The sequence below is a fragment of the Trachemys scripta genome, chromosome 11, assembly GCF_013100865.1.
Source record: "Trachemys scripta elegans isolate TJP31775 chromosome 11, CAS_Tse_1.0, whole genome shotgun sequence".
Taxonomy (NCBI): Eukaryota; Metazoa; Chordata; order Testudines; family Emydidae; genus Trachemys; species Trachemys scripta.
The window spans coordinates 47,676,449-47,748,537 of NC_048308.1; the positions used below are offsets into that span (position 1 = coordinate 47,676,449).

At 41.0% G+C, this 72,089-nt stretch overlaps 2 protein-coding genes across 6 annotated transcripts; both read right to left on the reverse strand.

Moving 5' to 3' along the window:
- Positions 1-5,784: 5,784 nt before the first annotated feature.
- Positions 5,785-55,262, reverse strand: TFPI (tissue factor pathway inhibitor). Of its 3 annotated transcripts, none has more exons than XM_034785365.1 (8): positions 54,909-55,260; positions 43,333-43,454; positions 34,433-34,633; positions 20,807-20,845; positions 16,380-16,556; positions 15,209-15,283; positions 8,384-8,566; positions 5,785-6,810 (listed from the first exon to the last, which is right to left on the reverse strand). In XM_034785365.1, exons 2-8 carry the CDS (start codon positions 43,448-43,450, stop codon positions 6,704-6,706), a joined length of 900 nt encoding a protein of 299 aa, XP_034641256.1. In that variant the 5' UTR covers positions 43,451-43,454; positions 54,909-55,260; the 3' UTR covers positions 5,785-6,703. The 3 variants fall into 3 exon arrangements, with proteins under 3 accessions (XP_034641256.1, XP_034641253.1, XP_034641257.1); XM_034785362.1 differs by having other exon boundaries at positions 8,384-8,575; XM_034785366.1 differs by lacking the exons at positions 5,785-6,810; positions 8,384-8,566 and adding an exon at positions 14,169-14,391 and having other exon boundaries at positions 54,909-55,262.
- A 10,024-nt stretch (positions 55,263-65,286) lies between these two features.
- On the reverse strand, positions 65,287-67,491 carry LOC117884716. Of its 3 annotated transcripts, none has more exons than XR_004647645.1 (2): positions 66,356-66,395; positions 65,287-65,665 (listed from the first exon to the last, which is right to left on the reverse strand). XR_004647645.1 is itself a non-coding variant. In XM_034785367.1 (2 exons), exons 1-2 carry the CDS (start codon positions 67,241-67,243, stop codon positions 65,403-65,405), a joined length of 603 nt encoding a protein of 200 aa, XP_034641258.1. In that variant the 5' UTR covers positions 67,244-67,491; the 3' UTR covers positions 65,287-65,402. The 3 variants fall into 3 exon arrangements, 1 of the variants encoding a protein (XP_034641258.1); XR_004647646.1 differs by having other exon boundaries at positions 65,287-65,660; positions 66,356-66,392; XM_034785367.1 differs by lacking the exon at positions 66,356-66,395 and adding an exon at positions 66,904-67,491.
- Positions 67,492-72,089: the final 4,598 nt, after the last annotated feature.

Sequence of the window (72,089 nt, forward strand, 5' to 3'; positions counted from 1 at the left end):
AAATTAGAAAGTCACAGGTTACCCTGCTCACTCAGGAACTTTGCTTTCAAAGCCTCCCGGATGCACAGCGCTTCCCGCTGGTCTCTTCTAATCGCCCGGCTGTCTGGCTGTGAGTAATCAGCAGCCAGGCTAATTTCCTCAACCTCCCACCCCGCCATAAAGGTCTCCCCCTTGCTCTCACAGAGATTGTGGAGCACACAGCAAGCTGCTATAACAATGGGGATATTGGTTTCGCTGAGATCACAGCGAGTCAGCAAGCTTCTCCATCTCCCCTTGAGACGTCCAAAAGCACACTCCACCACCATTCTGCACTTGCTCAGCCGGTAGTTGAAGAGTTCTTTTTCAGTGTCCAGGGCACCTGTATAGGGCTTCATGAGCCAGGGCATTAGCGGGTAGGCTGGGTCCCCGAGGATGACTATAGGCATCTCCACATCCCCAACAGTTATTTTGTGGTCCGGGAAGTAAATACCTTGCTGCAGCCGTCTAAACAGACCAGAGTTCCTGAAAACACGAGCGTCATGAACCTTGCCCGGCCATCCGACATTGATGTTGGTAAAACGTCCCCTGTGGTCCACCAGTGCTTGCAGCACCATGGAAAAGTAGCCCTTTCTGTTAATGTACTGGCTGGCCTGGTGGTCCGGTGCCAGGATAGGGATGTGAGTTCCATCTATGGCCCCACCGCAGTTTGGGAATCCCATCGCTGCGAAGCCATCTATGATCGCCTCCAAGTTTCCCAGGGTCACTACCTTTGGCAGCAGTACATCAACGATTGCCTTGGCTACTTGCATCACAACAACCCCCACGGTAGATTTGCCCACCCCAAACTGGCTCGCGACTGACCGGTAGCAGTCAGGCGTTGCAAGCTTCCAGAGGGCTATGGCCACTCGCTTCTGGACAGTCAGGGCTGGTCGCATCCGGGTGTCATTGCGCTTCAGGGCAGGGGACAGCAACTCACAAAGTTCAAGGAAAGTTCCCTTCCGCATGCGGAAGTTTCGCAGCCACTGTGATTCATCCCAGACCTGCAGCACTATGCGGTCCCACCACTCAGTGCTTGTTTCCCGTGCCCAGAATCGCCGTTCCACGGCATCAACATGACCCATTGCCACCGTGATGTCCTCGGCGCTGGGTCCCCTGCTTTCTGAGAGGTCTGTGCTACTCTCAGACTTCAGGCCATCACCGCGTTGACGTAGCCTCCTCGCCTGACTTTTCTGCATCTGCCTCAGGGCAACCTGTATGATAAGCTGCGAGGCGTTGAGAGCGGCCACAACTGCAGCGATGGTTGCAGCGGGCTCCATGCTCACAGTGCTGTGGCGTCCGCGCTGTCAATGACTTGAAAAGTGCGCGAAATGATTTCCCGCCGGCGCTTTCAGGGAGGGAGGGAGGGCGGGAGTGATGGACGGATGACGACAGTTACCCAAAAGCACCCTGGCCCCTTTTTTTTTTACCCAGAAGGCATTTGCGGCTCCACCCAGAATTCCAATGGGCGGCGGGGACTCCGGGAACTGTGGGATAGCTGCCCTCAGTGCACCGCTTCCAATGTCGACGCTTTCCCCGTTAGTGTGGACTCACAAAGTCGAATTACTGTCCTTAGTGTGGACACACACGTTCGACTTTGCAATATCGATTCCAAATATTCGATTTAAGTAAAATCGAACTACTCTCGTAGTGTAGACAAGGCCTCTGAGTTTAGTTGCTCTGAGGGTGTCACACTGAGCAGAGGAAGAGGTGCTATGTGAATGAGAGAAAGGAAAATGAAAGGAAGCTCTGTTGTGGATAAGATCAGGGGACAGACAGATCAGGCTGCAGTGGCTTTCCCTCAGAAGGATAAATAGCCAATAAGGGATTACTTTGTGGGAACATGAGTCTTTTCCAATGTTAAATGGGATGTGAAGAAAGAATTTTTAAAAATGAAATACTAGCCCTTACTGCTTAAGGAAACAGGATAAGTGGAGGGGAACTGTAACAACACTTCCCAGATGACTGATGCGTGCCCAAATCCTGCACATTCAAAGAGGGATGATTCATGTTCTTCTGGGGTGAAATCCTGGTCCTATTGCAATCAAGGGGAGTTTTGCCATTGATTTCTATAAGGCCAAGATTTCACCCCAGCTGTGCAGTACCTGTCTGTCTGATAATGCCCAACTCCTTTTTCAGGATGGAAACACTGGATATTGCTGAGTCACTTCACATTATTGATCCTACTCTTCAATTCATTGCTCTTCTTTCTAATGGAGAACACTTAGAATCCAATTCTCCAGGCTGCTATAATTTATGCCAATCATGGGAATCACCCTGGACTGTGGAAGAACACATTGAGCTTCATACCATCTCTGCACCCTCTCCTCCTGTGGTGCACAGTGTGGCCTTCACGCATAGCCCTTATTTTGCTTACCTACTGCAATGTTCCCATAGATGTGGTTTGTAAAGCAGCAAAGGATCCTCTTCCGGGTGAAAGAAGCACGATAAATGTAATATTAGAATGGTATTAATGATAAGAACAATGGGCCAAGATTATGCCCCGAAAAGTCCTAGGTAGTCTCCTCTGTAAACCGTGTGGCATGCACTGTTGATCTGCACATGGGGGGTTGATATGGGAGTAAAAATCAGGCTGGGGAGAAGCAGGTGGACATCATCCCCCACCAACACTTCAGAGCTCAGGGCATAAATGAAAGATAGCCCCAGGTTATATTAGATTTTGACATGCCAAATGACCATCTTTCCCTCCCCTTCATCCTGTAGAGGGAATGTCACTTTAAGCAGGGTTTTGTGGACAGTCAGCAGCTGAGGAAACCTGATGTCAGGATTCCTTGGGGCAGTGGAGGGAGGAGAATGAAGGGATCCTGTTTCAAGCAGGGAGGCAGAGGCTCCATGGGTTCAGCTCTTCAGAAAACAGGGCCAGTTTTGTATATTTAAAATATTTCATCTTTTTAAAAAAGCTTTTTGCTATTTTTACTATTGACAGACCAACCCTGCAAGTACTTAACTGCTGCACATAGTGTTTTCTATGATATGGTGCATCATGTAGGAAGTGGTGTTGGCTTTAACTCCCCAGAGTGAGCACAACACTCCAATCCCCTGGGGGAATCAGTGGCAACCAAGGCACAAGGGAAGAGGAGGTGTCAACAATACTTCAAGCCCACTCACTCCTTCCTTGGGCTGCCCTCTGTCAACTGCCCATCCTCTTACCTGCAAGCTGATCCATGGTGATCCCTTCAGGGGGCTACTCACAGTAATAAGCACTGTACAGTCCAGGAATGGATCCTTTATCTGGATCACTTTCCCAAGTGAATAGCTGCTCTCCTTATTTGGGCAGAAGGGGAAAATAGATTTAAAATGTAAACAATTCCTGCATTGCCTTGTTAGTGGTGCGAATTAATCAAACTGAGGTTCTGCCAAATTGAGCCATTTAATTATGAAGCTTTTAAGAGAATATTTCACATTATAATGAAACGCCATCATAAACGTTTCCATTTATGACTATGCTACAAAATCCAGATTACCATACAAAAACAAATGCACGGATAAAAGAAGAGAAGTTTCATGAAACTCATGGTTATTACAGTTTTAAAAGACAACAGGGTTAATAACCTTGCAAACAATATTTAGCACATTTGCACTTTTATAAAAACCACTTTTATAAAAACCACACAGTAAAGGCAGGGTTTTGCATAAAGTGAAAGTCTGATTTCCGCTTTCACTTTAGTAGCAATGCTTTGGATTGAAGAAGCAGCATACACAATTAATCCACTTGCAATGTGTTTGCTTAGTACATGAAGTAATAGGTGAAACCAATATTTGTCTGATTTACATACTACTGAAGGTCCCATTACTTTAAGCTTCTTTACAGTCTCAGCATTGCAAATGGTGACACCCTGGGGTTGCAATGGCAGCCATGGAGCAGACTTGATGAAAAATAAAGGATTTCCCCTAAGAATGGACAATGCAAATCCATCTTAAAACTGCTGCTAGCTTGAGAACTGTGCTCTTCCTACTAAAGAACAGAGGTCTGATGCTCATTCATACGATGGCCCATTTATACTGCTATGGCAGTGTAATGGTGCCTTACAGGGAGTATAAATTATATTGCCAGAGTGGTAGAATGGCCCATAGTGTAAGTGAGAACCAGTCCCAGGATATCTTAAAATGGCATTTTTGAGTTCAACGTAGCACTTCAGGATATCAGCTCCGCAGATCACATACTCTGCAGGATTTTCTTGGCTGACAAATAGTGCTTGGATGGGAGCACTCTATACTCCAGGTCCGGCGGTAAGCAATCTATCTTCTGGGATCAATCCCGGAAGTGCTCGCCGTCAACGCCGGTACTCCTGCTTGGCGAGAGGAGTACGCGGCATCGACACGGGAGCCTGCCTGCTGCATCTGGACCCGCGGTAAGTTCGAACTAAGGTACTTCGACTTCAGCTATGTTATTCACGTAGCTGAAGTTGCGTATCTTAGTTCAAAGTGGGGGGTTAGTGTGGACCAGGCCCAAGTAAGACACAGGTGCTCCAGAAAGTAGGGTTGGAGATTCACTAGGGGGCAGTTTTTCCTTTGAGCTAGTACTAAGCCAATACCTCAGAATGGGGGTGGGGTGTGTGTGTGTGCTGGAGGGGCTCAATTTCAGATGAAATGAAAAACCAAGATTCTGTTTCCCACTATTGTGCATATCACTATATTACAGTGATTGGACAAGATAGATCTGATACATACAGTTAAATTCAATGGGAGTTTAGCCTGCGTAACCGTGCAAGATCAGGCCTTCTAGCTGCACTTGTCATTACTAACTTGCCCAGATGTCTAATAAAGTTATCTGCTCCATTACAATGCAGTTCACAATCTGCACAGTTTATGTCTAAGCTTCCTTATATAATACTGAATATGTTTCTCATTCTAGGTCCGATTTAACATATTTTCATCTGATTTTCCCTGTATACATTAAAATAAAAACATCTTTACTGAATCTTTCATCCAAAGATCCTAACATGCTTCACTGGGACTGAGGAATGCAGTCATAATGTGATTGCTGGAGCAAATTATGCTGTCAGTTACCCCAGTGCAGACTTTGAACTGCAGTAAGTGAGATCAGAATCAGACCCATTAGGACCATAAAACAAATTACAAGTGGGGAGAAATGACACTATTGATCTTCACTAATTATTGGAGTTATTCTGGATTTACACTGGTGAAGAAGAGCTCAATTTGGTCCAGTCAAGCAGTTATCACATTATGATTCTTTGCTCCTCACAGAGTTTTATTAAAGATACAAGAATAAGGCATCATATTTTCCAGTGAATATTTCAGTCCTAGAAGCATTTTTCAAAGCAGTAGTAGCGCAAAATGTAGCAGAGGACAAACAATACAAAAAGCATAGGCTTCTGAAATCACTCGGACAACTCATACTAGACAGAAGGATGGTTCAGTGGCTGAGGTACTAGCTATGTACATAGCAGACATAGCTTCAGTTCCTTCTTCTGCAACAATTTTCTGTGTGACTTGAAACAGTCAGTCACATATCAGGTATTTAAGTGCCCCAAAAAGGCAGATAGGCACCTAATGGGATTTTCCAAAGTACCCATCTACATTTTTAGGCACCAAAATACCTTTAAAAATCTGGCCTTTAGTTTCTCTCTCTCTCTCTCTTTCAGTTCCCGGTCTGTAAATCAGTGATAAGAGCAATTTCGTATGGCTCAACGGTATAGGGAGGACAGATATATTTATGAGTGTGAGGGGCTCACATATCATGGAAGTAGGGCCATATCAATTAAAATAAGTATTCTGAAAACCAGCTCATTTTTATATATGCAAAGCCTTTATTGCCAAATGATAAATGCTCTTTTTAAAAAACAAACAAACAAACAAAAACCTATCCAGCATCTATTATATTTTCAAAGGGACAGGACACATCATGAGATCTTTAAAGTGCCCAACTTACTTACAATTTTTTGTTTTGTCTTTAAATAGACAAAGATATACATGCTTTACCGGGAACTATTATCTTGCCAGCCATGTTTCCATTGCCACAACAAGGTGAGGCTTGGTGACTTCAACTGTAGAGATCGGTGTCCCTGATATACTTTGGGCTTTGTGAATATCCACAGTGACATTTCTCCACATGTTTATGACTTGAATATTCTCTTTGTGGTCTTAGTGGGACTAACTCTGATCCTACACCCTATTTACAGCAGTCTGGCTCCACGGACTCCAGCAGAGTTTAGACCTCGTTTACACAATGTATAATAAATGAGATCAGAATTAGGCCCAGTCTCTCTTTTTAGCAATAGCCCTCTATCTGTATTCAGGAATGAATTATTCATGCTCCTATATAAAAAGCACTGTACGTCCTTTTGAGAAGAAAGTTTCTAGAGGGAGACAAACAAGATAATAAAACAGACTAGGTGAAGCCTGCCTGATCTTTGAATCATTGTGGCTCAGATATACACCCACAGTCTGTTTTGTTCTACTTCAGCTCTATTGGTGGGTGTACATTGCCAAACTGCATTTTTAACTAAGTTTATCAGAGAAAAATTAAATACTGATTGCTTAGCACACATGAAAGAGGAATACAAAACAAAATAGATAAGCCATCCAATAATGTATAATCAAATGATTGGTACAGTAAGGAGTTTAAAAATGCTGTCATTAATGCTTTCATTCACAGATGAAAGATAATGGAGTAGTTCACATTTCTCTTTTAAAACAGCAGAAGTTATATCCTTTCAATGATGATTTCATCTTCCGTCAGCTTCACTGGCTGTTTCTTTCTTTTTCGCTTGATTTTCAATAAACCTCTTCGTCCTTGTTTTTTACTGAAATCTAATGGCAAACAAAAATTAATTTTACACGCTGTACCAAAGAAGACATCCATATCATATGAAAATAAAGAAGGGCCAGATTCTGCTTTCTGTTACACCTGTGTACTTCCATACTAGAGTTACTACAGATTTACACTGGTGTAGCTTAAAGCAGAATGTGTGCGATCAACTGGGATCATGGGCCTGATTCAGCTCTTACATACACTGGTGTAACTTCACTGACTCTAAAAAGGAGTTAACTCTGATTTACTGTACTGTAAGGGGACCTGATCCAAAGCCCACTATAGTCAATGGCAAGAGTCCCATTGCCTGTAACGAGAGCTGGATCAGACCAGTGACGACAGAATTAGGTCTAATGTTTCTTAATGACTCTTATCTTTTGAAAAAAAAATCTGCAATATTCTGCAGTAAGGTAGACGTTCTATGGATCCACACATGAAATTTCGAATGAAGTCAATGGGTGAAATTCATCCCTGTACAGAGATCAGCACAAGGCCCTGTGCCACATAAGTCTCATTGATGCCCTATTTGGGGCTTCAGCGGTGCATGGGGTTTGCGCTTACCTTCTGTATAGGGCTGACTTTCACATGTGTATCTGAATGCACAGTTTGGCCCTTTATGCACAGGCAGTAAAGTGGATGTCTCATCCCGAAATCACATTGATTGGAGCATTTCCATTTTATTTGTTCCAGTGAAGGTTGTTTTACCACCATTATTATTATGCTGATTGTGAACATCGAGAGCCATGTTACAATGTGGGGGAAGTATGCTCTCCTATTTACTCCAGTGTTCAGGCAGGGAAGACAGAGACAGAATAAACTTGTGTAACAGTCTTGAGATTTCACATCAGCACTTTTTTCCCCACAGTGACAAATGAGCAAACCCAAAAGCGAGTTCATTTTACAAAACTGATCACTTGCTACCTGAGGCAGCTGGGGCTTGTTGGCACAATGTGGTATTAAATATGTCTGCATTTTAAAACAGCTAAGCATTTAGGACCAGATTTTCAAAGGTATTTAGGTTCTTAAAGATGAGGATAGGCACCTAGAGGGATGTTCAAAAGTGGTTAAGCAAGTTAGCAATCAAGGGAAGTTAGTTACCTACTGGGATTTTCAGAAGCACCTATGTGGATTTTTAGGTGCCTAAACACCTTTGAAAATCTGACCTTAAGACCCTGATTCAGCAAAGTGCTTTCATCATGTGAGTTGTCCTATTAATTTCAATGGAACACAACTACATACAGGCTGAAAGTTAAGCACGTGCTTAAACATTTTACTAAAAGAAGGCCATATTCTTGATGCACACATGTAATTCCAATTAACATTACAACATACTGTGCTCTGGAGACAATCATTTGCTGAATTTAATGGATCAAGCAACTGATTACATGTTTGTTGTACGATAGGCATATTTTATTTGATCAATTATAAAACATCTGATATGCAATTCTTTGCTAGAATCATAGGACGTTTTTGTTATCTTTTCATTGTTACATTTCAGCAGACCCACTTGCATGAAATGTTCAGGCTCTGGACATCAGAAGCTTAACTTCTTCGCACTGTTGATTTCCCTACCTTTCTTACAGGTCCTCAGACAAGAGTTTTTGGAGTTGAAATTATTTTCATTCCCACCGCACCCACTGTAGCTAAATGGATGGCATCTTCTAGTTGAGTGATCATAGAAGAATCTTTTCTCATTGGCTTTGCAAAGGCCTCGATCCGCAGGAGTCATGCAGAGAGAAGGGAGAGGAGCTGGTTCTAAGAACATTGAGAAAACATGGTTAGAGGCACCACTGAGTGTCTGGTGCTGTTTCCTTATCTGTTATATTCAGTATCACAAATGGCAGAGTTTAAACACATACATAGGTACAATGTGAACAAGCCCCCCCCCTAAGTACATTAAGGCAATATTAGGCATGAGTTTTTAATCACACAAAGCTCAGGAAATTCATAGGTAAATTTCACATCAACTTTACTTCTGCCCCCGACATGTACAGTATGCATTACACTAGCATCTTTCATTACATGATCACACAACATACTAGGGCAAATTCTGTCCTCACATTTGAAGTAAAAAAAGCAGGACTTGCCCCACTGCATATGTAGTAATACAAAATGCTTCATATTTTCACCTAACATTATAGAAAGAGGTGCTATTTAACATCACTGGTAAGAAGGTTTAACTGACACACCTTGCAAAAAAAGAGGAGTAACTTAAACATTGACTATATGAAAATAGTACCGCCAAAATGTTACTAAACCTAATGAAGTGACTGTTCCTCAGAGAGTCTGCACACCTTCAAATCACTGATGGTGCTCAGCACCTTGCAGGATTGGGCCCTGGCTGTGTAAATTTGGAGGGCTAAACCTAAGGTCAAAGTAAGAACAACATTGCCCAATAAGAAAATTCCAGACAGAGCAGACCGTGTGATTGACAGTCTAACCAAGAAGTGAAGGGGAAGAGTAGGCGCAACAATCAATAGAGAAGCTTCTGGAATCTGGTGTTAGTATGACATTTACATTTTTAAGGTTCCAAGCAGAATGTTGCTGTCCTGTTATTGCTCTTATTGTTTCTGTGTTACTTCAAGTGAAAGGGTAAGAGCTGAAGCTCTGGAGGATGGACAAGTGGTGTCCAGAATGACTGGAAGCTGAACGAAGTCCAGGGAGCTCACCCAAAGCTGGAAGGAGCATCAAAGCAAGGAGAAGCAGGATGACCGATCACCCCAGATGGGCTCAGGCCTATTTCAGAAGCCTAAGTGAAAATTATGCATATAGTTTCTGAAGGCAAGAAGGCTAAAGTTTCAAGGGAATGGGAGCCATTTTATCAGCCTAAGCGCTGTGATTCTTAAGAGGATGGTGAGAAGTCAGACAGAGATTCTTGAAGAAGCCACAGGGCTGGAGAGCTGGAAAAGCCAGTTCAGAGCAAAGAACAGCTGGAATTTTTCAGGAGAGACTGCAGTATAACAGAGCCGAAGGCATCCTGAAGATACAGAACGACGAACCAGACAAGCCGCTCAGTGAGCAACAGGCTATGAGGTGGCTAGAAACGCCCAGAACTGCAGGCTGAAAAAGAAAGGAGAAAATTGAGTTACATTTTATGTGTCTTACAAATGTTCTCATTACCAAAAATATTTGCATATAAAGTATGATTAGCTAACAGGTTCCCTGGATAGCATTATGAAAAAGAGTGGGAAATATTGCTGGGAAGGAAAAAAAAATAGTAATTGTGGTGGGGAGGAAAATAACCGTAAAATGGAACTAGAAATTTTTAAGCAACGTTAAGAACATTACAGTGTTGAACAAGAATTCTTTGAATGCAAAAAATTGAGTAAAGAATTTTTAATTGTACTTTAAGGTAAATGTAGTCTTTTCAGGTTTCAATATGAGAATAAATGTGTAATGTATGGGATGTAATCATGTAACTAAAAGGGTTCATTGAAACTGCTGAGAGAAGAGAGAGAAAAAGAATTAGTGACTGCATGAACTGTGTTTGGAGCATAAGGATTGTTATTCCAGAAAGGACAAATGGACCAGTATGTTGTGTCTGACAGATGAATGACAGTGTTTCCGACGAAGATTAGAAAAAAGCCAGCAATATGTTTGCCTACATAAATTGCACTGGTTTAACAAAAGCTGTGATTTTTAAACTGATTAAGTTAAACCAGTGCAAACTCCTATGTGGACACCTTGTTTTGGATTAAACTAGGTTTATTTTAAAATTAATCAGGAATAGGTTTAAATTCATTTTAAATAAGTCAGGTCACACCAAAACAAGAGATGGTCCAGATAGGGATATGCACCATTTTAAAATAACTTTTAGTTTAATAAACTGGTGCAACTTTCTTGTGTACACCAGAGCTAACTGAGCAAGTTTATGCCAAGAGTGAATTTCATCCTGACCTCAGCTGCAGATGAAATTACGCTCTGAAACACAAAGATTGCTTCAGGAAGCAGTAAAGACCAACCGACTTACCTATGCTAATCTGGGAACTTTTGAACCTGGAAAAAATGCAAAAGGAGGGCATATCAGTGACAATGGGTAGATGAGACTGGGATGTTATAATATTTCGCAGAGTTCAAGTTGGGAATATAAATTACTTGCCTCGTTTGTTCATCTTCTAGAAAGAATCCTTGCCTCAGGGAATTGTCATGCTGTGAGCAAGTGTGTCCTGGGAATTAGTGCCATGGGACTGGAACCTCTGGGAAAATACCATGACCATGCATGCAGGTGCCCCAAGAACATGGGTTTATCAAAATGATTGGGAGACAGCTAACACTTTGTAAAGCCCGTATTTCCTTTCCATAATGGACTCTCCCTCTGGCACTAGGGTTGCCAACTTTGATTGGACAAAGATTACATCACATGACAATCTTTAATTAAAGATTATTTTTTAATTTCTGGAGACTCCAGGACAATCCTGGAGAGGTGGCAACCCTATGCACTCTCCAACTGCCAGCTCATGGACATTTCTGCATAACTTTCCTCCTTCCATGAAGTAGTTTCAGCTGAGTAAGGACGGTCTAATCCAGGTATGTGCAATACACCCTTCAAAGTGACATCTGAATGCTATTCAGGACCCTTTCTAATTGTACTGTTTCTAAAAAACTAGGCTGCACATTGTCCAAGGCATTCTGTAAAAAAATAAAAAGACTAATAGTTACCCAATCCCCATTTAAATGGATTGTCACAATCTTCAGGATGCCTGCATGTCCCCTGCATTTTGTGCATCTTCATGGAAACAGCCAGCCTGTGAAAACCTGTACCCTTCATCTACGTAGAAAGGCAACTCTGCATGAAGGCCGTAATTAAGAAAAAAAATGTAATGATAAAAAGAAACAAGCTCTATTGTGGATTTCATGTCCCACAATTATACCAGTGATTAACGGATTTTGATTTTAATATACTGACTACTGTGATAGTCGCCATCAATGTGAGATTGACACAATAAAAAAAACATGTTAGAAGTATGTAACCACATTTGCACAGTGTGTCTCTCTCTCCCCGCCCTCAAACCCACCCCATCCCCAGTGGGTGGACCAAACAGAGGTCTGGACAGCCTTTGAGCTTACCAGGCTAGGTCTTGTTGCACAGGCAGTAGACACAAATTGTTTTAAAAAATGTCAGTGAAACACAGGCCTCAGCATCATCTTTACAAGCCTGCCCAGGATCCTGGGTACTTACTTGGGCAGCTAGCCTGCACTGAAGTCCATGCTGCCACAACTTCACCGCTGTTGGTAGGCTAGCTAGCTTGCTTATGTCTACACATTCTGCAATCACACCTTTGGCTGCTCTAATTAGGAGTCATACATCTAATTATTTTATGCTTGGAACTACAGCGTTACTCTACTGGCACTTAAAATAACATTATGGGTTTGATGCAAAGCCTACTGAAGTCAAGGCAGTTTTTCCATTTGAGGTTTGTGTGCAGATGGATGGGTGGTGGTGTTCTGTGATATATAGGGCAGCAGACTAGATGATCTGGTGGTCCCTTCTGGCCTTGAGCTCTATGACCCTTAAAGACTTTTGGCTTTATCCTCTGAATTCTTGTTCTCCTGTTTATCCAAACCCCTTCATTTATGCAGGTTTTAGATTTCCAGTGACAATTTCATATACCTGGACTTCCTATGTTTATTATTTGCCAGATAAAATGTCCCATAGCACAGCACGACATGGTCATGAACAGGCAATGAAAGAATCCATTGTATTGTATACATGCAAGGAACAGAGTGAAGGCTTCTGAGTAGCGACGGCAGAAAGTGTTCCAACAAAACAACTTTCGATCAAAAACTACTGATACAATGGAATAGAAACATTCCATGAGAACATGTCAGTTCCGTTGAAGTTTTTGACAGAAGCCAGGCCTTGCTGGGCTCCTGTGGAGCCCAGGCTTCCAGCCTCTCCAGAGCTACATGTGGTTGCCTGATGAAAAGCCAGAAGCTGGGAAGTTGGAGATCCTCGGGTGCTCAGACTGGAAAGTTTTGAAATTTGTTGAAAAACAGGGAAGGAAAGAACAACCATTGAACAGGGACTCTGTCCTGTACTTGAGGGCTGGACACAGGCTGTTTGGACTCCTTTGCAGGAAGCAGCCAGCTCACTCATTCTTCCTCTATCCATGGATAGGGTCCAAGAGCCAAGTGTGACACAATGCACGTTTGCTGTGTTATCTTTCATATATCTAATAATTTCAGAGATATCACCAAACTGTTCTCTGAGCCCTACTTTATTGCAGTACCTAAACTTCAGTCTCAGCTTTCTGGTTGTCAGGGAAGAGAAAACTGAACAATCTTCACATAAATTGCAGAACTGTTACAAAGATAACAGATGATCAGATCTTGCATCCAACAGATCAGATCTGAGAGTATAAATTGCTACAGGTATGTTAACGGGTAGAGCAATGCCAATTTACCCCAGTAGAGGGTCAGGGCCATGTTTGGAGAGAATCTTTTAGTAACAAGAATAGGAATTGACAACCTGCATAAATCCATATGGATTGTGCTGATAATTGGATTTCACTCCTGCACTATGTTTAAATGGCACAGTGGAGTGTGGAGAATATCACAAGTCAGCTTCCCCTTTCTGTTCCATCAGAAAATGAAAGGTTTGATTCTCGGCTTACTTTCTCTGGTTTTCCAGCAGTGTAAAATGAAATTACCCTGTGATTTACACCCAGAAGGAGAATCAGACTAAATGATCTTTTCTGTCAGCAGCATGATCATAGGGAGCAACATTGCAAGAAGTTTCAGATTTGCACTTAAAGAAGAAATATGGTTCCATCTAGAAATAGAAGAATTCAATTCTCTATATGGCAATAGGTTTGTTGGTAGCTTATTTATTTAATGTTTCTGCAGCTTCTGATCTATTACCAACAACACGTTTCTTTCTTTGAAACAGAGATTAAATAAATTTTCAATGGTATGTTAATATATTTCCTATAATGAGTGATACCGTGGAGAGCATTCTTTATCCGGTCCATAACATGCCCATTTATTTAAAAATAGAAAATGCTTTAGAAAAACAATTGATTATGCCCTCTCATTTTCATACATTTGTTGTGTGTGAGATTTTCAGACTCACATAATTAGTAAATATATCTCAAGGAATTCACATGCTATTATGACTCTGTATTTATGCTTTCGTGTTAGAAAAAGCTTCCACTTGTGTAAGACTTTTCAGCAAAATAGTCGTCCAAAATGCTGTCCTCTCTGCCAATAGCTTAGCTATTGCAGCAACTGAGAGTTGCTGTCTCAGCATCAAATGCTGCAAACTGGTACCCAAAATAGATAGCGTCACAAAAACTTATCCTCAGCCCAAAAGTGAATATCCTCACAATGCATGCAAGAAATGTAACACAACACCAGCGAATTTCCAGAGTTTATTATTAAAATCTTACTAAGCAAAGAGCACTGATACATTCCCCATCCATTATCTTATAGCCAATGTCAAACACTGAAGGATCAGTGAATGCATTAGCCATCACCCAATCTCAGGAAGTATATGTGAGTACAAGTGCAGAAGACCATCAGAAAGACTTGGTGAGAGGGATCAGTCTTTTCCCAGCTGTTGCGCGTTCCCTCTTGTAAAACTGTGGATCACAAATTGACATGCCTCAACCACATTTACCATTCAAAACCTGGACAAATTTTCAATCTCTAATGCACAGTCCTCAACTGTGGAAACTGGTTCAGAGCTAACATCAGAGTTGAAGGGCCCGTGGCTTATTTACATTCAGTTGACTCTACACCTCTCTGACAGCCTTGAAATGGATACAAATGTAATTTACACCCACGTTACTTATACCCCCTTACCAGAGTAGAGTAAAATGGTCTTAGTGTACATGAGAATCAGGTCCGATAATTTTATTGGGCCAAATTCCGAAATCTGATTATGGCCCCTCTGGACCATCCAGGTGGCTGAAGGGGTCTGTAGTCCAGCTGCAAATCACCAGCAGAGAATTCATTTGGCATAGAGGGAAAAAGCCAAGAAACTCTTGCTATGTATGGAAGGCAGACACCCTGGTCTCTATGTGGGAAAAACTCAGGTAGGATCAGACATAGCTCAAATTTATTCACTTTCCCCTTCTCTGTCGCCATACAGTAACTGAATTTAATCTTTTCTATGGTAATTATGTGTCTCACAGTCATTACACTTAAAGAATAGTACATTTTAGTGTCTCTTACATGTCAATGTTTACTCCAGGCCATAGAAGAAAACTGTTCAGTCTCTACCATACAAATCATGTACAAATAATTTATGTTTTGCCACCAAGTATTTCTTAATGTCTGTAGATCTATAGATAATATTTTCTTTACCCCTTCACTTTCAGAGGAATTGTCATCTCCATTTGTTTTACCCATGCAAATTCAAAAGGAAATTCTTACCAAAAAGCCTTGAAAACTCACCAGGCTTTGCAACAGGAGAGCTATTGTTCATCATGATGGGGTGTTCTTCATAGTGGGCTAATTGCAGTGAATTTGCTGAAAGAAAAAGAGAGAAATAGTGACTAAAGGGATATCTGGACAGCCTAGACCTTGAAACTAACATGAGACTAATACTGGTTTGACTGACTCCAAGTGTGAAATTAATAATACTAAAAACCAACCTTCCTCCAACTCCCACTGGTATTTTTACCATATGGGATTGGAACAAATGCTATCCTGGGACCACTCTGTCCTCCGAATAGTTTAAGATCCGAACTGAAATTCATTATTTTAGTTGTTGCACTGCCAACATTCTAGTCAGTGCACATATAAAACTCCTTTCAAATATGTATTACTACTAATAATTCATATGACCCTTATCCAGATTCAGGCCAGAAACAAGGCATGGTATACAGGGCCGGCTCCAGGCACCAGTTTAACAAGCAGGTGCTTGGGGCGGCCAAGGGAGAGGGGCGGCACCTGCGGCAATTCGGGGGGGCAGGTCCCTCACTCCCTCTAGGAGCGAAGGACCTGCTGCTGAACTGCCGCTGCCGATCGCGTTTTTTTTTTTTTTTTTTTTTTTTAAAGAGATCTGTTGAAATCAGTGGAGCTAAACCAGTATATCCCACATGGCCCTGTATTTTTTCCATTAATTGTTTTTTGTATTATATAAAAATTTACTCTTATTTCAGGCATGGGGAAATGGACTTTTGATCAATGAAATTTGCATATGCTCTAGGGATGTGATATCAAACACATTCATTTTGATTTAAAAGATTGTTTTTAAAATTGTAATATTCTAAATATTTTTTAGGTACACTAGACACATTAATGAATATTTTACTGGAATTTTTAAGATGAAAATATGTACAGATATTTAACTGAACGAATCAGTAATTCTGCAATATTCATTCGAACTAAGCAGTTCCAAATAACCAGCACTAGCTTTATGCTATTTAAAAAAAAAATAAAACAAAACCTTAATTCTTCACGGCTAAATGCGTTAGCTCGATGTAGTGCTTATTGCAGAATCCAGGTCTTTAATTTGCATTATACGCCTTCCCCACAAATCCCTTAAAACAATATGTTTTTCATACAAAAATAAAAATAAAAATGAAAACAGCAACAACAACAACAACAACAAGAAACTTACAATTGTCCTGGCAGGCAATCTGGCATTCTTCCAAGGCCTTAAAGTTGTTCTGATTTCCCAGGCATCCACCATACATGAACTTTTCACACTGCTGTGACTCCTTGTTATAGAAATATCTGGAAAAATAGCCTCGACAGATTCCAGGGTCTTGCTCCATAAAACAGAAGTTGGGCTTTTCTGTTGAAAATAAAAATTGAGGAGAAAAATATAACCCATGTTCTTTGTGATCAAAACAACAACAGAACTAGAAAAACTTTTTAAGAGAGGCCTGTAACTTCAAACTAAGGAGTGAAAAAAACTAACAAAAATCTCACTGCAATACTGCATTGGAGCATGAGAGCAAAATAATTTTGATTGCCTGCTCCTCACTTATCATATAGCAAAGCTCCAGCTACAGTGAATTATCTGTGTGATCTGAAACACAAGATTTGATGACCAATCAAACGATAGATGTTCTTAGTAAGAAACTGACTCTTTGAATCAAAGAATGAATTATGTTTTGCTTATCTTATTTGAATCTTACTACAAATTATTCACCACTTGATAAATGCATCAAGTCAGTATTAGTGGGAGTTATAGAAGCAGAGAGAAGGAGGTATAAAGAACTAATGCTAAAATAGAAGGGAAAGGGGACATAACTTAAAGGAACAGAAAAATTCAGAGTGTATTTTGTCTCAGACGTTGAACAGAAACCTGGGGTGAGATTTAGCATCACTTTTGAATCTAGTTAGTACTACATGATTACAGCAGAAACCAAGAAAATATGGGAAAATCATACAATATTCAGACAAGATGAATACAGAGATCTGAAGACCCATCATCTTGGGCTATGGCAGTAAAGGGAAAAGCAAAATGATCCTTGATTTTGTTAGCTTCTGACATAGCCATAAGGTTAGCCTTAAAGTGTAGATATTCATTTTATTTAATTTTTCTCTAAATGAAGTTAAGAAATAAAATCATGGCAGGAAATAAAACATAACTGTGATTTTGAGTCATTCTGAACTGTCAGGTACACATATTTTGAAATATGCATTCTGTATCTGATTGACTAACTAATTAGGTAAATGTATATTTAGGCAACCACACAAAACACTCATTATGTGTGAGATATAGAATAGTGAGAATGGATCTGTTTGAGCCACTGTGGCCTGCCAGTTGAATGTAAATGGTCAATTACACCAAGTAAATCTACAGTAATCCCACTGAAGTCAGTGAAGGTGCTTAGAATTAACTCTGGTATAAATGAAAGCAAACTCTGATCCATAATTTAAAAGGTGTCACTTATCAGATACACATTTGACCAAAACATCTAATTCAGAACCATTATGGAATAGTGTATATTTAAATATTTATTATAATTCGTTACATTCAAATTATATTTATGAATATGTATATGTATATTTATGAATATGTAATGATTTAATATTAATAATACCTATTTTATAAAGGCACCCATACCCTATATTATGAATGCATAATTTTAGTCTGTCTTAGAAATAGAACTGGTTGGAGAAACTTTGATGGAACCATTTTTCATCGGAATATGCAGTTCCATCAAAATCAAAACACATCATGAAATGAGGTCGATTACATCAGAATAGAAAAAACATGGAAAAAGTTCTGGCAATGTCAACATGTCCCAGTTGAACATTTTCAGAACAAAACATTTTGAATTTTCATTTTGAAATTATTTTCATTTCAATTTTTTAATATTTTCTATTATATTGTTATACTATTTTCATTTTGTTAAAATGAAACATTTCAAATGACCCAAATTTTAAATGAAGCCATGTTTCAAAATCTCAGAATGCTTTATGAAATGAAACTTCTATCCTTCCCAGATCTCTGCTTAGAAATGCTGTTGATGTCTTGTACTTAGCAAAACTTTTTGTGACGCTTCATTGAGATAATCTGCAGATATCATCATTAAAAAGTAAATCAGACTATCTTAATATTTTATTTTAAGTAACCAAAGTCAATAATATTCAAAAATTGTTTACTACCTACATTTCATTTTACATCTGGGCTGTTTGTAGTTAGATTGAAAAATTGCATCTTCTGCCAGTAAATACATTTACAATACAATTCAAGCATAACACCATTTGGATTAGCATCATTCATACAAAATGCATCCCAAGGCACTTCACAGAGTTACAAAATGCACTTTGCACAGGACAATGAAGTTGAGTGGTCTGGGAAGGGAGACACTATGCTTTCAGCTGAGAATTTAAATGAGATAGATAGTTGCTTATATAGAATGGCACTAAAAGGCTCTCTCAGACAACAGGCCCAGCAGAGGGGAAGGGTTTTTCACCAAATGCTGCACAACTACTCTTGGGGGAATTCTGTGCCAAAATATTAAAAAATTTAGTGCACAATATTCTAAAATTCTGCAAAATTCTGCATACAGCTCTACCCTGATATAACGCGACCCGATATAACACGAATTTGGATATAATGCGGTAAAGCAGCGCTCGGGGGGGGGGGGGCGGGGCAGGGCAGTGCGAGCCCGCGGATCAAAGCAAGTTCGATATAACACGGTTTCGCCTATAACGCGTTAAGATTTTTTGGCTCCCGAGGACAGCGTTATATCATGGTAGAGGTGTATTTTGTCAAAACAACACAATATCATCATGCTCTTCCTGACAGCGAGAGCCCCAGCAGTCTGTGCCATTGGCAGGCGTGCTGGAGGGAGGAAGAATCACTAATTCTGTGGGGAAAAAATAAAATTCTGCAAGAAACATTTATTCTGTGCAAATTCTGCATTATGCAGGGGCACAGAATTCCAGCAGGAGAAACAACATAATGAAAGAACAAAGAAGGACCTGTGTTAACTGAATTAAGGGAGCTGGAGAAAGATTGGATAATAATTCATATTGCTTAAACAGCGGATCGGCTTGCTAGAAAACTTAAAGCTGATATTAAAATGTGCTCTTGTGAAATCTAGTACACTGAGTTTTAGCTCAGAGCTAATTTGTACAGCTGTCATAAGCTTTTCAAGATTAGCAGTTATGAAGGATAAGGTGATGATGCAACCTTGAATATAGTGACATACGCAAATGCTATCATTGTGCATCTGAGTCGTCCTGTCCTTCCCTGGAGACTTAATATCCAAGAGTGTATTACTACAGAAATAGTCAACATTTAATACTGTTGATGATTAGCTACAACAGCTGAGTTTTGCAGGGCATTTGCTGTTCTGTCATGGAAAGCATGGAAATGAGGGTTAGACCTTCAGGGAAATATTGCCAAACTTCTGCAGCATCTGTGGAAAGTCAACTTTAAGGACTCCATAGTATAAAATCGGGTCCCTTTTTCAAACTATACTTTTTATATTGATTGTTTAGAAATTTTTGAAGAATAATTGGTTTGAAAAATACCAGAATATTAATTTACAAACATAAAAAATGAGAGTAGTTCAGTACATTTATACTTGTAAATGTGCCATATCTGTGTGGAGTAACATCCACTCCAAAACAGCCCCACCTTCATCGCCAAGAAGAACAGCATGCGTATGCCCATGCACACAAAGGAGAAGAGGGAGAAGAGCTGGTAAGCAGAGGAAAAGAATTTACTAGCAACATAAAATACTGACTTCTATGAAGTTAGTGGGGCTATTTGGCCATTTCAGACCACAAAAGGCCTCAGACTACAGTGGAATCTTTGACGCCAAGTGAATAGGCAGCAATGATAGGATAGCATAGTGCTGTGCTTCTTCTGATTACATTTGGGGTCTCCCTTTTTCACAGATTAATGAGTATATTCATGTTCGCTATGAAAAAAAAAAGTTACACTCCTGGGGCAATGGCAGAAAATGTGGATATTTTAGAAGCTCTGAGTTTTAATGGAGTTAGTCAACTCAATTAATCTATATTGTTAAGCCACTACTGTCTAATGTTTATTTCTTACCTGAAAGCACAATAGTCTGAACATGCAAATACAAAATCCTTTTTATTCACGACCGTGCAAACAATAATCACAAGCATACAGGCTAAACAAACTATAATTGTCAGCTCACTAACTCCTTAGCAGAGGAAGTACTTGAATGGTAAAATCATTTTAGTGCCGTGGAAAAGGCAATACCTTCATCTCAGATTCCCCTCTGAATTTAATGTCCTCGTAACTCTTGAAGAATCAGTTAAAGTCCCCCTTTCCTCATTACTGAAGGAATGGAAAAAAAATGCTTAACATTTTTATTTTGGAGAGGAGGGGTTGCTTGCTATTGGTTTAGTAATCACTGTCATCCCAGATACTCTCAGTGAATACCGAGGACTCTGATGCCATTTAAGCCTGAAGTTGCTCAATATCAGAAGGTATTCTGGAGCACTGATCACTTTTAGAGATGCAACAGGGGACCTACCATAAAAAAGTCATTCCCTATTGTCTCCAAATAAGACACTGCTAAGTAATTACAATATTAAAATTACCTTTTCCAAATCTTCTACGGGTTTTCTTCACCGGGAATTCTGCAATAGAAAGAAAAATATATATTTTTAAATGAATAGCAAGAGGTTCATCTCTAGAATGAGACTGTGGCATTTAACCAAAGCCCTACATATGGAAAAAAATCGCTATTGCAACATCCCTAGGTCTTGTCTACATTAGAAAAATATTGCAAATATTTTACACTTTTGCTAACACTGGTTTCAGCTCTATTTACATGGAAACTCCTGCTATAGCTGTGCTACTGTGACATGGGGGAGGATTCCTGGCCCCACTGAAGACAATAGCAAAACACTCATTGACTTCAATGGAGTGAGGATTTCACCTCATGTCATTTAAGTTTGCTCAGCACAGGTTCAATAGACAGAATGCTTTAAATATCATTGGCAGCCAGTGGCTCATCTATACCAGGCAACCAAAGCACACATACCAGAGGAGCTGCATCTGGGGTTACCTATATAGACAACTTTTTAGAGAGATTGTGGCAACTGCTCCCCTCTTCAGACAGCCCACTCTGCCACCTTATATACTGACAGACTTTCAATGATACCTTGGATTTGAAGTCCATTCTCCAAAGTGACTTAGGCACTTATGCTCCTATGTAACCTAGGCTCTTGACAATTTTAATCACCTGTCTACATTGAATTTGTCTACTCAGATTTAAAACAGCGTAATCCTTTTTCTAGCAAAAGCTAGGTCTAGATATGGTTCTAGAATGGTATGGACATGGCTTCAAGTCTCCATGCAGATGTGGCCCAACCACAGCAATTGTTCAGCTGTTGCAGCACTGCAGCTAGTATTAGCAGGGCACACAAGAACTGGGATTGTCTTTAGCCTCTTTGTTGTGGTGCAAGGTTTTTGGGAAAGCTCCTTGTGCCCTCTCCCCTTTCCCCCATTCACACTCATGCAGGAATAGGCACAATCTAACTCAATATTTCCAAAGTGATGATCCTATTCATTTCACTGATATTAAAAATATGCTCAATATTATTTGTTTTAAAAGTGCCCTTCCTTCAACCCATGGTTACATTTAAGAACTGGGATACATGACTTAAAAAATGAATCCTATATTTTCTCACTTGACCCACTGACATACTGTCTAGGAATTTGAAGTTCATTCATGCAACTCTAAAATGAACCCCAAGACATTTTCCATTTTGCTCCTATAATCAAACCCCAGTATCGGAGCCTGAGCCAAAGCCCATAGAAGTCGTCAATAGAATTGAATCTCCCTCTTTGAAATAATCACTGGACTACAATGTGCTAAACATAGAACAATACACAGAGATCTGTTAAAATGAGAATACCTCAGTTGACTTAACGTTATGTTACAGTGTTGAGAAAAGCTGAGTGGACCTTGCAAATCCTTCTGTTTGTTTTTTATAAAACAAATTCTTGGATGCTAATTCCAAGGTCTGTAGCTTAAAGTAACTGAATTTGTCAACATTACTCATTTGAAAAAAGCTAAATATACTTCATATTTCAATAGAAAAAACACGATGCTAATATATGCCCAAGAAGCCTCCAGCCCTGGAAAGATTCTCCAGTTACAGTATGTGTTAAGTATTAGGTACATTCCATTCTTATGACTATCAACCTTTTAAAAAATATTTGCATCAAAGTAGTACATTTGAATTATATTCTTTATCTGTTTTCCGAACAGCATCAGGATTGGATAACGGGTCAAAGCCAGCAAGAAGACTGAATCAAGCAGTCAGGTCCTTAGGATTCTTTGCAGGTTCTTTCGCAGGCATCTTGTTGGTGTTCACATCCAAATTGTGACTTGATCTGACCATGTTTGTTCATCCATGAACACTCATGCAAATCTCTTGTTTACATGAACACTGCAGGGAGGAAACTTTCATTTGTAACCATGCACAAACATTCACCTCAGAATTACTCACTTTAGGTCATCTAATCAGGGATCAAAAATTGGGACTTTATGAAAAGTTTGTGAGTGCATAGGCCTGAATCTATTTGTGCAAACAATTTGTCAGACAATTTTGAACAAAAAATAAATCTGGGGAAACCATGATTAACCAATTCATAGACAGAGTCTGAATGTAACAATCTCCGCCATGGTTATCAGCAAGAATTGAAGCAAAAGCAAACCACAGGACTCTTCCACTTGATCTAAAGTAGTAACAATAACCAGAGGCTCTTATCCTCTGTGGGGACCAGCCACTTAAAAAGACACAGCATGTTACAAACTGAAAAAACAGGGAAAATCACTTCTCTTAATGCCTCCTTTATGTTCTTCTTCCAGGCCCATTTCCAGACTTCCTTCCACCTCCACTTAACCTCCTCCTTTCCTTTAAGTTCCGTCTTATAACCTATTCCTTCAAGGTTGCTTATAAGCTATGCTGAAATCAATTTAACCAAATTTAACTAAATAAAAGTTCATCTATCTGTATATACATGCTAGCTTCTTATGTGACCACATAATCCTACTGTGCTCAAACTCAGCTTGTCCCCATCCCCTGGCATAGCAATTTTCTCCTGGTCTTCTTAACTAAAGCTCCACCTGCAATTCACTACCTGCAGGTGGGCTGCTTCATGGGGCTTTGCCTGGATGCAGCAGTTCATCTCAGGCAACAAACTGCAGAATCGGGGCCTCAGTAAGGAAGCTGTTCAGGAAGGGACTCAATATTTATTTGCTCTGTGCATCACCATACACACATTTAGTATATAAGTATATAGTATATTAAGAGAATATCTTATAAGAAAACACCATTGAAGTGTTGACTTTAAACATAATTTTAATAGTCTCTTTTTAGTTCAGTATTAAACAACTTGTTCCTCTTGAATTATGATTAATAATAAACATATCTATAGCACCATAACTTTTCATGGCTCTTCAATTACAGAGGTGCTCATGGTAAATGCTAAACTTCTGGCACTGGTTTTTAATGCACTTCATCCCAACAGTAACTTCTCTTTCTGGGCAGTTATTGACATATTTGTTCTTTTGAAAGCATCATGCCATAATTTCATTTTGGATTTTTAAAGCAAAACTATCACGACAGCAGAATCAGTATGAAGTTCCATTGTGATGCATTTTCCTTCTTCCCTGGGATAATCCAGATAGCATCATTTAAAAAAATTATTCTTCAAAGACAACAAATACACAGTGTAGTGACTATCTTTCATTTGAACATATTTCTGGCCCTTCCTGTTAGCAAAAGTTTGTACCTTATTGTAGTGAGGTGATGTGGTTCCCCGCCACCACAGACAGGGACGAGCCCCTCCCACATCAGAGTGGGCGGAGCCAGCGAGTCCTGTGCCTGCCCCCCAGAGGTCAAGGTGCAGGACGGGAAGTATAAAAGCCCGACCCCAGAACTCACTCGAGGAGCAGCTACCGGAGAGGCCAGACGCCTCTGGCCTAGCTCCCGGTTGGGAGACCCTGGCGACCTACAGCGGATCCGAGGACTGGCTTGACCTGCCGACATCCGAGGCCGACCAGAGCCCAGAGGAGCTGCCCAGGCTGCCTCTCGCCAGTTACCCAGAGGAGCCCATGGTGCTGGACCCCCTGGTGCTGGACCACCATCCGGACCCCGGTACCTCCAGACGGGGAGTTCAGAAGTAGCCCGGGGGCAGCCGACCCTAATCTGGCTGCAGCACTGCGAGCACCTATGTCAGTGTGTTGCAGCCAGTATCCCCACTGACAGCGGCAGGCCTTCTGCCGCTGCTAAGGCCCCGGGCTGGGACGCAGTGAAGTGGATGGGCCTGCGTCCCCCCTGCCACCCAGCTTGTGGGTGGCAGTCTCCCCCTCTCCTAGGCCCTTCTGAGCCAACAGCCTGGGCTTGTTGTTTACTTGGCTTTGCTCAGCCTCTGCCTGAAAATGACATATGGCCTGAGCCACTGACTCTTTGCTGCCCACCCTGACCCCGGGCCTGGGCCTACTAGATAAATACTGTTTGCTCAGCACCTGCCTGAGGGCCTGAGACATTGACTCCTTGCTGCCCCGCCCTGACCCAGGACCTGGGCCTCCTAGATAAATACTGATAAAGACTCCTGGAACCAAGGCTAATTCCCCGTCAGCAACTGGAAGGAAGTAGTGAGGCGGTGTGTTCCCCGCCACCGCGGAGCGGGATGAGCCCCGGCCAAACCCCTCTACACTTATGTATAACCCCACAACCTTTCTATTTTCTGGATGGTAACATCAGACTGTTTCACTACAGTCTACTTCCCCACATTGATTGCAAGTTTAATGCCAGAACATAAGAATGGCTCTACTGGGTCAGACCAAAGGTCCATCTAGCTCAGTATCCTGTCTTCCGACAGTGGCCAATGCCAGGTTCCCCAGAGGGAATGAACAGAACAAGTAATCATCAAGTGATCCATCCCCTGTTGCTCATTTCCAGCTTCTGGCAAACAGAGGCTAGGGACACCATTGCTGCCCATCCTGGCTAATAGCCATTGATGGACCTATCCTCCATGAATTTATCTAGTTCTTTTTTGAACCCTGTTCTGGTCTTGGCCTTCACAACATCCTCTGGCAAGGAGTTCCACAGATTGACTGTGCTTTGTGGGAAGAAATACTTCCTTTTATTTGTTTTAAAGCTGATGCCTATTAATTTCATTTGGTGACCCCTAGTTCTTGTGTTATGAGAAGTAGTAAACAACACTTCCTTATCTACTTTCTCTACACTAAGTCATGATTTTATAGACCTCAATCATATTTCCCTTTAGCCATCTCTTTTCCAAGGTGAAAAGTCCCAGTCTTATTAATCTCTCCTCATACGGAAGCCATTCCATACCCCTAATCATTTTTGTTGCCCTTTTCTGAACCTTTTCCAAATCCAATATATCTTTTTTGAGATGGGGCAACCACATCTGTACAGAGTATTCAAGATGTGGGCATACCATTGATTTATATAGAGGCAACATGATATTTTCTGTCCTATTATCTATCCCTTTCTTAATTATTCCCAGCATTCTGTTCGCTTTTTTACTGCCGCTGCACATTGTGGATAGTTCTCTGAAAACATCCACTCAAAGACTCCAAGATCTCTTTCTTGAGTAGTAACAGCTAATTTAGATCCCATCATTTTATATGGGATTATGCTTTCCAATGTGCATTACTTTCCATTTATCAACATTAAATTTCATCTGCCATTTTGTTGCCCAGTCACTCAGTTTTGAGAGATCCTTTTGTAGCTCTTGCAGTCTGCCTGGGACTTAACTATCTTTAGTAATTTTGTATCATCTGCATATACATTCTACATTTTTTGCATTTACTATACATTGCATTACACGTTTTTGGATTGGATTAGTTACTAATTCCTACATGGCATGCTTTGTCCAAGCATTGTTTGTTTGACCTACATTTTTACCCCATCTCCATATTTTTAAACTTATTTTGTCCATTCTTATTTTGTTTGTACTAAAGGATTCCCTGGCTGTTTTCCCTCTTATCTTAGCTGGCTCAGACATTTTGTATTCTTAGCCTACTGACCTATTTACTTATATTTAGCACAAACCTTCAATTTTCAGCCTAATAATTCATTCACCTCCCTAATCTATCTTCTAAGAAATAAGGCCTCCCTCATGGGCTTAATTACTTATGATGTCAGGCCTACATGTCTCATATCTTAATTAGTGTGCATGAACTTTTAGCCTTTCCTCGTGCTTGCTCCAAAGCATCTTTCATTTCTGGGGTTTACGTGAGTGGTCCATGGAAGATGCATGCACATCCCATTATTGCTGAAGTGCTGTGGCAGTGGAAGTTTCATGGGTATGTCTTGGGTGTTTGTTTATTTCTGAGACATTTCCCTTTTAACCAAGCATTTCTCATTTTGTGAGTTTTCCTTAATTCCTAAATTTAAAATATTAACAAGAAACATTTTGTTTGTGGCATAGATATAGCTGTGTTGAAACACTGGCAACATTAAGATGTATTTAAGCAGTTAAAATAATGCTGAGATGGAGCACCAGATTCTACAATAAGATCCAGTTCTACTGAATCATGCTGGCGAAACTAGATTAATTAGCCAGTTAACCTGGGTTTATGGTTAACTGGCACTGAAGGTGAATTTTGGCCATAAAGCCATTTTATCTGGCCCCTATACTACCTGTCACCTTCCCAGCTACTGGTGTAGAGAAGGCACAACAGATGCTCCTATGTTGTGCCCATCCCTGGCTGCAGATTCACAGCCCCTTTGGTCCATTAGCATCTGCCACAGAGCTGCTGCTAGGTTACATACTAGGTATCTTAAACAGGCTTGAGGCCAGACTTGTACACAGTAAGTCAGATTCTTAGCTGGCATAAAGCAGCTTGGTTCCATTTCAGTCTATGAAACTATGCCAATTTACCCCAGCTGAGATTCTGGTATGGGGGCGTTGGATCAGAAGACAGCAAAGATTAGCTTTATACCACCTTTAAAACCTTTACCAGGATTTGCCCCAACACCTTTTGCCTTTGGAGTTTAGGGAAGGGGACCTCTTTTTCCTGCTTCAGACTCTGTCTCTAACAACCCGACTACATTAGATTGAGGAGAAAAGAGCCATGTGGTGAGATCGACTTCCTCCCATGGCACCTTACTGATTACATATGCTCATGACTCCTGTAAAATCTTCACCCTTGATTCATTATGCATCAACCTTTCTTTCCTTACTCTTATCCCCTCTATCCTGATGGACCATTCCAAGTGACCAGAGGGTGACATTTCGGCATGAGCTACATGCAAGAGGCTTCCCTACTCTGTACCTGTGTCAGAAGAGGAGAGAGAAAATACTTTAGTGTTCCAGGTGAATCCCAAGTCCAGATGACAACGGAAGTGTGCCAAGTGTCAGTCGGGTGGATAGAAAACAAGAGGCAAATCCTCACACTCCAAAATCCTGACCTTTTTAGCGTCAAAAACAAATCAAGAAAGGAGCTTTGTTTGCTATTCTGATATATGTGCTTTGTTTTCTTGAGTAGCACAAATCCCCATGAATACAAACAGGTTAATCATATTTTTCTAATCAAAAAGTTGTATGCTGTTGTACAACTGATAAAGACCCCTTTAAACAAAGGTTTTTCCCTTTGGATAATTTTGCTGGAGAATAAAGATTTTTAGAATAAATACTTACATGGTGTTTGTATGGGTTTCTTTTATGAAAGATTGGTTGCTTACAGGATAAATTAAATTAAATCCCTGACAAATTTATGAATATGACCTCAAAGAAGGAGTTTTGGTCTAGAAATCCCAATGGTAGTTAAGTTCTATGCCAAATAGGAATGATACAATTTGACTAATTTATATTTTTCTTTTTAAAATTTATGTTAATACTGCATGAGTTTTAATAAAAAATAGTATTAGTTATTTGTGATTCAAAGACATGTTTGTTACAGAAATGTATATGATAAACAATATGCATTTACGGGAGCCAGGGAATCATCTGCTTTGTGGAGCACAAAATCTTTCACATTATTATATTCACTTAGGCTTTGATGCATCTAAGCACTTACGCATCTGTTTGACTTTAAGCTGCAAAGTCGTCCCACTGACTTTAAGCTTATGCTTTAGTGCTTTCCTGAATCAGACTTTTAGCAAATTAAAAAAAGGGTATATACGTATTCCACAGTGAACCCACAAGATTCAATTCTGTGTAGGACAAATAGCTAAAGAGATTGACAGGGCAGTCTGGAGCAGCCAAGAAAGGAAACATAAGAAGTGGGAATGGACTGGGATGTGATTACTCATGCTGGCTTTGTGTACTGGATCAAGAGATTCCAAGGTTCATGTTCACCTGAGTTGAACTCCTATCCCAGCTGGATTTCCTGTCAAGAACAATCTCCCTCCTACATCTGTCAACTTCTTAAAATGATTATCTTAAAAAACAAGGCTAAAAACCATTTGAATTGTATGGTATTTTTGTATGCTAATGAACACCCAAATAGGTAGGGGGAAAGCCCATAGAAACGTGCTTTTAAAAGGAATAGAGAAAAAAAATTGTAAAGGCCTTTGATAAACTGTATTAACTTCTACCAAAAAATAATTCTGGGCACATGGCTGCAAAAATACTAACTACTATCTGCACTGCAGGAAAAGGAAATTCAAAAGATGATGTAAAGGCTGCACCCCTCCTCAACCCATTCAGAAGTGATTCCCCAGTGAGGTTACTGAGCCCAGTTAGAACTGGGGTAAATTTATTCAGCCTGTTCTTGCAGACTCTGAAATGCTGATTAACAACTACCTTAATTGCTATAGAATCTTCAGTTGCTCCAGCATCCTGGGTATTTCATCTGTCAGTCACATAATAGCATATCATTATTTTTTGGTATATCATTCTTACATGCACTTGCTGCTGGCTGAACTTTAATTTTTAATCTCAATGACACTAGGGTAAATACAGGGCAAACTACTCATCTGAAACCCCTAAGAATAGATTTAGGCTACTTTCCACTGTTGCATCTTCACTTTTAGAGGAACTTCCGCCTTGAAGGCTCTGTTCTGAGTCTTAGCCGAAGCCAATAAAACTGAGTCTTAAACTAGTTCATTGTTCAGAAAGCTACTGCTGATGGAAGGGTTAGTAGTGACACAGTCATTATCATTGTCACAGGTCATTGCTGAAATTTTGCAGTGAAATTTCTATGTCATCAGAGGTAGCTCAGTGTGTGACATGACAGCTTCAAAGAAGAATCTTTATAAAATATAATATTTTAAAAAAATTATAATTAAACCCACTTTGCTTCTAAAATTTGAAATCCAAACATTTGACCTGATATGAAATCAGACAGTTTGCAGTGGGGTGGGGGATGTTCTAGTGGGTTAAGTATAGAACTAAGTTCGACAACACAATAGACTGGTGCAGACTGATCAGAAACAAAGGTGTATGTGGTTAAGTGATATAAGTTGCACTGCTTTGGCGTTCAGTGAGAGTGCAAAATGAGTACAATTTTCTGTCTGGGAGAATCAAAGGAAGCAGTAGGTGACAAGGGAATTAGCAGGAGTGTGTAAGATAACTTAACCTTCTTGTTAGTTGCTTTTCTGCTCATTTCTGCCCCCTCAACATGTACATTGCCCACCTAGTGAATGCAAAATTGGTGCAAGGTATACTATTGATATTTCTATCTGTTAACATACTTTAGCACATATGTCATTCTTAAACTCAGGCTTCCATGAGAGTTCCTTCTTTTTAGTTTACCTTGCTTACTGAATTGAGCCCACTACTTTGGCCCAGTTATGCCTCACAATGCCCCATTAAGTAGGAATCCTCACCTCCATGTGACAGATGGGGAAACTAAATCAAAGAGCAGTTAAATGACTTCCCCATGGTCACACAGCAAATCATTGGAATAAAATCCAGGTTCTTAATCCTATGCCTACCCCGCTATTCATTAAGGAAGCAATATACCTTGTTACTTTTGAAACTACAGTCCCTCAGCTGTAATCCTGGCTTTGACCCAAATTCATTCTATGGATGTGACTAAGTGTTAAACTCTCTAACTTTATTTCCCTACCTCTAATAAAGAGATAAATATTTATTTATGTACCTAACTCTTGGGAGGATTAGTTAATGTTCGCAAACTATGAGGAGAAGCACTATGTACAGTAAGTGCTAAGTATTAGCAGGAAACATTTTAGCACTTGATGTGACCTGCACACCTGCTCCCTTATCTCGTCTCCCCCCTACGTCATTCTGACACTTTGAGGGAAAATAGGCACATAAGAAGCTGTTTGGGATTGGGCTAATGACATGGCTCTTGGTCAGGGGTGGGCAAACTTTTTGGCGTGAGGGCAAGCTATGAATGGTCACGAAATTGGGGGTTGGGGTGCAGGAAGGGGTGAGGGCTCCTGCTGGGGGTGAGGGCTCTGTGGTGGGTTCAGAAATTAGGAGTTCAGTGTGCAGGAAGGGGCTCCGGGCTGGGGCACAGGGTTGGGGTGTGGGAGCTCTGGGGATGAGGGTTTGGGTGCAGGAGGGTGCTCCGGGCTAGGATCAAGGCATTCAGAGGGCAGGAGGGGGATCACGGCTGGGGCAGGGGGTTGGGGCATGGGAGGGGGTCAGGGGTGCAGCTCCGAGTGACACTTATCTCAAACAGCTCCCAGAAGAGTGGCATGTTCCCCCTCCAGCTCCTACGCAGAGGTGCGGCCAGGCAGTTCTGTATGCTGCCCTGTCCGCAGACGCTGCCCCTATAGCTCCCATTAGTCGTGGTTCCCCGATCCCGCTCCCCTACTGAAGCGCCAGAGTGGGGCAAGCCCTGGACCCTACTCCCCGGCGGGTGCTCAAGGGCCAGATTAAAATGTCTGAGGGCCAGATGCGGCCCCAGGCTGGAGTTTGCCCACCCCTGCTCTTGGCAGTTTTTTATATGGACACAAATTTTTTTCTGGGACTCCCCTGAGACACATTTAAGATGTCATCTAGAGCCCACAGAAATCAAGGGAAAGACTCCCATTGACTTCACTGGGCTTTGGGCAGGGGTGGCTCTGTTTTTTGCTGCCCCAAGCACGGCAGTCAGGCGGCTTTCAGCGACATGCCTGCGGGAGGTCCGCTGGTCACGTGGATTCGGCGGCATGCCTGTGGGAGGTCCGCCAGTGCTGCACCATCAGCGTCCCCACCGCCGAATTGCCGCTGAAGCCGCGGGACCGGTGGACCTCCCGCAGGCATGCTGCTGAAAGCTGCCTGCCTGCCGCCTGCCTGCCACCCTCACAGTGACCGGCAGGCCGCCCACCGTGGCTTGCCGCCACAGGCACACACTTGCTACGCTGGTGCCTGGAGCCTCGCCTGGCTTTGGGTCAGGCCTTAGTGACAGACTCCAAATTGATAGACATGATAGAGGAAAACAGATTGCCCTTTGCATCTAGCGTGTAACACAGACACAGCACAATGCTGTGAACTGCGTCGTCTTAAAGCTGCAGCATCTCTGGGTCAGAACAGCAGGAAAGGGTCTTTTGAATTCTTATTGTAAACTAGTTTCCAAATGATTTTCCAGAATTAAATATTTTATGATATACAAAAATTTGCCAAGCATAAAGATGATACATACTGTTCCCAGGAGGTCAATTTTTATCCTGCAATTCTGGCCTGATGCCTAGAGTACATCAGCATATTTCCAGAGCTATGAGGAGGCCTGTTACAGGGGCATGCTTTGAACATGGTGAGGACAAACAGAATGACACTTACTGACGTTTGCACAGAAACCTATCAGAAGGGTCCTCAGATTGCTTCTCAAAAAGTCAAGACAGCTTAGTTATGAATCTATCTCAAGTGATCTGTGTATTGCTCAGCCTAGGAATAACTTAATCCCTTATGTCCGTGGGTCTCCTGGGCCCATTACTATTTAATATCATATTTTGCAATTGGGCAACAGAGGGTTTGTGACTGAAAAGAAATTTCTGTTGAGGACACAGGATTAGATGAGTCCTTGAATCTTAATGGATTCGTACATCATTTGTATGAATCTGAGTGCAAAAAAACAAAAAAACTTTTTTACAGTACTGAAAATTACTGGAATTCTTCAGGCTATTTTCACACACACACCCCAGAGACTTCTGCCCTTTCAGTTTCAACCCACTGCTCCTCCTGCACTTCACAACCTTCCTCCCAACCCCTTTCTGGCTCCCTCCTGAATCTACACGACACCTTCCATCTGTCTCCCACGAAATCAAAATCCATATTTGGTATCCAAAGGAACCTGGAAGAGCATGCCTAGCGATGTGATGAGTCCATAAAATGTGAATTTGTCACATTCATGAGGGGACAGTAGCTTTCTGATTTAAGAGCATCCCTCACTCGGCACTGGTGAGGCCACATCTGGAATATTGTGTCCAGTTTTGGGCCCCTCACTACAGAAAGGATGTGGACAAATTTGAGAGAGTCCAGCAAATTAGGGGACTGGGACACATGATTTATGAGGAGAGGCTGAGGGAACTGGGCTTATTTAGTCTGCAGAAGAGAAGAGTGAAGGGGGATTTGATAGCAGCCTTCAACTACCTGAAGGGGAGTTCCAAAGAGGATAGAGCTAGACTGTTCTAGTGGTACCAGATGACAGAACAAGGAGCAAGAGTCTCAAGTTGCAGTGGGGGAGGTCTAGGTTCGATATTAGGAAAAACTATTTCACTAGGAGGGTGGTGAAGCACTGGAATGGGCTACCTAGGGAAGTGGTGAAATCTCCGTCCTTAGAGGTTTTTAAGGCCCGGCTTGACAAAGCCCTTGCTGGGATTGGTCCTGCCTTGAGCTGGCGGTTGGACTAGATGACCTCCTGAGGTCTCTTCCAACCCTACTCTTCTATGATTCTATGACTGTAGCACTTCTGTAGGAGAATAGTCCTGAAGGCTGATTTCACAAGGATGGAGCCCTAAGCACTTTATGATTATTATTTAACAGAAAGTGTGGTGTTCCCTAAATACTGAAGCTCATATTCTACATAAAATGTCATTATCAACTCTTCTACAGAATAGTAATCTGTCATTGTTTTCTCAAAGGTCTTTTTCATATAAGTTTTGCTTTTGAAATACTCAATTTAAGTTGCTATAACTATAATAAAGGTGATCTAGCCTTATTACAAAATGCATCTAACTGTACCCAAACATTTCTGTAGTAGATCCTCCTTATACAATATCCAGTTTCAGTATCAAGTTCAGACAAAGCGATACTTCCCAACCACAAATTGCTGACATCTATGAGAGATAAACAGGGGATATATCACTTTCACATCAAAATGACTTCTGTGATTGATATGAGGTTTTAATATGCCATATGAGGAATTTTCCTAATTATGCTGAATTTACGGTATAATCTGTAAAGGTGTGGACACCTACAGGCCCTTTGGAAGTGAGCAGGAGGTTTAGGTGCTCAGTTCTTACAAAAAAAAAATCAAGCCATTTTTAACTGTGTATCTTGGTATGCATCCCATTATTTTGTTTCTACCAGTTAGCTGACAAAGCCTCATTCGGACTGTAAAACTGAGCAATTACAGGCATTACAGAGAAACAATGATTAAGGATATTATTTGTGAGCATTATTAATGATTATTTCTGCCCCTTTGCCAAGTAACTGTAGCAAATGTCTGAGGTCTTGCAGATTGTCTTCTCAGTGTAGGAAGATCCCCGAGAGGTCGATTTCTACCCACCGATTCAGGCGAGTAGTGTAGACCCAGCCTACGTGTCTCTACACTGCAATCACAGGGTGTAATAACAGCTTGAATAGGCATACCCAAACTAGCTTTATTCTAGCTATCTCAGGTCCCAGAGCAGTGAAGTTGTGGCAGTGCGCACTGTATAAACCCACCTGGAACCCTGCATAATTGCTAGCCTGCACCAAAGCACGTGTGCTGCTGCAGCTTCACTGCTCCAGAACCAGAGTTTAGCTAGATTACAGCTAGTTTGGGTACATCTGCTTGAGCTGTAATCACACCCTGGGACACCACACCTATAGACATACTCCTTGAAAAAGAATTTGGATGACTATGTAGCAGCATCACCTGGTGACCCCAGTTATAACAGTATTATTGTGATTATTATTAATTATTATTATTATTGAGATATCCCCTACAGGCAGAAGGCCCCATTTTTCTGGGAAACATAAACAAGAGACGGCCCCTGCCCCTAAGAACTCACAATCTAGATATAAGACACCATATGAATATAAAGGACATGCAAGAGGACAGGAGAAAGGATACTGACCTGAAACCACGCACATCTCCTGGCATTCTTCTAGTGTTATGAAGTTGTTCTCATTGCCATGGCATCCACCGTATTCAAACATCTCACATTGGCGGGTTTGAATGTTGAAGTAATACCTTGTATATATTGCTTTACACGCACCGCCATCTGCCTTAAAAGCACAGATTGAATTTCCTAGCTTCAGTGGTGGTAAAGCAGCACCTATGATGGTGGAGAGAAAGGTAGTATGATACTAAATGTTTTACAGTTAGTTTGGGAATTTAGCAATATATCTTCAATGGGATTAGAGATTTAAACATTGGCCCAGATTAGAGATTTGACCCCGAGACCATTTTACCTTTGCTCTGTCCCTTGCCCTTGCTCCTGCACTCTTTGAAAGGCATGGCACAATATTTAGCCCTTGATGTTTTGTACAGCTTTAATATATGCTTATAAAAAATAAGATCATCTATATCAGAACCCCAGTTCTAGGACCGGAACTCTGATTGGTGAGGGATTTCTATATCCTATCAAAACAGCTCAAATTTTAGAACATAAGAAGGACCACAGTGGGTCAGACCAATGGTCCGTCTAGCTCAGTATCCTGTCTTCTGACAGTGGCTGGTGCCAGATATTTCAGAGGGAATGAATTAATAGCTACTGATGGACCAATACTTCATGAATTTATCTAGTTCTTTTTTTGAACCCCATAATAATTTTGGCCTTCACAACATCCCTGGCAATGAGTGTGTTTTGTGAATAAGTACTTCTTTTTGTTTGTTTTAAATTTGCTGCCTATTAATTTAATTGGATGACCATAGTTCTTGTGTTATAGTCTGCATACAGGTTTAAGACTAGACATCTACAACTAGACAGTTGAAAAACTGCCATCAAAACAGTTTTCAATCAAAATATTTTTTTGATTGAACCAATCTTTTTGTCAAATTACATAGATTTTGATGAAATTTTATTTTGAACACAACTGGAAAAGCTATTCTGAAATTGTCCCAAAAGGTTGTTTCACTATTGTTTTACTATTTTCTAAATGGTAAGTTTCAATGGTGTTCCTTTGACTTTTTGTTTAGTATATAAAATAAAATAAATTTCAAAAGTAAAAAGAAAGAAAAATGATGAAAATCAAAAATTATTTCAATTGACCCCAAATGAAAATCTTTTTGGAATTTTGTTTTGCATTTTTAAATTTTGGTGTGTGTGTGTGTGTGTGGGGGGGGGTCTTTTCATCTCAATTTGAAAATAAATTGAAATCTCACTTTTTTTTTCCAGAATAGAACATCCATTTCCTGACCCATTGTATTTAAACCACCTAGTTCCCTTTAGATGACCCTTGGATTTAACCACCTTTTTCCCTGCCATTTGAGTAAAAAATACCTGCCTCTCAGAGGAAGTAGACATTTGGGGCTAGATTGAAGCTTATAAACTAGAGGTTTGTTTTGTTTTTTTACTGCATTACACTGGGACTTAGGCAAAATTTCTCCTCAGCTACGGATGAAAAGGTGAACGAGCATCTGCTACAATGTGTACTTCTTGGGACCTGCAGGAAGAATTCTGGTTTCTGTGAAAGAGTCACAGCGTAACCCAAAGAGTGAAGTGTGCACTTTGTTCAATGCCTGGGGAACTCAAATCTGCTATCCAACCACCCTACCAGGTAACTAGCACTCACAGGGCACTAGCAGGGAGCAGTACCTATGTCACCCAATGGACAGCAACCAGCCCCTGTGCAGAGGGTGCAAGGTAGGGAGAGGGCTCCTCCCACTCTCCCCCTCTTCTCTTCCACCCAAAAAATATTGGGCACGGTTGAGCCTTTGTAGTTGTTTCTCTTTAGGTCTCTTAGGTGTTAATGCTATTAAATCATTAGGATGATGCCATACACTAGACAAATGCTGCTGGAAATGGGCTAGAATGAGTAGGAAACTTGAGCACTGAAATAGAGGGCAGCCTTTGAACAAACAAAACCAGAATGGTACTCCAGAGGGCAGCACCATTCTATTAAATAACACTCACTACTAAGTCATAAACCTATTCATTGCAACTCCTGTTTTTTTAACTTTATTATGAAGTAGATCTGTAAAATCATTAAGGTGTGCACAACTTTAGAATATTTAGATTAAAGTAAATTGACTTGAGTTGAAAAGCTGAAATCTATGCCTTTTAATATGCAATATAGCTTGATAGTACTTGATAGTAGAAATCTTGTTAGCTAGACTGTACTGCTGAGACTGTATGGGGATGTAAAGACAGCACTGTAGTTGAAGACTCCATTAAGTACCCCTGTGGATGAAGCTCTTTCACTGTTTACATTATACTGTGCACCCTTTTTTCCCCTCCTAGGGTTGTAAAAGTTTTAGAGGTGTATGCGTGTATTTTTATTGAAAGTCAGATTGACAGCATTTCAAACTGAAACCTTCCACTTATCCATAGAACACACACAAAATAGAATATGGTAGTGCAAGATTTTCCTCACCAAAATTAGTCAGAGTGAGGGGGTATGTTATTCTCCTTGTGCCAATTAAAGCATTGAGCTCTCTTAAGTCTGCGCACAAGTATACCCATGCAATGGCCCAGGGACAAGGCGAGAGAGAAAGGGGACAGGAACCAACATCACATCACAATTGGAATCTGAGTGCCCAGTCTCAGTTAAGAAGCTAATGTGGTCTGGTCACTCCAGTCCCTCTAAAACACTGACCTGCCCCAATCACTTCTGGTCCCTCCAAGTCAGGCTAAAGACACGATGGTAAAAACTCTGCATTGCTGTTGGCCAACCTGTGCCTGTTCTCTGATATTTGTTTTTTAATTTGCAAAAATGGCCTAATCAAAAAAACCCCAAAGGCCAGATTTATGCTGATTTACATAGCTGAGACTCTATTCACTTAAATGGAACTATATAAATTGCAGGGTGAGGACTAATTTCCACTACTATTAATATCATAACTTCATGGCCTTTAAATGAACCATTTAAAAATTAATGTCTGCTATTATGAGAACACGAGAGACTGTAAAGGACACAATCAGATTTTATGTTCCTAAAACAGGTAGCTAGGCAACAAAATCTGGATCTAAGTGCCTAATTTTAGTCACTTCCACTTGAAAATTGTCTCTAAAGGTCTGTATCTCAGTTTCCTCAGCTATAGGATATTTATAGGTTTTTCCATCATAAAATGCTGATTCACTGAAATCCATAGGAATGATTCTGTCAAAATTCTGATGGAAACTAGGTAGGTTTTCAATGGAATCCTGCTTGTCAGGCAGGTTTCTGATGAAAACATGTCTGGTTTGCTGCCAACTTGCCTGAACCTCACAGATCTGTGGCTCCTAGGCAGTTTGGTCTCCTAGGCTTCCCATGTCCAAGCAGCAGGCCAGGCGGGCTGCAGAAGAGTCAGGGTTCCGGAGATTTCCAGGTCTCTGCCAGGTGGGCCACCTCACAGTCAGGGCTTCCAAACATCCTTGCTACGGGGCAGCCTAGATGCCCAGGGAACCTCAGTTCCTTGTTCAACTCTGTCATTTAGTCCTTTTGAAAAGGCAATTTTGGAATTCCCATATCACAGGAAATGTCTCAATTTCATTTTTCATTCTATTCTGCAACCAATTTTATTGTTGTTGAAATTTTGGAACTTCCCACAAAATGGGATTCTCAGTTTCCAGCCAAGTCCAGATATTTACCTACCTCAAACTGGTGTTGTGAGGGTCAATTCATACTGGTTGAAGTGTGTGCTGAGATTCTTAGATAGAGGGTATCATATCAAAGTGTTAGTGATCCTTTCTTCTCAGAATACCCATGAAAACTCAAGACTCTAAAATAAACTGCGTCACTGGCCCAAATCAATCTAGATCAGTGGGGCACGAAAAGAGGGCATAAAAACCTTTTGTGCTTCCCAGACTCAAGCGGTCCAGACACATGGCTACATCAACACATTTAGCATTCTACACGTTGTCACATCTATATAATATGATACTGTCTCCATCTTATTAAGCCAAATTATAAATTTATAGTAAATTTAATCATAGAACCATACGATGAGGACAAACAAATTACTATCTAAGAGGAGGTTTGCTGCTCAATGAATGAGAAGAATCATCTGTCTCAGCAACTAGCTATTTTCCAATCAAAGCCACAGAAACAAATGATTGTGTTACTTACTTCCCAAAGCCTTTCCTCTGTTTACAATAGGAATGACACTGGAACTACTGTTGTAACATTGTTGTAGGACTGCAAATGTGCGTTTTGTACGTGCCCTGTTCTACACTGTCTCAAGCTGTGGACACATTTATTTTCTTAAGAATTATAGTAGCAATATAGAGACTCAAGAAAATGTGCACCATTGAAGTCACAAAAGGCCAAATTCTCCCTTTTTGTACAAAGGCCAAATAAATAAACTGTATGAAAAAGGGTTTTCTGTGGGATTCAGAAGATTGGAACCATCCCACCAGTCTCTGGAGCATTACTAGAGCTGTTTCTCATTGTTTTAAACTCAACAGCTCTCATCTCCTTTAGTTGATTTGGAATTAGCTTTATTTTCCCAGCAATAATGAAGAGTTCTAAAATGGATGAGAGTTTGGCTGGTGGATCTGTATAGGCATAGATCCACCTTTACCCATTTCACACTTATGGGGTAAGGCATTTGCCTGGCACTGCTCTGTTGATTACAGGTGCTGCAGTTCTGCCTCCATACATACTCTTCTGCTCCCTACACTGATTCTGCTGCATTTTGGTCCCTACATTCTGGTGGTGTGCCTAGAATTTACACCTTAGTGAAGGCTGATGAAACTTCAAGAGAAACATCTTTCCTTGAGGACTAATCTTAGGAAAAAAATAAATTAAGCATCCATATAATATGCCAGCCCGATAGAGCTTGAGAAGAAAAGTCTGAAAAGTCATCCCAGAGGTATATATACCCCCAACCCAGGAATATTCTGTTTGATGCACTAGAGTTCAGAATTTGATCCAATTTCTCAGAAACATTGCTTTAAGGAATGCTTACAGCTGAGCTTTTGGGTATAGGGTCCATGTACAGTGGCTACCATTTAAAAAGTCTGTATTTATCAACAGTTTCATCAGAGTGTTATGACAGAGACCTAATATAACATCTTTATAATTCTGTTAGTAGGTCATGGTGTAGCTTGAGGCATGTAAAACCCAGGTTTATGTGAACAGACAAGAAATATTGATAAAGCTTGTCAACATAGTTGAAAACCGCACTTTTTTTTCTGGGTAGACATACCCAAAAAGCCCAGCTTGACTTTTAGATTTTGAGTTGACTATTCAGGGCTAATGGTTAAAAAACCAACAACCATCATACCGAAGTCATGGAGACAATAACTATAAGATCCATAATGGCATTGTTACAAACTTACTTTTCAGAGCAGAACTACACTTTAACTCAGCTCTGAAAATAAAACCTAGAGATCCAGTCATCTGCATTAGAAAGACTTTACACAGGAATATTTTAGAGCTTGCATGTGCAGTGCTTTCTCTTCTGTTTACTGAGGTTACTTATTTCACTCCACCCCAGGCATCTTTCAGTAGTTATAACTCTTTCAGTAGTTATTCTTATTAGTAAAGATATGCTGTCGTCATTATAAGCTTTCTCATAAATGCCTCTTTTCTTTGATAAGTATTATCAATACTAAGCAGCTTGTCATTGATGAAAAAGGGGTTTCTTTGGCCAGGTCTACACTACCCCCCTAATTCGAACTAAGGTACGCAACTTCAGCTACGTGAATAACGTAGCTGAAGTTCGAAGTACCTTAGTTCGAATTAGTTCGAACTTACCTTGGTCCACACGCGGCAGGCAGGCTCCCCCGTCGACTCCGCGGTACTCCTCTCGGCGAGCTGGAGTACCGCAGTCGACGGCGAGCACTTCCGGGTTCGACTTATCGCGTCCAGACTAGACGCGATAAGTCGAACCCAGAAGTTCGATTTCCAGCTGTCGAACTAGCGGGTAAGTGTAGCCAAGGCCTTTTTCTCTCTCTCTGTCAGTTTCATTTGACGACTTACCACCCACACACTGCTAAGAGCTTTTCCTACCAGTATATCTGAATCCTCAGACTGTCACATTAATTCTTGATAAACTTTCACGTCATAATAAAAAGTACATTTGAATGTCAGTGACTCATTCGTTTGAAACTTCAGATCAAATAAAGGGCACCCAGCCACAAGTGGTATCATGGGACACTTTACGCAACATAGAAACAGTTATGTAACAGGTTGGCATTTTCTGTAACTTTTTGATACCCTTATTCTTGTAATTATTTATTATTTGAGCACTCACACTGTTCTCAGCACCATGCAGAACATATTGGAACACTCTCTATCCTGCTGAGCTTACAGTTTCCAAACTGCGGTAATTTAAACAACATGGGGGTTTTGATACTTTTATTCAAAAGGATCCCAGAGCATGATTTTACATGTTCTTTGGGTTTAAGAACCACTTTATCCACCACAGAAATAGAACCTACGGTGGATTTCTGGAGTGACACATGGGAGCTGTTTAGCAGCATTCAGCACCACTCTACAACTGCTTAGGACAGGAAGTAAACACCATAAGTGAAATTCTGCCCTGAATAAAGTCAATAAGAGTTTTGCTATTGACTACAATGGGTCCAGGATTTCACTCCACATCTAAGAAAATTGCAGGAGGAATTTTAGGTAGGAAAAACCTAATTATAGAATAGGAATTTGGTGAGAACATCAGATAGCAGCCCTCCTTTTGCAAAAAGTGCTATGGAGTCCTTACTAGATGCAAGAGGACGTGGTTTCAAAAACTAACATTTCTTTGATTTGGAATCTGGATCCAAGATGTGGGAATGCTCAACATAACGAGTTCATGACTGGTTCTCAAGTTATTGGTTGTGAAAGAATCACAGACTCGAGAAGGGGTTTGAGTTTTCCTTTGTGCTTAAAAGCAAAAACAAGTAGTAATCTGTAAGCACTGTGCTTTGTTTTTCATGACCCTTCCCCCACACTCCCCAAAAGGATTGTGAAGCTTAGTCTACAGGCTTTTTAGTTTAATAATTGAACTAGAAATTGAAATGGTCTGTGCGACAATTTATCAAGGCTGTTGAAATTGTAACAAGAAATAAGAGTTTCACAAGCTACTAGGAAGCAATGAGTTTGTCAAAAGAAAATGTTTGTACTGTACAGCATAGAAAGGTTGCATGCTATGCAAGGTCATGTCAGCTTTTGCAAAAAAGGAAGTTTATTTATGGGCTTCAAGGCTGAGAGGTAAATGTAAGGGCAAATTTCTCCAGAATGATCGAACCTGATTATGAAAGGAGGGAATTTATTTGGTGCAGAGCTAGGATATTATTTTCAAATTTGGTGACACTGATTGGAATAAAATCCGACTACACTGACTCTATTGTAGCTGATGACTACACAGAATTAATACTTTTATCTCATGAACACTGGTGTGGGTGATGACTGTTCATCCTGGGCCAGATACTCCCTCCCTGATGCTAGAGTATGAAGCCCATCCTGAGTCTATAGAGTGCTAATCCTATTCTGATATCCTCCCAGTCAATCAGTGGCGGTCACCTCCTGTTCTAAGACTCCATTCCCACTAGCCTTTAGGGATATTATCTATGAGATACTGTGTATACTCAATGTTATCCCTGCTCTGTGGTTATGGACAGTGGGGGGCAAGGAAGAAGAGGCATGGGTGTCTCTGGTTGATATATACAAGCTTCCCTTAAACTGGACACCCAGTTGATCTCTCTAAATTTGAGCTGCCAGCTGGGGGAGGTATCAAGCCACCAGGGTAACTATGAGAGAGGCAGAGAAAGCATTTATTACAAGACCCATACTCTATGTTCTTTGAAGGACTCAACAATTTGAGGGTCAAGATCCTGCCTCTCTCTCTTCCCACGGCAGAGAGGCAGGATGCAAAGAGGCCCACCTGGAAGGGAGTCCATTTAAGAGAGCTCCTAGTCCCCTAAACAGCCTTGAACCATCTGTCCACTGAGTAGCTATGGAGCTACTCTTTACACCATTCTGCATTGGGCCCAACCTGTTGAGAATTAGGTAATCTGGTGTGAATGCCTACTTACAGATGCGTTTATATGCCCATTATTGTCACGGCACCATAGGCCAGGATTTGCCCTGTGTTGATGTTGTCATGCTGTGTTCTGAATGGCTTAGAGAAAAAGACCTATTACTTTTTGAAAAATGCACCAAAATTTTTAAAATGTGGCCTCTAAGTTTTGCACATGAAGCTAATGTCACATGCAGTTAATACACTTGCCTGTGCACATGTAGTAACTATGTATTTAAAATGGGCATGCCTGGAAAAAAAACTGGTGTGCCTGGGTAAGGGGCAGTCTTTAATTGCACCATCAGAGGAACAACTCTTGAAAAGAAGAGCAATTATGTGAGCTCCTGTTTTGTGGAGGGAAGGAGAGTGGTGTATCCTCACCCCCTACCAAACCCATCATATTCCATCCCCTGGTACATGTGGAGAGTCCAGCCATGATTCCACCTATTCCCCAAACATGCAAGGAGCAATCCTTACTCCCTGCCCAATTGCATAGGACACATTCACAGTATAGCTCTTACAGAGTGATGTTAGCAGCTGGCATGGGGTTTGTTTGGAATTGTTTCAAAAGGGTTGAGAGACAGTCCAGAAGCTGTAGCTTGGAAAGAGCTTCGTAACTGGTTTATACACACACACACACACACACAATACTTCATAAGTTCTGTCATTTTTATGCCACGTTCTTAGTATCTCACTGCAAGGGCTACAGTCCAATACATTATTAGGACTGCTCTTTGCTCAGATAAGGTCCAGTTCTGCTTCCACTGAGTTCAATAGGAAAGCCCCCTAGACTTTAGTGGTGAAGGTTAAGGTCCATGATTCTTGCTTCATGCAATTTCAGATGGCGAAAGGGTTAAACTTGTAAACTCTTACCTGGGATGTCCTGGTCTTCTTCTCCATTTTTTGAGTCTGCAGTCACATGCCATGGGATACAGCCCAACAACAGGAGTAAGGTAGTAACTAAGGAACAGTCTCTCTTCATTTCTTTCATCTTTCTGAATAACATACAAATACAATAAATAGTTAATAAAGTTTCCTGAGAAACAACGTTGTTCAAAAGAATATGAAAAAAATAAATCCTGATCCACAAGGTTTTGAACAGTATAATACACTTGTACGTATATGACTAAGTACACTGTAGCTCATGTGGATATACATGTAAGAGGGAGAGAGAGAGAGATGTATGTGTAAAGAAAACATAGGCCTAGATTCTCAGCCGTGCTCTGCAAGGGCTCAGGTTTCAGCTCTCTGATTCTGAGATCCCATCCTCAGCGCAGATTAGAAACACAATTAAGAGTCACCAAGCAGTTATGTTTATTTTAAGATACAATTTAAATCAGATCCCAGAGCATGGATTTCTTTAGATGCAGCATTTCAGTTTCCAAAGCCAACTTCAGTTCAACTCCTTAAAGAAGATTTATGTTGTACAAGTGATCAACTAAATTGATTGCACAACAGCTAGGATTCTATTTGAAAATATATATATCTATACATATATATATTTTTTTAAAACAAAATGTGATGAACTTATTTTCATTGGCCATATTTTCTGCTGGTAAAATTCCACTGAAGAAAATAGTGTTATGCCAGCAGAGAATTTGTCCCTATATATTTTGAGAAAAGTCATTCATATAATTTATCACCACAAGCTACTAAAGCTCCTTTTCTAGTATTTAGTTTCTTAGTAACGACTAATAAGTTTAGGGCAAAATTTTTCAAAGGATCTCAACGCAGTTTCTAATTTTGTGTACACAGCTCTGAGCTCACAATCATTTGAATACAGAATATAGAATTCTGCAAGCAAAAATGTTATTTGTATGTATGAGTGATAAAGAATGCAGGGGTGTGCATGCACATCTAGAGGCCACTTTTTGAAAATCTGACGTTTAGTGCCTACATTTGTTTTGTTTTACAGAAACAAAACACCTTCACACTAATCAAAGTTATCTTAATTGTTCCAAAATATTAAGTGGACAATGAGATCACTGAGAAAAATTGTGTACCCATCAATTCCCCAATGCAGAGAGGTATTATCCGCATTGCAACACCCTTTAGAAGAATAGAGCATGCACTTTTCTTCATTGCAGGCAAGCTCTCAAGTAAATGCAAGGACTACATTTGATCCTCGCCCCTCCATTATGCACCCAGAGATTATCTCACCTAATGATATCTAAATACAGTGCTTTACAAAGGTAGTCAACATCATTGCTGTGCTTTAGGGCTAGATACATCATGGGACTTAGGGGCCTAACTTCTGCTTTAGGTCCCTAGGTCCAACATATATAGTCATCACTGAGATCTAGTCTTGCCAATTTTGGTTGGATGTGTTCCTGAAGATTTCATCACATGATAATATTTAATTAAAAATTAATCTTTAATTCCTGGAGACTCCAGGCCAATCCTGGAGGATTGGTAATCCTACCGATATCCTCAAAAGCCTGCTCAGATGCTGCCTAATCCTGTAGATGCTTAAATTCCCTAGTTGCCTACATTTCTTCCAGGAAAGTCTCTTGGCATCTAAATTTTCTCTGATTGGCATGTGAAAAACCACCTACGTCCCAATGCTGCCAAGTTGCTCAGCTCTTTAATTTGCACCTAAGCCCCAGCAGGATTCTCACACAACCTGACAACCTCTCTCCCAATACTTCTTGTAAACTCAGACACAGAAGAAGAACGGGCCTATTATCTCAATCCTTCCTGGCTGAGCCTGTTACATCAGAGACATGGGAGGCATCATTTTCTTTGGTTATTTGAACATGGATTTATGAGAGGAATTGTGTCTGAGTCAGACTCTGGGCCAAACTTTTAGTTCACTAGAAAAAGGAAAGCATGACTAGCTGTAATCTACATCTATCATTTCTATCTGCCCAGAAAATTAGATGTTCTCATCACTATAGTACTTGAGCAACCCACAAACATTAACAATTTTTTTTCTCACAACAGCCTTCGGAAGCAGGGAATTATCACCACCACTTTGCAGATGGAGAACAGAGGCATATGAGCCCAGATCCTCAAAAGTTAGGAGTCTAAATACCTTTGAGGATCTGGCCCATAGAGATTAGTTTATTTGCCGTGACCACACAGAAATCATGGCAGAGCCAGAAACTGAACCCTGACCTTCAGTCCCCAGTCAGTGCCTTAATGACAAGACTATCATTCCTCCCCTGATAATTTTTTCCTTCTGTTTATTCAGTTTAATTCCAATCTGTGGCCTTTATATGTAAACAAAAGCAGAGATGAAATTCTGAAAACAAAAATCTAGTGAAAAAACAGAGCATACAATGAGTATTAGAAGTAATTTGTAAAGCATGAGTCATCCAAAATTCAATCTGGATCCAGTAGGGCTTTAAAAGATTTTCCCACTGAAAGTTTAATATTTCATGTGGCTAGTGATGCTGAGGTATATCGTCATTCAATGTTTTCTATAAGAAATGAGATTTTGGGATTGAGGGAATTGTTTTAACAGAAGAAAAACTACATTGTTAAAGTCTTTCATGGCTCCATTATATTTTTCTGCCAAACTAAACAAAGAAACACATTTGCCTTTCAGTTGTTTCATATGCTTCATTTCAGCTCTTACCCCTGCCATTGAAAATAATCCATCCATATTATATTTTGGCAAGTTTTCAAGAAGTCAAAACCCATGTTGTGTTAGATAACATGATATTTTGTATTAAACCTCAGCATATGATTAGATTGTAATTCTAGAACCAGATTTGGAAATGGTTAATTTCTGCTCAAGATTTAATAACTGGTCTTTGGAGGAGGCAAACTGATTTTTAATTAATAAAATAATTCTGAAAAATCATACAAAAAAGCAATGAAACTGAAGTTCTCCCCACATGTTGTCAAGAGAGATTCCATGGTACTTTTCACAAAGGTAGTGTTTTATGTTCCTCTGCCCAGTTGTCACTTATGCAAGTAGTCACTTTAGCTTCAGTTGGCTCACTCATGGGAAAAACGGATTTCAGGGTTGGACACTAAGTAAGAATATTATACCTTCCCATACTCCAACTGCTATTTTCATTAGATAAATATTATTCTTTCCTTCCTGTCCCTAAATAGTAGCATTGCTAGCACTATTATAATGGCCCACATCATTATAATGGTCAGTATGTTCCATCCAGAGTTGAATGATCCATGGGAAGTTCTCCCACTGCCTCCATACTAGAGGAATTTCTTGCTAGTTTGTAGACTTGCTACGAATCTCCTGCACTTTCTCCAAAAAGAAGTTCTGTGGATTTCACCAACAACTACTGACTGATTTTCTGTTACTTGCATGTCTTACCTCACCCTGTCATCTGCATTACTATTTCTGACTTGCCTTTATAGACTCATAGACTTTAAGGCCAGAAGGGACTGTTACGATCATATTAGTCTGACCTTGTGCACATTGCAGGCCACAGAACCTCACCCACCCACTCCTGTAGTAGGCCCATAACCTCTGGCTGAGTTACTGAAATCCTCTAATCTTGATTTAAAGACTTCATCTTTCAGAGAATCCACCCTTTACTCTAGTTCAAGTAACCGATGCCTCATGGTGCAGAGGAAGGTGAAAAACCTCCCAGGGTCTCTGCCAATCTGGCATGGGGGAAAATTCCTTCCTGACCCAAACATGGCGATCAGTTAGACCTTAAGCATCTGGGCAAGACTCATCATCCAGACACCTGGGAAAGAATTCTCTGTAGTAACTCAGTGTCCTCCCTCTATAGTGTCCCATCTCCGGCTGTTCAAGATGCTAGCTAATAGCAGTTGTGGATGGTCCACATAGCCCTTGTAGGCAATCTCATCATACCATCCCCTCCATAAATTTATCAAGCCCAGTCTTAAAACAAGCTAGGTGTTTTGCCCCTTTATCCTTTGTCTGTTACAAAGTCCTTCCTCTTGCCTGTGTCTGTTTCTGCTCTACCAGTTCTCTCCATCCATCCTGTTTTACCAACTTCTCCAGTCTCACACCCTCCCAATAGAGATTATAGAGACACAACACACTGTGCTTTAGGTGAATTCAAGACTGTCTTTATTTCCTGTTTACACAGACCCTTACCTCCTGGTTATATGTTTCCTACTGAACACACTGAATAGTGGCTCTAATTGTTCATAACTAGCACCACACTCCCATCTTCACCTCAATTCAATCCTTCCAGATAAAAACTATAAAAAGCAGGTGGTTTTCAGAGTACATATCATATCTGTATGTAGATAGATACATGTACACACCCATATTTTATAATATTATGTATATTTTGTGGGACTGTTAAGACATTCAGTTAACAAACCTAAATAACCGTGTGATCTTATGAGTGTAACCTTTGTTCTCCATTCCGTTATTCTCACTGTTTGCTGCTATAACTCACTGTATCATGTCCAAAATTAGACTGTAAGCACTTCTAGGCAATTTAAGTGCTTAATTAGCCTGTCAGGCATCCAGCACATTTTTGGCACTATATTAATAAAAGTAAACATTGAACACAAGAGGTGCCAGGATAAAGGCCCGTGGAACTCTGCAGCTATGGGCTGTTGGAGAGACTGATCGGTTGCCTAGCAATTTCCCTTTGTGCTCTCTCTCTCTGAAATAAAAAAGCGGAGACATTTCAAGATATTCCTTCCACTCCTTCCAGGTATTGTAATCAAGAAAGCAGCAACTCATGATTCATGTTGCTGACATCAGCAGTTGATATCTGGCCTGCTCAGTGGCCTCAGGAAATCACTGACCAAAGGCCACTGACACTGAGATGAATGCTGTTTCCATGTCACAGCCTGGCCTGCTTGATGATTAGAATTAAAAAAAAAAAAAAAAAAAGCTGTTTATTAAGTGTTGCCTGGCCACTGCTTTCTCAAAATACTATGTGAGAGCGTTAGCTGAAATGCTTGCTGCCAGGCACTCTTGCCTTTTGAGATCTAGACCAGGACATATTAAAGAGTTGCCAGCAGCATGTGCTTCCTTTGGGAAGTATTCGTGCTCTCCTGCCACCAAAGGGCTTAGACAGTCTCCAGTTTCTAATCATCCAAGAAGGGCAAAGGATCCATTTCCATCTTGAGTGACATTCACATAGTGCATGAAAAACAAACAAATAGACTCTGAGGAGGAGTTCAGGAGGACTGCCCTGGATTTGCTTAAGCTTCTCCGTATGGATCTAATTCCCCGTGTAATTCTATGAGATGCATAAGAACAATACATGTCCAAATAAAATAAAATAAAATAAAATAAGAGTTTATATGCAAATAATATAGCATCAAGATAGTGACACAAACCCACAAAATCAGTTAAAGAAGAAATATGACCAACTGATTCCTTTTAGTACCTACCTCTAAAAGGTCCGGTTTGGGGTCAAATTCTGCCACCCTTACCCACAGTGACTATGATATGACTCAGAATGAGTAAGGGTGGCAAAATGTGCCTTTTGAGGTTTCCCTACTGCATCCGTTGTCTTTAGGATGTGGATGCATCTTATGATGCACTTGTCTTACCAGTGTCTTTCTTTGCTTGTGTAGGTTTGTGATCCAAGTTTAGGAGAAGGTCTTTTTTTATCCGAAGCTAGAGAAGCAGTTTTAGTGTATCACATTTATAATCCACTATTTGGTCAAAGGCCTAGACCACATTGTTTAAATAAAGAGCTCTGTACAAGGCATCCTAAACTGCTAGAAATATAATATTACATTCAGTAGCTGAGTTAAGTCTGAATTGCAGTTTGTGGTTTACATTAGTAAAATTTTTAAATCCATAACCAGGATTATTATATATATAGAGCGAGACATATTCTAAGTCAGCAATTATTTCAAGAGGGAGTGGAGAATAAATATTTTTCAGTGAATAAAGAGAATGCCTGACATCATTTGGGCTGGGTAAAGAAGTAAAATCAATATCCAATCAACTAGATTTTAGAATTCCCCAGTCTTTCATGAGTTCATCAGAAGTAGATATTCCGAGACATTTTGTAGCATGCCTCACTTTTGTGTTTTGAAGAGAATTTGGAATGAGAAAGATTTCTGAGTACTTTCAGTCCCTGAAGAGCCCCTACATATTATTTAATGCCCCACTTCCCATGTGTATGGAGCCCTCCATACTGCTTCTCAAGATAATGTAGGCCTAATCCAAAACTCAGGTGGACCTTGGATCAGTCCCAAGTTTGCACCTGAACCCTCCCTATATAGTGGGACTTATGGATTCCAATCCCTCAGGTTTAAATCTAGAATTCTGGTTGCCTATTCCAGGGATAGGAAATATATATCTTTTAGTTCTCAAAAATTGCTTAACCAGTTTTTGCTCAATCCTTCAAAACCCCCAAAAAGCTTTCATCCAAGGCTGAGAACAAACATGCTGTGTATTAAGCCAAAAAGGGAAACATTTGACCAAGTAATTAGCATTTGAAAATGACCCTTTGTAATAGCAACTTGTGCAACCGAAACTATATAACAACAAGATATTCAGTTGGGGGAGTCTAAGAAGGAATTACTGCATTTGCACAAGGGACAAAAAATCTCAATGAGACAGTTGCAGTCCTGTTCCCATCTCCCCTCACCCCTTTGAAAAGAGTATTTTATTGAAAGTAGCCCTTACGGGATTGCCAATGTTTGGGTAGTTTCCCAAGAGGAAATTCAGCCTTTATAATTGCACATCTGCCTTATTCTCAAGAACAAGTCAATACAGAATGCCCTTTATCTTCTTACTAAATTCCCCTACAGTCAAACATTCCTAGTATATTGTGTCACCTTGGGAGGAATGGGTGAAGGTTCTAACGCTTACCATCTGAGGCTCTTTTTGCAGTTTAGGAATGTCTCATATTAAATTAAAAGAAAAACAAAATCCAATATCAAATTCAACTGCTGCTTAACAAAAAAATGTATCTCTACAAAACCAAAAGTTTTACAAATGCTTGCTTAATGTTCAATGGAGGCCTTAAGATTTAAGATTCAAGTGGAATTATTATTTTTAAGGTGATATATACAATAAAGCACAATTCAAAATGTAGTATGTGTGACCTTCTGCTCTGGGGATCAGAAGCAGCTGGGGCATGTACAATTTTTGCCAATTGCATGCAGGAGACAAGAGGGGATGGACTTGGCATGAAGAGTGTGTGTTAGTGCTCTCTCCATTTACTTCCCCCAACCCCTGATCATACTTGGCCAGATTCAGGTATCCTCACTCCACCAGAGTAGCATCTCACTCCACATGTGGTCCCATTGACTTCAGGACAGGAATGATTCAATCATGCATCGGTGACAGCTTTTCTTTACATCAGAATATCAGGAATTTAAACTCAAGATCTTATTGGCCCATAGAGTTAGAAAAAGGAGCATTTTACTACTGGAAAAAGGAGACTCCAATTCTCCAGTGGGACCATTCCCTCTAGTAAGTCCCAAGAGGACTGACTTTAAAGCTGTGCCAGAAGATAGGATAGGTTACTTCTAGAGCTCCCTCTGAGCTCTCTACAGTGGAACTAATGGTAACTGTTGCATTTGACTTTACGGTTGGAGGGTTACAAACTGTAGTCCCAATAAACTTTAAAACTTTCTAGACCTTTCCTAAAATGGGGTTTTCTGTGGCATAAGGTTATCTGATGGTTCAGGGTGGTATATAGGCCTTTTCAACACTGATTAGTGATAACCTACGTAACACATACTCGTGAATAATACCTATGCCTGGTCCATGACCTGAAGGTGGGGGAAAGTGAGTGGTATAGAGGCAGCTGCAAGCCAAATGGGAACTTCCTTATGACAGGAATCCTAACTGTGAATTCCTTTATGATGGGAATCCCCAACTATAGAGGAGCTGTAAGTCCTATAGCTGGAGTGGCACAAAGGAGACTTAACCTGGGATTTGTCCCTTTATATCCTTGTAATGGCTAGAAATAGCACAAAACTTTCTCCACGTTTGTAGGGATTTTGCTGAAAAAAAAAAACACAACACAAACTTTTTTGTGTTTTCTGACCACTTTTCAGGAATACGTTTTTCATGACCCGCAGTGTTAGACCTTTTGAATATACTTATTTTGCTTTGCAGCCTGTTCTGCACTAATTTCTATAGTAACTAGAGTTTAGCAGCAAACATTTTCTTCTGTCTGACTAAATGGAAAGACAAACAAAAGGTGGGTTCATATATTAGCAACTGACAGCATTAGAAAAAAGCATCAAGTGACATTTCAGTGACCATGAAAGTGACTTATTCAAACTGATAGCATAGGAAATGGAAGAGCGGAAAAATGCAAAAGATATAGTAAATTCAGGAACAGTATGACATAGGTTATGAGATTTTGTGCGTAGTCTTAGGTTGTATTTAGTACAGTTTAAATTAAGGAAAAAATATCTAACTAGATAAGATTATAGCAATTCTGACTTAATTTAGTCCACTAGTCCCTTTGGATAATTCACTGTACTTAAAAATATATATAATTTCCCCACATTTACTCTAATCAGTAGGATCCCAAACTGGACTATGTCCCCATTCTCATCACTGAACTAACCAAAGCAGGGTTTTGCCCTGTGGTAGAAAAGGTATTTTGATCCACGCAGTACTTTTTAACAAATGATAGCACCATGTTTTTCTCATTGACACTGCTGTAAGGAAGAAGAAAACCAGGCCTATCATTTTTAATCTGACAGTATCCCTACAAGACAAATATTTACTGAATGTAGCTTGATTTGGAAAAGCTAGGAATAGACAGTGGTTTCTGTTTGCACTCAATTAATATTTGAATGTTGAAATGCTGTTTCTCACACATCTGTTTCTTCTCCCTCTAAAAAATAAAAAGTGATTGAAACAAGATAAGTCTAAACAAACCATGATATATATGTTTCAGAAAGCAGTCAGAAGTTTTGCTTTTGACATGATAATACCAACAACAATAAAAAAAGCACACACCAGAATTTATTTCTGAATCTAAAGTATGAAGGAAGAATGTCTGCTGGGTAAAATGTCCAATTTTTCTGTTTCATGTTCACCTCAGAAGATTGACTGGTCTTTCTGATTTGATATGAAGCAACAATTACTGGACTGTAAACTGTGTGCCAATTATAAAATGTCCCCCAATATCTTACAGGCCTTGAACCAACTCCAGGCCTGTGGTATGTAGGTACACTGCATGTGTTAAGGAGAAGTGCAACTGTAAAGAGATTCTTCTTTCATGGGGCACCTAAACAGCACTGGGCAAGTACTAAGACCACCACTAGGATCAAGACTCTGTGTTATGACACAAGGCCAAGTCTTCAGCTGGCTAATCCTTGACTGCAGCTGACAATAGGGCCTTGTGGGCCTGAAGGAATCAATAGAAAATGATATTTTTTTCTGGTTTTGAATCATTCTATAAAATTTAACAGAAAATAATGTACCCATTGTAGAATGGCTCAAGGACCCATAGAATGGAGATCATTCTCAGTTCAACTATATTTGTGGAGGTTCCATTTGAGCAGATTTTGCTATCAGGTTCTCCCCAACAAGCTGATGTTAAAGAGTGTTTGCATAGATAGGACAATTATCATCTCCCTATTGTCCATGCCAGACTACCCAGTACTGCTTAAGGACTTAGCATCTTTACATGAAAGAACTTGATGTCTTTGGGGGTAATGTTATTTTTTCCTGGATTTTTGCATGGACTTTCAATGGAGCAATGCTGAGGATCTGTCCCCAACTTCCCCTCCGCCCGGACTCTGCACTAGTAAACATAAAAGATTAACATAAATAGCTGCCAGATTGTGTTAAGAATCGTGTTAAGAACTTTTAGAATACTAGCAATATTTCAGAAACATAGGAGCTTGAGAAGGATTTTAGCAGAAGGGTCTGAAGCCAATTTTATGGAAAGTCTTCTGCCCACACACTGAGACAAAACTCTTCAGGTCAAATCTTCAGCTTGTGCAAGTGGACATAGCTCATTGACTTAAAAGTAGATTTGGAAGTTTACACTAACCAATTTAGGATCAGGCCATCTACATACACTGATAAGGTTTACAGAATTTCAATACAAAGTTTCTGAAAGATACTGATTGCTTTAGATTACCAAATCTAAAGGATTTTAAAAAATTAATTCATTGTTGCCAGGTTTGCTTTTCACATTTCATTCTAGGCAGGGAGCAGGCATCACCAATTTGGTCGACTTAATATACCCTCGTTACACACACACACATACACACACACACACACACACACACCATTTGAAAGCTTATTATGTCTACTTTAAGATGAAATATTACATGGAAATGTCAAGTGATGCCATTAGGGATAAACAATGATCCCCCCCCTTAACAGGTTAAAATGACTCCTTTGAAATCTTTACATTTGTTTCATTAGTTTAATGACCCTAAGACATAAAATTCGGTTTTGTGGTGACCTCCATGCTTTGTTCCATAACATTGTTAGGTGCTAGTTCTTGGCAATTCAGAAAGCATGCCCTTATTGTTCCTATCTATTCAACAGCTGAACTTCCTGTCTTCACATCTGTCCATAAGACTTTCAGGAAGGACGGTTTATTTTACATTTTGCCTGAAGTACTTCCATGACTAATTTAGAGAACTGAGTCACACTGATGTTTTTCATATCTCTGTTCCCACCGTTCCCCCTCCCCCATCATTTTCTCCTTTGTCCATTTTTCCCCCACTGAACATTAGTGCTATGTATCCTTCTTCTCTTATACTCCCTATACTAAATCTAGCGTGTAGTTATTTAGATTTTGTCCCTTGTTTTTAAATCCAGTTAAATATCATTGTGCTTTCATTAGAGTTATCATAAAAGAAGCTCAAGTTCATGCTGATCCGAAGTAGAATATTGCACAAATCATTTTTTGTTGCTTGTTCTATTTTTTCATTCAGTATGACAACAGTCATTACCTTGTTCATTGTTTAAATAATCTATGGACCAGACAGGGAAAATATTCTTTTGATTTGAATAATGAGTGAAATTGATTTATAGTTACATGAGATTTGTGTAATTCTGCTACAACAGACAGAGCATTCTGCTGATTCTTAAAACTGTAATTGCCTCTAAAGGCATGGGCTCATAGGATTTGAAAATAGTCTAGCAGACAGACCACAAAACTCTGCCTGAATAAATCTGCCTCTCTCCCTGGAGCTTCCACTGTATTCAATTGAGTGCAAGCATTGTTTGAAAAGCTTGAAACATTTCATGACAAACTCTGGGTTACCGATCAAAATTAGTATAAAATGTTTCACTGATGGTTTGGTTCTAAGCAGCCACTTCGAGCTTGCCAAAATGCCCATATGCTGACAAGTTCACTACCAGCAAATAGTTCCTATTGTAAGAGCACTGTCTCTTTAGAAACAAAAATCTACCTTTTTTGCAATCCCTGAGTACTAGACTTTGCATCTGGACATCCGACTACAGTACCTAACACATGCTAAGGAAAAACCAACCAACTTTTGACATCCTTTGGACAGAATTTCTTGCCTTCTTCCCCCAAAGAAAGTCTTTTGCAAAACAAAGGCTTTTACAAAGTACTCACCAACCAAATTCCTGTACGCAGTTTTTGAAAGAGAATTGGCGAATTCCTGAAGCGTGTTGAGCTTGCTTCTCCGCTATCAATTCTTGTTGAAGATAGGACTTGGGAGTGGGGGAGATACAATGGGAAAAATGCAATCTGATCCTGCTATAATGCAGCGGTAGCAGCCTGCTGATTACACTGCCAGAGGTTGCTCCTCTGTTTATTGTGAAGAGGGTTATTCTGGCTACGATTCAATGAGATCAGCAGCAGTGGGGAAGCTTCCTGTTTAGAGTGTTGTGACCTCGCCTGCATTTTAGGGTAACTTTTCTAAATAACACCAACCACAAAAGAAACATGCTTCCAGTATGGAGGAAACTGGATAAGGAGGAAGTCTAAATGCTAGCTCAGTTTTTTTTGCTAACTCCAGTACATTGATGACAGTCATAAAGTAGTTTCACTGTTTACTTCACAGAGATATGTTAAAACTTCCCATGTATTCTGCTTGCATCATATTCCCTTTATGCAATAAATGAAGTTCTGTTCAAGAGGGGAATGACTTATCCATTCTACGCATAGAACTAGATTAAACACAGGGTCTACATTGGCTTCTACTGTATGGCGACTATAACTTTCCCTCTGCTGAGGTGCCTTATGACCACCCAGTGCAACCCCAAGAGCTGGGGTCACTGGCTTGAAGGGGGACATGGCAAGGGATATGCAGATATAGCTCATCTCCTCAGCAAGTCTGAGGATCAGGGTTCCTACGGAGCCCCTGGTTAAGTTAAAAACTGTCCCATTGCTAGAAATATTGCCTGCCCTCCATTGTAGGCAATCCCCCAGCCCTATCTGAGTGGCAGTAGTCGTTGCTCACACAAGAGTTACTGGTAGGAATTCTCTTCACTTCACCAGCTTATAACTTCAAAGGTGATGTTCCCAGAATGGGATACTTTTACATAAAGCCACAATTTTCAAAAGCCACTAGTGAGTTTTGAGTGCCCAACCCTAAAGGTGGCCTGATTGTCAGATAATGCTGAACACCAACTCTCTGAAGATCTCAGCTTGAACACTCAAAAATGGAGACACCCAAAATCACCAATCCATTTTTGAATCTCTTGACGTATATGTTTACAGTTTGGGTAAAAATACTGGATGAAACAAATTGAATCACAAGCCATGATGCCTGATACTATTTTTCTTAATCTGGTAACATTTACTTACCAAATCATCATGAAAAATTCAGAATAGCCCCCAAACCAGGCAAAACTGTCCTACTTTAGAGTATTATAAACCCCAAACTCAGATCAATTTTGAGGGAACTATGCTGAGTTTTAGGCACAGAGAAAGGGTTTTATAGATCTGGATGGAAGTCAGACAAAATTTGCTAATTTCAGCTGAAATTAAAAATAAAATTGTCATCCCCTGCCATATTCCAAACCTCTTTGAATTTCACTCAACTTTGATCTGTAAATTCTAGCAGGTGTTTCTATGGAAGAGATCAGCCAGACACAATAGCTCCCTTGCGATATATTGGGGCCTAATCTTGTATACACTTACACACAAGTAACTTTTATTGTACGTAGTTCCTTTGAAACCAATGGCATTTCTCACATCAATAAGGTTACATGTGTGTGAATATGTTTGTAGGGTCATGACATCAGTTCAGCCACTTCAGTGAAGATCCATAAACCTGAATGCTTATTTATCCCCATTACAGCAATTTTTTTTTGAGAAACCATATATAAACAACAATATTCTCAGGGATGCAAGGAGAACAATGTCTCTATTTTGATTAAAAATTGGCTGACTAACAAGACCTTTGATAAGTAATGAAATCAAACCAGAGTTCAAATTTTTCATTGTAGATAGAAAGCACAAAATGAGAAGCTTAGCTCAAAGGACAGCGTCTCTCATTTGAAGATGATCCTGTTTTCCTTTAGATTTTGATGAGGTAGCTCCAGTTCTCCACATTTACATTCAATCCTCATGATTTACCAAATGACAACTATTTATCTTTGAATTTCTTTGATTTATAATTAGGAGCGGACAGACTGTGACTGAAGTTGGGAACAGACTTTGAAGATGAAACCAGACTGATTTGAGCTTTCAGCATCACTAAATAAAGTTTGACTTACAGTCTGACCCAAAGCCCACTGAAGTCAGTGGAAAGAATTGCAGTGCCTTTAATGGGCTCCTGCAATCTTTACAGGGTGTCTTTCTTAGTGTCTTTTGCTTTTATTCAGTATATTCAGTGAGATGGAATTTGAGAATTTTAAATCCCTAGAGTCATTAGAAAAGTGCTAGGAGACCCCAGTAATTTCTCAAACTGTACAACAAACTAACAAAAAAGATTGTTCACTGACTTAAAGTCTCCTCCTAAGCTATCATCATTTTGTAAACATATCTGGAATAGTAGTGCAGTGATATATCTGTTCTAGGAACTCAGGAAGCATAATTCTGGAATTTTCTAACTTTTCTGTGTGCAACTTTTCAATCTGCATGTTCTTTTGTTGTATTTTATGTAATATATGTGCATACACATCAATCTTCAGTGCAAAGATTACAATTACAAATAGCCTTTGATAAGATTTAAGAGATCTGATTTCTGATGTGATTTAATACTGGACTCAGTATGGCCATACTACAATCCACTAGAGAGATGATCACTAGCTGCCACAGGAACTCAGTTAAATTGTGATGAAGAGACATGTATAAAACTGAAGTAGGCAAGAAAATAGAGACAAACAAACAAAAAAACTAAACACAAGCAAATCTGTTGTAGACGTGTGCTCTTTAAAACACTGCTCTCCCTTGCATTCCTTATTCAAATCTTAATCTTTCAATAACCTTCCCCTCTTTTATTCTTGACAATACTAAATGAGTTCTATACAGACAGGGTCCTTCACACTCTACCTGGTGTCTGTAACGTAACAGCCCAGACAGCATCAGCAAGAGCCCTTTATAACAAGCTGCAGGTGGCTCTCATGCTCAGCCAGGCAGATCCACTGGACAGAGTGGTGAGCCTTCCCTGAACTTTTTTCTGTATCTTTAACCCTTTGTTGTCCCAATAGCCTGTTAAAGTGTGGGTGTGGGCAGGCAGCTAGTGGGTATGAGCTCATAACAGGAATCTCTTCTGCTGTTCATAAATTCCCTCATGGAATTCAGTGACATGGGAAGCCCCACTGTGTCCCAGGACAATCACTGGAAATTAGCAATACTATTAAGGCTTTGCATTTTCAGTGACTTCCATCCGAGGATCACAAAGCATTTTACAAATACTACCCACCTGCGAGATATTATTTGCACTTTACGATGGGAAGCTAAGGAAGTGAGAAGTAAAGGATCAGCTTTTCAGGAGTAGGCGTGTGCAAATTAATTTGCATATACCTATGAGAAGCGTGCAAATAGCTGGTGAGTGCATGTGTAGGATATGTCATGCAAATTGTGGCCTGTTGGGCGCATACCTTAGGCTTGCACAAACACAGACACATGTTCAATTGTGCCATGCTTAATTCTGAAATTTGGCACTGTGGATGTTTCAGCTCTGACTGAGATTGAGTTAGCCACCCAAGCTCAGACCTAGGGGGTCTGAGCTGCTGCCAAAGCTAGGATGTCCACACTGCTATTTTTAGCCTACTAGCTCAAGCTGAGCTAGTATAACTTTTTACCCAGTCTGGGAGGCTGATTCCCAGGTGCAGAGTAGATGTAACCCCCGTGATTTATTCAAGGTTACACAACATGTGTGTAGAAGAGCTGGGACTATAATCCAGATGTCCTGAGTCCCAGTCTCAGGCACCAACTTTCTAGAGTGCTGGGGGGTGCTTGTCCCCTAGCTCTGCCCAAAGCACCATCCCCACTCCACCCGTTCCCCTAAGACCCCACCCCCACTCTGCCCCTGCTCCGTCCCCACCCCGCCTCTTCCCACCCAGTTCTGCCCCCTCCCCTGAGCACGCTCCATCCCCGCTCCACTCCCTTCCCCCTTCATCCTCCTTCTTGCTGCGAAACAGCTGATTGCAGCAGGCTCGAGGCGCGGGGGGAGGAAGGGGAAGGTGCTGATGGGGGGCTGCAGCCCTGTGGGTGCGCCAGCCCCGGAGCACCCAGGGCGTCAACGCCTATGGTCCCAGTCCAGTGTTTTAACCGCAAGATTGTCCTTTCTCTAAAAATGTGCTGTGTGTTGCCATATAGGGGTACATCTACACTGCAATTAAACCCTGAAGCTGGCCCATGTCAGTTGACTTGGGCTCAGGAGGCTTGGGCTGCAGGGCTTTGCAATGTTGGGTAGATGTTTCAGCTCAGTCTGGAGCCTGGGCTCTGGGACCCTTCCACCTTGTGGGAGCCCAAACATCTACACTGCAATTTTACAGTCCCATAGTCTGAGCCCTATAAGCCTGAGTCAGCTCACATGGGCCAGCCATGGGCATTTAATTGCAGTGTAGACATAACTTAAGTGACCTAAAATCAACCCAAGATCCTTTTCTGAGGGATGTTTTCTGATTAGCTTTGCCACTGGAGTTAGCACACTAAAAACAAAACAAAGGGAAAAAGAACACTATGTAAGAATTATTATACATGAGCAGCCCTCCTCCGCACAACTTTGTAATGGAGTGATTTTGACAGCAGGTTACATTTTACAGGACCCTATAGCTCAGGTAACAAGGAATTCTGCAGCAGAGCCCTGATGAGGCGTCACTATCTAGCCTTCAGTCATTTGCCAATGGTAAAGAAAAATAGGAAGAGTTGCTTTCTGATACTGAATGAGGAACTTCATCAGATTAAGGAAGTTATCCTGGAAACTTCTCTCTTTCAGTGGATTTCAGCCTGGAATCTTCCCCCATCTCTTACCACCTGACAGCTTGCTATAGTTTAAAGAAACACTACACATAACCTCACCCTTTCCTTTTGTAGTGTTTTTTTTTTTCTAAATGCCTTCTAAAGGCTTGTCTACACTGGCAAGTTTTGTCAATGAAACTAATGTCGACAAGGAAAAATCAACAAAAGCAAAGTTGCCAAAGCGTGTCTACATTTTCTCCCTCTGTTGACAGATCGTGTCCACATTCGGGGCACCATTGTCGACAGCGAGAGCAATGGACTGTGGGTATGAATCCCACAGTGCCTGGCGACACCAGCCATCACTAGATGTTGTGGGAATGCGGAATGGAGTGCAGCACATCCTGGGATGTGCAAAATGTACCTGGGATGTTCCCCTCTGGTGTTGTCTGGACCAGTGATCTGCTAGGTCAGTCCAATCCTTGACTCTGGGAGCCAGCCTGACCCTGCTCTGCTGTGAGAACCCCCACTCCTGGGCTGTTCATGCACAGCCTCTGGCAGGTAAGCTGCTCCCAGCTACTTGCAAGCGAATGACACTAGCCAGTATCTCCAGTCCCAGAAACAACCCTAGGAACCTCCATCTTGCAGTGTCCAGTTATGCCCACTGGACACTGCAAGCTTATATACGTTTGTTAGTTTAACAAAGAAATTGATATGTACCAGGCTTGTTATCCCAAGGGGAGCCTCTGACACTTCAAACCAAACGCACTGCTTCAGGTAGAACAAACAAACAGATTTATTAGCTATAAAGATAGACCTTAAGTGATTACAAGTCAAAGCATAACAAGTCAGATTTGGTCAAATGAAATAAAGGCAAAACGCATTTTAAGCTGATCTTAACACTTTCAATGTCCTTAAAAACTTAGATGCTTCTCACCACAGGCTGGCTGGTTACTTTTCAGTCAGGCTCTCCCCTTTGAGCAGCGTTTCAGTCGCTTGGTGGTGGTGGTGTCTGTAGATGTAGGTGGAAGAGAGAGCCTGGCAAAATGTCTCTCCCTTTTATCATGTCCTTTCTTTCCTCTTGGCTTTGCTCCCCCCTTCAGAGCCAGGTGAGCATTACCTCATTGCAGTCCCAAACTGCCCAAAGGAAGGGGGTGACTCCCTCGAGCGTCTAACAGATTCTTTTGTTGCTGCCTAAGCCAGTGTCCATAGTTCTTGTGAGGCTGGGCCGAGTTTCTCCCATCCATGCCCTGATGAGGTGTGAACTGCCTCTCTGTTCTTGGAGACTTTTGCATGGGCTTGCTTTAAGCCATGAGGATACATTTTCAGCATCATAAGTATATACATGAAATTATAACTTATAACCTTACTATAACATTACTGTAACATCACTATAACAACCATGCTCAGTGCATTCTGAGCCTTCCGAAGACACCCAACATGACGAACTTTGCATTGGATACCACACAGCCATTTAACAAAGATGAACGTGGGGGTGTACAGTGTTCCCCCAAGGTACAGAGCGTCACAGTACCGTCATGCACCGCTTTGTGTCCCAGCCTTCCAATGGTTTCTGGATTCCTTTCACGACATTTTTCCAACTGTCAGTCTTTTGTAGTGCGCGCTAACATCTGCAATGAGAGAGAGGATGGATCTCCTATGTGCTGTTAGCTGTCATGAGGACATGGCGCATGGCAGCACAGTTACTCAGAGAGTTACTCGCAAAGTTACTGACAGAGGATGAATCGCAGGCACCCAAGTGTGATATGGACAGCAGCTACTTATCAGTGCTTTGTGTATTCACAGATCAGCTGCATACAGTAGACTGTCGCTTTTGGGCTAGGAAACAAGCATTGATTGGTGGGATCGCATTGTCATGCAGGTGTGGGATGAAGACCAGTAGGTACAGAACTTTAGGATGCATAAAGCAACCTTACTGGAGCTATGTGCTGAGCTGTCCCCTGACCTGGGGCACAAGGACACCAGATTGAGAGCTGCCATTCTGGTAGAGAAGCGTGTTGCAATTGCTGTCTGGAAGCTGGCGAATCCAGACTGCTACCAGTCAGTTGCAAATCAATTTGGAGTGAGGAAGTCCACTGTTGGGGCTGTCTAACTCCAAGTGTGCAGGGCAATAAATCGCATCCTGCTGCGGACTCTAGGAAATATGCATGAAATAGTGGGTGGCTTTGCAGAGATGGGTTTCCCTAACTGTGGTGGGGTGATTGATGGCACACACATTCCAATTTTAGCGCCAGACCACCTTGCCTCTGAATACATCAATAGGAATGGATACTTCTCTATGGTGTTGCAGGCGCTTGTGGATCATTGGGGGCGTTCAATGGATATCAGTGCAGGCTGGTGTGGAAAGGTGCATGACACATGCATCGTCAGGAACAGTGGCCTGTACAGAAAGCTGCAGGCGGGGACTTTCTTTCCAGACCACAAAATCACAGTGGGGGATGTGGAAATGCCACATGGGATACCCCGTTTACCCCTTATAGCCCTGGCTCATGAAACCTTACACAGGGCACCTAGACAGCAGCAAGGAGCGTTTTAACAACAGGCTGAGCAGGTGCCGCATGGTAGTTGAATGTGCCTTTGGCCGTTTGAAAGGTCGCTGGAGGTGTCAATGGCAGGCCAGACCTTACTGAGGATAATATTCCCATGGTCATAGCCGTGTGCTGCACTTTGCATAATCTGTTTGTTCAGGTGTGGAGCACTGAGGCAGAGCGCTTGGCTGCACAGTTTGAACAGCCAGATGCTAGGGCTGTCAGAGGAGCCCAGAGGGCTGCTATTAACATCAGAGAGGCTTTGAGGAACCACTTTGACAATGAGGGGAACTAGCACAAGTCTGCTTTGGAGTTGCTTCCCTGGTGCATCCATGTACAATTTTGGGGCCAAGATCCATGCAACAAAATGCATTAGAAGCCTGTTCCTGAGAGTGAACTGATTGCTATACACTTTTGTAGAACACAGAATAAAAACGCTGTACCATTAACACTGGTCTACAATTTTTGAGAAGTCGTCTACTTCAGAGATAAAATGTGCTATTTATTATGTATTTTGATGTGCTGAATTCAAATATGATAATTAAAACAACTGATTGGCTACTGTTTCTAAGATATTTAAGTTTTTACATTTTATGTCTATGTATATTGTGTAGATAGTAGAGTTTTAATCATAAATTATAAACCTAGGTCTTTTCATGTGTTTATGGTTGCTTTACATGATAATATTTCACCTGTCCTGTTTATGTAACACTTTAAAAATCAGCAAAAGGGTTATATAAATAAAATTTATTATGAAACAAAAGACAAAAAACTATTATGTACATAGTTTAGTCCTATTCAGTGTCTACTCGGCGCTTCTTGGCTTGTCTCTTGTATTCATTAAATGGAGCATCTCTTGTCACTGTCCAGCAATAGTCTGCAAGCATTGATGGGCTCCATTTGCCCTGATAGCGTTTCTCCATTGTTGTAATGTCCTGGTGAAATCGCTCGCCGTGCTCATCGCTCACTGCTCCGCAGTTCGGTGGAAAAAAATCTAGATGAGAGTGCAAAAAATGTATCTTTAGTGACATGTTCCAACCAAGGCTTTTGTATGCCTTGAGGAGGTTTTCCACCAACAACCTGTAGTTGTCTGCCTTGTTCTTTCAGAGAAAATTTATTGCCACTAACTGGAAGGCTTTCCAAGCCGTCTTTTCCTTGCCACGCAGTGCATAGTCAAATGCATCATCTCGAAGAAGTTCACGAATCTGAGGACCAACAAAGACACCTTCCTTTATCTTAGCTTCACTTAACCTTGGAAATTTTCCACGGAGATACTTGAAAGCTGCTTGTGTTTTGTCAATGGCCTTGACAAAGTTCTTCATCAGACCCAGCTTGATGTGTAAGGGTGGTAACAAAATCTTCCTTGATTCAACAAGTGGTGGATGCTGAACACTTTTCCTCCCAGGCTCCAATGACTGTCGGAGTGGCCAATCTTTCTTGATGTAGTGGGAATCTCTTGCACGACTATCCCATTCGCAGAGAAAACAGCAGTACTTTGTGTATCCAGTCTGCAGACCAAGCAAGAGAGCAACAACCTTCAAATCGCCACAAAGCTGCCACTGATGTTGGTCATAGTTTATGCACCTCAAAAGTTGTTTCATGTTGTCATAGGTTTCCTTCATATGGACTGCATGACCAACTGGAATTGATGGCAAAACATTGCCATTATGCAGTAAAACAGCTTTAAGACTCGTCTTCGATGAATCAATGAACAGTCTCCACTCATCTGGATCGTGAGCGATGTTGAGGGCTGCCATCACACCATCGATGTTGTTGCAGGCTACAAGATCACCTTCCATGAAGAAGAATGGAACAAGATCCTTTTGACGGTCACGGAACATGGAAACCCTAACATCACCTGCCAGGAGATTCCACTGCTGTAATCTGGAGCCCAACAGCTCTGCCTTACTCTTGGGTAGTTCCAAATCCCTGACAAGGTCATTCAGTTCACCTTGTGTAATGAGGTGTGGTTCAGAGGAGGAGGATGGGAGAAAATGTGGGTCCTGTGACATTGATGGTTCAGGACCAGAAGTTTCATCCTCTTCTTCTTCCTTGTCTGACTCAAGTGAGAATGATTCTGGTGCATCAGGAACCGGCAGTCCTTCTCCGTGGGGTACTGGGCGTATAGCTGATGGAATGTTTGGATAATGCACAATCCTCTTTTTCTTCTTTGACACACCTTTCCCAACTGGAGGTACCATGCAGAAGTAACAATTGCTGGTATTATCTGTTGGCTCTCTCCAAATCATTGGCACTGCAAAAGGCATAGATTTCCTTTTCCTGTTCAACCACTGGCGAAGATTTGTTGTACTAGTGTTGCAGCATATGTGTGGGGCCCACCTCTTGTCCTGATCTCCAATTTTGCAGCCAAAATAAAGGTGATAGGCTTTCTTAACCATAGTGGTTATACTGCACTTTTGTGATGCAAAAGTCACTTCACCACAAACATAGCAGAAGTTCACTTGTGTGAACATCTGCACTGTTCACACAAGTACGAGGCATCTCTGCTCACTTTGGCTAAACAGAAATGTGTCCCTTTGCAAAAATAAACACTGACAAATAAGAAAGCACGACACTGTATGATTTCTAGAGCTGATATAGGGCAATTTGTTCAGCAGAGTGATGTAAGGTTCGTTATGATTGCATCACCCATGACTTCTAGGAATAACATGATGCAATTCATATCATGTATGACGCAATACCTGCTTCAGATTGCAGCATTCATTGTTTTGCCTAAAAAGCAAGTACTGTCCAAACCCAGTCATAGATTTATTCATAGATCCAGTCAAAGACGTATTTTAGTCATTTCTGGTTTAAATTGAGATCCCTTCCCTTTATAACTCACTTATCCTCCGCCATTCCCAAGTCAAGGGTCGTATATACTGACCCAATAGCATATCTTGAAAACTAGAGCCAATCAACAATTTTAAGCATCATTTTCGTTCTCAGTGACCCAGAATTAGTAAAGTTTGACTACATTTATTTCAGAAGCATTTTGGCTGCAGAGCAGTGATACCTTAGCCTTTATTTATTGTTAAAAAGAATAAAATCTCACAATTGTGTGTAGCTCCAGCTATCATTGTGCAAGCTGTGAGAGGGGGTGGAGTGATGGGGAAACTCAGGAGTGCTGTAAAGTGAAAAGGAATGTGTGGGCATTGAGGAGGGTGGGGTTGGCTGCAGTGGAGGTCGACCATGGATCTGCTCAGTCTGCAGCTATATCAAAGACTTGAGCATCTCTGTCTGATCCTCCATAACTTAGCAGCCACTCTGCCACTTGCCTAGCAAATGCAGCATTATCTTTTCTGTCATGCCTTTCGGCTTCCCAGCACTCCTTGCATTCCCTGGTCTGTCTCTCTTCATGCTGCAGCACCTCCTGGAACACGTCTTCTTTGCTGTGTCGAGGGTTTTTCCTTATCTGCCAAAGCCAGTCGGTAGGAGTGTGTGGTGTGTTCCTCAAGGTCTGTGCTGAACAGAGGAGGGATTGTTACATTCCAGCAAATGATTGAAACATTTTAGTAACAAGGGCCTTTTGCTAGTAGAAATCACTTTCTCTCTGAGACTCTAGGCAGGCACACAGCTCCGCGAGCACCCCGGTCCTGGTGAGTGTCGGGAGTGGGGGGAAGGCAGTTGTACGTATGGACAAAACAGTCATGGCTCACAGGGAACTCATTCCAAATTTATCATGCACTTTTTCACAGGCAGCCAAACTACTGGCTGACATCTCGCTGCTGTGGGTAACCAGGGAAACCAGGGCACAACTACTGCATGCTTGCGGCTTTCACCCCGATCTATATGCAGCTCAGCTATGTGCCGCTTTGGTCCCAGCTCCAATGATTTCTAAATGGCATTGCCAAGGCTCCTTCCCCACTCTTTAGGGTTCAGAGATCCAACCCCCTTGGATCTAAAACCAAGGACAATCAATCAGGTTTTTAAAAAGAAGGCTTTTCATTAAAGAAAAAGGTAAAAATCATCTCTGTAAAATCAGGATGGAAAATAACTTTACATGGTAATCAAACTTAAAGAGCCCAGAGGAACCCCCTCTAGCCTTAGGTTCAAAGTTACAGCAAACAGAGGTAAACACCCTAGTAAAAGGTACATTTACAAGTTGAGAAAACAAAGATAAAACTAACACGCCTTGCCTGGCTATTTACTTACAAGTTTGCAATATGAGAGACTTGTTCAGAAAGATTTGGAGAGCATGGATTGACGTCTGGTCCCTCTCAGTCCCAAGAGCGAACAACCCCCAAAAACAAAGAGCACAAAACAAAAGCCTTCCCCCCACCAAGATTGAAAGTATCTTGTCCCCTTATTGGTCCTTTGGGTCAGGTGTCAGCCAGGTTACCTGAGCTTCTTAACCCTTTACAGGTAAAAGGATTTTGGTGTCTCTGGCCAGGAGGGATTATAGTATGGTACACAGGAGGGCTGTTACCCTTCCCTTTATAATTATGACAGGCATGGTACAGTTTGCTACTAACAAGGCTGAACTAACAAGGCTGCAATCCCTTGGAATCTGTGACAGAAGATTAACAAGTATCTCTTGGAAACTTTCCAGAGCCTCTCTCTGGAGGATTCCCTGTAGGTCTCGATGTCCATCGACACCCTGCTTGGCCATGCAGATTAGCTACACAGGGCAATGTCTAGCCCACAGAAAACACTACCTGCCTCCCACTTTTCAATTCCCTACACAAGCCACAGCAACTTACCCAGCGTCTCATCTGCTTCCTGCTCCCCGTTGAGCACTTCTGGAGTGGAGAAAAGTTCCTGTCTGCCTGACCCACCGGGCAACCCCGCTGGGAGCTCCACATCCTCTTCTAGCTCGACTTCTTCATCCCAAATTTCAGCCTCCAGGTTACCCCCTCTTTCTGCTGCTTCCAAAGTATCCAGGAGGTTATCGACGGTGGAGGTGGGGTCACCACTGAGGATAGCATTCAGCTCCTTATAGAAGCGGCAGGTCTTAGGTACACCGCCAGAGCGATGGTTTTCATCCCACGCCTTATTGTATGCCTGCCTCAGGTCCTTTATCTTCGCTCTGCACTGCTGCATGTCCCGATCATAGCCCTTTTCGCACAAGCCTCGAGAATTTTGCCCATTTGTGTCCTGATTCCTACAGGTCACTCGCAGCTGCGACTGAACACACTCCTCTCCCCATATACTATACTGATCAGATCCAACAATTCAGTGGTGGTCCAAGCGGGAGCGCGTTTGGTGCAATAGCCAGCCATGCTCACCTGGGAAGCCACCTGGGAAGCTCATCTGGGAAGCCAGCAAGCAGGAAATGAGATTTAAAATTCCCAGGGCTTGCAAGGGGGAGGGGCGGGTTGGCTGCAGGGCAGGGGAGTTCAAACCACTGACCAGAGCGGCAGTATGGGAATTGTGCAACACTTTGTGGAGGACAATAAAATAAAAAAAAAAAGCTGTAGTATCTACACTGGCTGTTGGTCAACAATAAAGAGAAGAAAAAAGACAAAAGTCTCTCACAGGGGTGGAAGTTTTTTGTTGCCAAAACTGGGCATTTTTTTTCTAAAAAGTCACATTGCAGTGTGTACGCTATTGCTATTTTGTCACCAAAAGGCAGTTTTTGGCGACAAAACTTGCCAGTTTAGACAAGCCCTAAGACTTTGTAGCCTCACTGCCTTCTGTCTAAAAATAATCTTGCTTACCAAAAGAAATGCAAACTGAGTCATATCCGTTCTTCCCTTGTCTGTTTCTCTCTGAATGCTAAGAAATGTATGCAAACCTGGGAAAAGGAAATAATTCAAGAATATCCTTTCTACTGCTATTTCCTACGGAGCTAAAACAGAGACAAGTCAGACTACAGGGGAACATGTGACAGGTAAAAGAAAAGAAAACAATGAAGTGGACACAATTGCATCATTACCAAGTGTGGGATATAATTTTCAGTTGAGGGTCAGGTCTTATTTTTCTGAGCTGGGTTCCCTCTCTAACCAATATATATATTAAAGCCCCTGCATGACAGCTTCTCTTACATTGTTCTGCATTGGAGTATAGATGTTTGTGATCTCTCATTGCCCTCTAGCGATTGCACTTCATATCACAGCTACTCAGCTCATTTAAAGGCACCATGAAAGTGGGGCTCCGTCCCAACCTCCCACAAATGAGCTGTAGGTTTATACCTGTAATGCTCACAAAATGCAAGGATAAGAGTTAAGTTACTTTACATTTTTCCTCCATTCAGGCCACTGCTATTATGCATCACCCCTATTTCTTCCTCCACATTATGTCATCAACATGCTGATGACATCAGAATTTCAAAATCTCACCCAACTTCAAGATGATCTATGAAAGATGAGGTAGGGGACATTTTTTCAAAGTTTTTCCACAGTTCTCCAATGTTTTCTATTATTATATCACAAAATTTAAACTAATGTTTAAACATCCAGGCAAAAATCAAATTAGGTTCTACTGACTTCCAAGGGAGCGGGGAACAGGGCCCCAAAAGCCTGCAGCCTGATCTACTCAAGTGGTCAGGATCCCAGCTGCAAGAGATAGCTCAAGGCAAGAAGCCAGTCTGTACTGGTAGCATGCCGACGGGTCAGGCCACAGTTGGTGAGCTGAGTTAGAAGCCCAAAGGGCCTGCCGAGGTTGAGGTAGTGGAACAGGAGCAAGACGAGGGGCCAAAATGGGGCAAGCTATCAGGAAATGCAGCAAGCAGGGGTCAGCTTAGTTACACAGATGGCCTTCTGGTGTTTCTCCCACGCCTTAAATAACATGCTTGAGACAATCAGGGGACTCAGACACCACCAAACAGGGCCTCCACGGGCAGGGTAGCCACAGAAGCCAGAGCCCACAGGGCTACTAAACTGGTGTTCCCTGCTCTGCTGTCAAATGGTGACATGGGCTCAGGAGCTAATAGGTGCAGGTTCTAGACCTGCAGATCCTCCCACCTGCTCTTCTTTCTCCAAATGTCTTCCTTCTCTCCCGCCATCTCACTCCTCTTTATTTTAGCTGATTTTTTTAAAGAATTGAACGCAATGGGAAAATAGAATGGGGACTCCTGCTTGTGCTAAATATAAGAATGAGTCAGATCTTGATCATACAAAAAGAACACAGGCATTGCCATACTAACAAATCAATGGCCCATCAAGGTCAATATCCTGGCTTCACCTGTGGCCATTGCAGAGGAAGATACAAAACCTCAGTGAAACATTTTTCGATACTAAACTCTGAGCCAAAAACATCTACCTGACACCATTGGGTAATCTATCCTGGAACATAAGGATTAAAAGTCCTTGAAATTCTAGCCTAGCCTAACCAATTCCAGTTTGGGGTTGTTATGAATCATAGGACACTAGCTCTTCAGAACTTGGTAGTGCATACTTAAAGGTAAGTACTGTAGATACTTCAAATGCTAGATCCTGTATGCTGACACCTGGTGGAGACCAATAGGCCACTTTCATACATGATGAGTAGAAAAGAATCTTTTAATAGGGCTGGAGTGGAAGGGATGTGCATAGCCAAGGCTCCACAACTCCACCCTTGTTCTGGGAGCCTCTGGGCTAATTCAGACAGGCTCCTCTTCTGTATTCAGGAGTCCCACAGCCCCCTGCTGGGCCTGTGTAATATTTCAGGTAGTCTTACTCCACTTGTATTTGAAAGTTCTGCAGCCCTTCTGGTGCCTGGGTGCTATAAGCTTGGCAGGTTTCTTCCCCTAGGATCAGCCTCTTTCTGAGTCTGTGCTAATTCAAGCCAGGGCTTGTCCCAGTTGGCTGGGATAGAGGCAAGTCTTGCCCTACCCTGCATTACAAGGCTCCTGTTCCAAAGCCCTTAAAGCACCAGTAGCATGGGTTTTTCCAAACATGAATCAGGACCACTCCGCCCTTCTCAATATCTGCTTCTGCCATTTCCTTCATATACCTACATATTCCTGAAACCTTAAAGGGCCATGCCATAGAACTGGGTCTGACTGATATCTAGTCTCTACTGCCCTCAGAGGGAGCAGATCACCCTGTTATAACCATATTTTCCTATTGAAGTTCATTGCTTCATAGGAGTTGTAGTTCAAACCCTCATTCTCTCCTATCAGCTGGGATCCTGGAGGACTACATCTCCAAAGATGCAACACAAATTCCTCTCTGATCAAGCTGAATCATGGGGCATCAATGAGTATTATGAGGGATGAACCCCTGGTGTCATCTTCACACACCTCTAATGTACTCTCAGTACACATATGCAGTCTCCTGCTAGCATTCCTAATTTTGCTTTTAGTTTCGTACCTTTGTTCCTGGAGTGAGTTTGTATTCCCTTTAACTAGAAGAGAGGCATTCTAGATTATATTTTTGACTCTGTCATTGGCTTACCCATTTTTGTGACTCTGTCATTGGCTTACCCATTTTTGTGCCTCAGTTTCCACAACAGCAAAATGGTGGAAATGATATTTACCCACTGCTTTCAGATCTACAGCTGAAAAGTCTAGGCATTATTATTACTATTATCTTCCTCATAATCAAAGTCCTGGGACATGAGGTCTTGGTGCAGTGTTCCTAACATCATCAGAAAGTATTGGAAATCTTATAAGAGATTGTTTTGACATTTCAGGACTGAACTCTGGACTAAAGACATTTGGATAAAGGACAAATGACCACACAATTAAGTACAGAAAATACCAGCTACAGGCATTTACCAGAAGCTAGTAATTTTTAGGGCCAGATGCTGTACTCAATGAATTAGGAAAAAACCTTCCTATGATTCAATGAAATCAGAATCAGGCAGAAGAGGAGAAAGTATTTCACAGCACAAGTATCTCTAATTTAAACCTTACTTAATTGTCTCTTACTCATATATTAAGCTTTTATTTTATTTACTCAATGCAGTCGTTAGAGCCCACAGTCAAGCATGTTTTTATTTTTAAGATGGCTCTTTATGGAATAAAAATGCATATAAATATAGTTAGTTTCACTTGAATTCTACCTTTAAATAGAAGAAATAGTAGAGAGTACAGTATAACCCCATTAAAAAGATTGCATCATTTCACAAAATTATTTTAAAATTATGTATTTCTTTAATGGATATTTAAGATACCTGCATTACAGACTGTCTAATTCTGGCACAGAAAAAGCACTAATTAAATTAAGTACAGGAGTACTTGTGGCACCTTTGCGGATACAGACTAACACGGCTGCTACTCTGAAACCTAAATTAAGTACAACAACATTAAATAAGCACGTCTATATTTTAGCTCAGCTCTTCATTGTGGTTTGCATTGTGGTGCAATGAGAATCTGCAATCTAGTTCCGCACTAGACATTCCTGTAAATGAGCTTTACTTTTGGTGCACCTCCTGGAGCACCCATTCCAAATGCATTTCAGACCTAGAATTAATCTGATTAGTCACTGGATGTCACTGTTGCTGCACTGAGACTGCAGCTATGGTATCTGGAAGTGAAATAGAAATGTGCAGAAATATTTTTCCCTTCAAATTAAAAAAATCTATTGTACACTTTAGGGAGTGACTGAATATTGTTCCCAATTAAATCAATGTGAGTTTGGCCATTTACTTTAATGAGAGCAGGATCAGGCCTTAGGATAAATACAGTTAGAAAGATATGCCTTTCCTCCTCGAATTCTATTAATAAGACTTAATTATTTAAAATGCATGCAATCTTAATAGATTTTTTTCTAATTAAAGGTTATATTTCAGTTAAAACCCTAGCCTTTTCTTTATTCTTTCATATTTTTCTTGCTGCTTAAATGGCCTGGTTTTTTTTAGAATATCTATTTACTTACGTGTATAAATTACATACATACATATAATATATAGGAGATTTACAAATGGATATTCTAAAAAGCTGTGCATTTAAAGAAGGGGCTAATTACAACATTTTTTGCCTTTTAAGGATTAATAAATCTGAGGAAAAGTAAAACAAATGATA

What these genes read in the sequence shown, in the direction of transcription:
- TFPI (XM_034785362.1), bottom strand. Translation starts at nt 43,450, where the DNA reads ATGAAAGAAATGAAGAGAGACTGTTCCTTAGTTACTACCTTACTCCTG. An exon ending in CCGTAGAAGATTTGGAAAAG is followed by an intron (nt 16,557 to 20,806) that starts GTAATTTTAATA and finishes TATTTTCAACAG; the next exon opens with AAAAGCCCAACTTCTGTTTT. An exon ending in GATTGCCTGCCAGGACAATT is followed by an intron (nt 15,284 to 16,379) that starts GTAAGTTTCTTG and finishes TTTTTCTTTCAG; the next exon opens with CAAATTCACTGCAATTAGCC.
- LOC117884716 (XM_034785367.1), bottom strand. Translation starts at nt 67,243, where the DNA reads ATGCAGCAGTGCAGAGCGAAGATAAAGGACCTGAGGCAGGCATACAAT. An exon ending in GGAAGCAGATGAGACGCTGG is followed by an intron (nt 65,666 to 66,903) that starts GTAAGTTGCTGT and finishes TCCTCTGTTCAG; the next exon opens with CACAGACCTTGAGGAACACA.